Source organism: Salvelinus fontinalis, chromosome 21, assembly GCF_029448725.1.
Source record: "Salvelinus fontinalis isolate EN_2023a chromosome 21, ASM2944872v1, whole genome shotgun sequence".
NCBI lineage: Eukaryota > Metazoa > Chordata > Actinopteri > Salmoniformes > Salmonidae > Salvelinus > Salvelinus fontinalis.
The window spans coordinates 32,391,535-32,448,813 of record NC_074685.1 but is presented as its reverse complement, the minus strand read 5'-3'; the positions used below and the strand labels follow the sequence as shown (position 1 = coordinate 32,448,813).

The window sequence follows — 57,279 nt, the reverse complement described above, 5'->3', positions numbered from 1 at the left end:
TTTTACTCGCGTTTAAGAGCAGTTGGAGGCCATGGAAATGCTTGGGTTGTGCCGTAGCGGAGATCTTTGTGGGCTATACTCGGCCTTGTCTCAGGATGGTAAGTTGATGGTTGAAGATATCCCTCTAGTGGTGTGGGGGCTGTGCTTTGGCAAAGTGGGTGGGGTTATATCCTTCCTGTTTGGCCCTGTCCGGGGTATCATCGGATGGGCCACAGTGTCTCCTGACCCCTCCTGTCTCAGCCTCCAGTATTATGCTGAAGTAGTTTATGTGTCGGGGGGCTAGGGTCAGTTTGTTATATCTGGAGTACTTCTCCTGTCTTATCCTGTGACCTGTGTGAATTTAAGTATGCTCTCTCTAATTCTCTCTTTCTCTCTCTCTCTCTCTCTCGGAGGACCTGAGCCCTAGGACCATGCCTCAGGACTACCTGGCATGATGACTCCTTGCTGTCCCCAGTCCACCTGGCCGTGCTGCTGCTCCAGTTTCAACTGTTCTGCCTGCGGAAATGTAACCCTGGCCTGTTCACCGGACGTGCTACCTGTCCCAGACCTGCTGTTTTCAACTCTCTAGAGACAGCAGGAGCGGTAGAGATACTCTTAATGATCGGCTATGAAAAGCCAACTGACATTTACTCCTGAGGTGCTGACTTGCTGCACCCTCGACAACTACTGTGATTATTATTATTTGACCATGCTGGTCATTTATGAACATTTGAACATCTTGGCCATGTTCTGTTATAATCTCCACCCGGCACAGCCAGAAGAGGACTGGCCACCCCTCATAGCCTGGTTCCTCTCTAGGTTTCTTCCTAGGTTTTGGCCTTTCTATGGAGTATTTCCTAGCCATCGTGCTTCTACACCTGCATTGCTTGCTATTTGGGGTTTTAGGCTGGGTTTCTGTACAGCACTTTGAGATATCAGCTGATGTAAGAAGGGCTATATAAATACATTTGATTTGATTTGATAAGGGGACGACGAGCAGAAAAGAGGCAATCCGTAATTTCGATTGAGACAATGAGCGAGCTATGACGAATATATCTATCTGTTAAGCATTTTTTAAATGTGCAGTGACATAATTCAGAACATGGGCCATTCTTACAGTATTCTTCTTGTACACCAAGTCAAAACCGTAGGGTAAATAAAGGGTGCATATAAGCAGAAAATGAAAGCTCTTACAATATTCAATGATTACATTTCTCTAAAACACGTTATAGGCTACATGTGCACCACCAAGTCAGAACAGTAGGCAAAATTATGAGAAAAGGGACCAAATTATTAGGGTGAGGCACATGTGTTACTACACAACATACACTTAGTATTACTTTCTTAGCTACAGTATACATATCTCTCTGGGATATTACATAATTTATGCAGCAGCATACAATACATTTTTGGACTCACATTGTTGTGCTGTGTTCACTTGAACAGGAAGGTGGCGCTGCAACCCTTCATGAGCAAAATTTTGTCATCAAACTTTGTCATCGAAGTCTGGCATTCTCTGGATTAATGGTGCTTTCAACTCAAGACAAATGGGAACTCGGAAAAAATAAGGTCGACTCATGATGATGTTCGTGATCTTCAGGTTGGAGCTCTAGAAAGAGGCCCAAGTTCCCGACTTGCAATTCCGAGTTGGATGACCGTTCAAAACTTATTTTCCCAGACGGAGTTCATTTTTTCCCCAGAGTTCCCAGTTGTCATTGAACTCACTGAAGTCATATTTCATATTTCCGAGTTTCCAGTTGTTTTGAGCGCAGCAGGTGTCGTGGAAAATCATCTCAGAAATATAACGCTTTATCAGAACTTGTGAAATCAAAACATGCTTTTATTACAATTGTATAGCCAACTGGAATGTCCCGCGGAACACACCCCGCTTCCCAGCCCCGGCTCCAACATTTATACACAAATAGCATATGGGTCCACCCCATATGCAAATAAGCATACTTCCCCAAATTCTTCCTGCCATCATTATCTTTTTAGTTCAGGCTTCCTGCTTGTTCACGCCTACTAACGCCCATATCTGCTTTCAGTTCGATTATAATAGTGACCAGACCCATGCTTGTCTTAAAAATAATATATGTCCATCTATCCTATAGGCCTATGACTTAGCCCTGTAATTAACTCAATGCCTCAGCATGTTCTCTGGTATGTGTGTTTATTGGAATTGGCAGACTATGTGTCTCTTCTATCATTAGTATCCAGTTGCCTTAGGCATATTTCTCTGGTATGTGTGCTTATTGGAATTATCAGACTATGTGTCTCTTCTATCATTAGTGTCCAGTTGCCTTAGGCATATTTCTCTGGTATGTGTGCTTTTAGTGGAATCAGCAGACTATGTGTCTCTTCTCTTCATGTGGTCTGCCACTTCAATGTTCAGCTGTCCTATGCCTCCACATGCCATCCATGTGTCTCATGTTACTACTACACAGGTCATGCAGGATTGACAGCATGGCCAATGTTGAATGTTTATCCTTTTAAGCTTGGAAAAGAGACCCTTAAACGCAAACTTGGGACCACACACCCACTCCACTGAATACCAGGCTAGTGATTGCTTTGCAATGCTTGCAGTTAGCCACTGATTGCTTCCAAACCACTCATTGTTGAATTTGCTTTTTCCAACTTGTGTAATGTATGTCCAATGGCCGATGAGCACCGATACATTTTATTTATAATTTCTCTTCATATGACAAGGATTTGCCAGTAGATTGTTAACTTGATTCATGATGACTGCTAGCTAAGATTTTGAAAGTATGACGTTGACATGATCAGTCCAATCAAAGCTACTGTAGATATAACATGATCCACATAATTTTATCTCTGGTCAATGACCTTGAGCCTTCTTGGATGGGCACTTCTAATGTAACTCCATGGCAGCATCCAAGGGGCTTGAATTTTTAAGATATACCATTAGATTTTACAGTGAGAAGTAGTGTCCCCATGAGTGACAGAACAGAGCCAATCACAGCGGAACTAGAGAACATTACCAACCCCTACACTCCATATTTGCCGCTGGCTGCCCCACCACCACAGAAAGCACTGAAATAGGCTGAAACACCTGCATGTTGGAGCTGCCTTCTCAAGAAAGCAAAAAAAGAGACCATGTTTGTATGCGGCTATATTAACTCAATTATTATTTTATTTTTTTACATTGTTTGCAAACTGATATGTGACATGTATTAATGCCAAAATAACATGCAAAACAGGCTAAATAGGTGGGGCTCAAAACAGGTGGGTCTCTTCCCCACCTGCCCTGAATGACTTTCCTGTTGTAGAACTTGCCACTGCTGCTACTACTACTACTTGAAAAGATTAAACTATAGAAAATAACTTAATTGTAACCTGCTTCTTTATCATAGAACCAAGAGAAAGTGAAGGTTATAGATAAATAAGTCAAGAATTTAGGGTTACAATAACTACTTTACTATGTCCCACTACTCACTGATATTGGGCCAAGCATTTGGAAGCCTGTCAAATTATTCACATGCTGTTATAGAAGTGACCAATTAATCACCGAGTGTGAATTCTTTCATGATTTTTGCTGCTCACAGAAGCATCTTATTCATCTCTATGGGATCAAAAAACAACTTTAAAAAAAGAAGAAATCTTCCACATCCCAAAAATACATTTTATAATATCACTCCGATAAACAATGATACACCACTACACAATATTAACACACCAAGCTAAATAAAAGTATTCTTCACACAATAAATCCACTGCAGCAACATTTTACAAAGAGAGGAGATCAAGAGGCATCATCAATAAGTCATCCATCTCCTCCTGAAGGGCATCAGCTTTCTCATTCAGCAGCATCTGAAAACAGACGCCACAGGAGGACAATGATCAAACAGAGTACAACTTCTGCAAATGCTCGTCACATCTCAATCCAATTTTCTAACACCCTTTTTTGTATTCACTCTATATGGATTTAGGAAGGAAACAACAGCACAATTGTACGTATACTAGGCATTTGACAACAGGCATACTTTTGCCGAAGCAACAATCTGATTTGCTTGCTTCTTGAAGAGGTTCTCCACAGTCTTGGCGAGAACGTTTGGGTCAGCATTGGCCAGATGAGCCAGTGTCTTATATCCAGCATTGTACAGCAGCTTGGCTCTTCTCTGTCAAAAGCAGATAAAAAGTTTTTTTGCATGCTTGTAAACCCATCTGGAACAATGCCAGAAAACTTTGGCTAGGACAATAACTCTTATGACTGGATACCAAGATGTGGATATGTTTTTATGGACCTTTTGTTGGCAGGTTAGGACATAATCATGATGCTATAATGCCTAAAAAATGAATTGAGATTTTTTTTTTTAAATCTGACCTCCATGACTCCTGCTACCTCCATGAGAGGGATGAGCTCGGCCTGGACACAGTAGGTCAGCCTGCGGGTAAGCTCAGTCAGGAGAGCTTTGAAGGGCCAGAACTCTTCCAGCTCCTGATAACAAAGAGGGCACAGTGAGATCACTGGGGTCAAACAAGAAAGAGGGCACAGTGAGATCACTGGGGTCAAAAGAGAAAGCAAAAGAACATTTAACTTAGGAGCTATTCTCAGAAGTGGGCGGCAGGTAGTCTAGACGTTAAGAGCGTGGGGCCAGTAACCGAAAGATTGCTGGCTCGAATCCCCAAGCCAACTAGGTGAAAAATCTGTCAATGCACCCTTGAGCAAGGCACTTAACCGTTAGTCAGGTAGTCACCGAGTTGTTCAGCCACAAGCAGTATATCCTTACCGTCGGACTCATTAAAGAAAAATTATAGCAACTCATAAAAACAAACGCAAACAAAACTAACAAAATAGCACAGTTGGTTAGGAGCACGTAAAACGTCAGCCATCCTCTCTGGCTCCATTCTACAATGGCGACTGCTCGTTCTCCGACCGCATGGCACTACAGAGGGTAGAGCGTGCGGCCTAGTACATCACTAGGGCCAAGCTTCCTGCCATCCAGGACCTCTATACCAGGCGATATCAGAGGATGGCCCTAAAAATGTTCAAACACTCCAGCCACCCTAGTCATAGACTGTTCTCTCTGCTACCGCACGGCAAGCGGTACCGGAGTGCCAAGTCCAGGTCCAAGAGACTTCTAAATAGCTTCTACCCCCAAGCCATAAGACTACTGAACATCAAGCAACTCTCTGTTATTATCCATGCATAAGTCACTTTAATAACTCTACCTACATGTACATATTACCTCGATAACTGGTGCCCCCGCACATTGACTCTGTACCGGTACCCCTTGTATATAGCCTCGCTATTGTTATATTACTGCTGCTCTTTAATTGTTACTTTATTTCTCATTTTTTTATGTATTTTTCTTAAAACTGCATTGTTGGTTAAGGGCTTGTAACTAAGCATTTCACTGTAAGCTCTACAGCTGTTGTATTCGGTGCATGTGACAAATACAATTTTATTTTTAAGTCGGTCTGGATAAGAGTGTCTGCTAAATGACTAAAATGTAAAAATGGAGGACTGAAGTAACAAAGCTTTTGTATTTTCAGGGCACCTCTGTGAAACCCTGCTAAGAGTCTAGGATGTGGCTCTGTTTGGACGGGACCCAATAATATCATATATGACATCTATGCTGGTAGCTACCTCGGTGAAGTGCAGCACGCAGGAGCAGAATACTGAAGAAGAGCTGAGTAGTGTCTGGATGAAGCCCCGGCTGAGTTGGAACCGGTCAGCCACACTCCACAGGTCAGTCTCCTTCAGCAGGGACAGCAGTACCAGGGCCAGGTACAGCCGACTCACCACCACCTGGTCAACATTCTGGGGGAACAGAGCAGAGGGGAAGGACCATAGAAGTAGAATTATTCCTACTTCTATGGCAAGGACAGCATAGTACAACAGAATGGCACAGAACTGGCTCACTGCAGTGTTGCTACATTTATTACATGAATGATCAGCTGTAGAGAGCAGACGTGAATTCACGTCACAAGATATTTAGGGTTCATTATCTTCATGACTTAAATTAGTTAAGTCTGCCTTCCATCTAGGGGTTAAAAGGAGAAAATAAATCTTTAAAAAAAATCTGGATTAATCTAGAGATGAACATGATTTTTTTAAGCCAACGTACTCAAGTATAAACCCTCATAATACCTCAAGCCAATGATAGTCTCTCAACCTAAGGAACTGTGAAAATATGACACTATTGAGTTAACAGTATTTAAATCATGCCGTGCTTCCTCAATACTCTTACCTTCTTGACATTCTGTCCAGCAGCCTTTCTAGCAACAAAACTTTCAGACACACCAACTGCTGCACACATCTTTTGCTCCACAGCTGATAACATTGTGAACTGGAATTGATAAGAAAAACAAATTCTTACACAATAATTGTTGTACTAAATACCGCAGAAAACAAACTATTGCACAAAACAATTTTATATATACAACATGTACTTCATTATTAGATATTTTCATTAAACACATTAGAAATGGATAAAAACAAAATTGTTATTTGAGGTATTTTATCTACCAATCTACGTTTAATTAATGTAGACAACCAAGAAGCACACAAGGCCTGGGCTCTAACCTGTCTGAAATAGACCATCCAATCAGGCTTACACTGGGAGACCATGTCATAGGGTGTGACCAGGTAGATGAGGTGAAGGAAACTGTTCAGCATCAGGCTCTCCAGGCCTTTAGACAGGTCTCTATACAGGAGGTCACAGTAGGTCAGATCCACTGAGCCTGAGGAGGAGAGGTCAGATACACTAAACACTGTAGTATTGACTCATAGGAAAAAAACATGTCTCTGTAACAGGATTTAAATTGATTACTATGAACAATTTCCTTGTATGGTAATAGAAATGAAATTAACACCAGTTCTGGCGAGTTTGAGAGTAGTTCACCTTTGTAAGTAGCTCTTCCTAACTTGGTGACTTGCAGAGTCCCATCTTGTGGCTCTGTGGAAACGGTGACGAGGCCTTTCTCTTTAAGCAGCTCAACACACTCCTGTGTCACCTCCCACAGGCTCCTCTCCAAGCACACCTGTTTCTCCTGGACAGACAGCAACGTGCCACTCATGAAGTCCCTGATCTGCTCTAAGCTGTTCGTGATCTGAAGGGAGACAAAAGAAAACCGTCAAAAACAGTATCATCAATTCATTCATTAATATATTCTTAATTCCATTCCTTTACTTCGATTTGTGTGTATTAGGTATATGTTGTGAAATTGTTTTCAGAAGTACATTTAATCCAATAACGGATAGGATGAGACTCAGGACACCCTTTCCGTCACTGTGCATTAGATTGCTTATGCAGATCTCCACTGGTGCGGATACAAGCTTCTTGACCTGAAAATACAAAAGGGTGGACAGGATCAATGCACTAGATGAGTCTGCTATAAAATGTCAGAGCGTGGAAACATAAAGGACCGGATGTCACTACATGCATAGGTTTACTGTTATGGTTGTAGCTGTTATTTACCAAGACCTTGTCTTTGTCCTGTAGGATGAGGATGCTCTCTCCATGAGTGTCTATCCCGGCCCGTCCAGCCCTCCCCACCATCTGTTTGTACTGGCTCCTCTTCAGGAAGTCTGCCGCCACGTACGGAGAACGCAGAATCACTCTGGTCCAAACACACAATGATGGATCCAATCAAGTCTACAATAAATGTCGCTATCTAACACAGAGATGCAACTTCTGTTGACATGTCTCGTGAAAAGAGATGATCCTTGTCGCCTTAGAAGCAGTAAAGTAGTCGGACAGGTTATGCTTCCTTGCTTTGACTTGCCTCCGAGCAGGTAGGTTGATCCCTGCAGCCAGCGTAGAGGTGCAGGTGAGGAGACAGAGAACCCCTGCAGAGTAGGCCTCCTCCACCAGCTTCCTCTCTTCACTGGTCAACCCACTGTGGTGGTAAGCCAGGCCGTACGGCACCGTCTTCTTGAGAACCGGACACAGGGAGCCGTTCCCACTGCTCCTCAGCTCCTCCAGCAACACAGCCTTCTCTGCCTGCTTGTGCTGGATAAAGTCCCTGGAGAATTCAAGAAGAAGTGGCATGTTGTATCAATCACAATCACAACCACTGGACCGACTGACCATGATTTGGAGTACAGAGAAGAGAAATATAAAGATGTCTTTTTACTCTTTCAGGTACTTGCAGATCATCCCAGCTACGTTCTCACAGTTCTTCTTGGTGGGACAGAAGACAAGGCAAGACTGGCTTGGAATGACCTCAGTCACCAAGGCAACAATATGATCCTGATCGATCTTCTGCATGGCACTGGAGTACTGGAAAACAGAAGAATTAGACAGGTGCTAAGACTTCAAATAGAATGTGAGTCAGCCTTCAAAAGCTGACTGCCTGGCACTGGAGTCCAGTATATCTTTAAATATATATAACTGATGGCTCTTCAAATCAAACGGATGATTATACCTTAAAGTTCAGGAGCCGAGAGAACCTGAAGCACTCCTCCTCCTTGGGGTCCACCTCGTATATGCTGTCCTTCAGTTTCACATACTCCTTCAGCTCAACCTGAAACACCATGGCTATCAGTGGCCAACCATCACAGAGACAATGGAGTACACAACACGCAGTCCAGCTTCTATTGGTTTAAGCTTTCAAAGAATACGTTGGCGATTTTCACGTTGTATGTGGACTCTCACAAACAAGGAGGCATGCCACAGACAATCAAATAGCATTGCGTAGATCAAACCTATGGTTAGGGAATATCATACCGGTCTGAAGTCATTAGTGTAGTTATCTGCCTTCAGAAACTTCTGTAGATCTTGGACATTGCCCAGAGTAGCACTCATTCCAATGATCTGAGTTGACTCTGTAAAGAAGAAAATCAGTTTCCCACACATTTTCAAAACATCTTCCTTCACAATGAATATGATGAGAGTAAAATAGCAGTCACACTTACTACTGATATAGAGCACTTTGGCTAGAGTCATCTCAATGATAGCTCCTCTGCTACCATCACCCAACATGTGAAGCTAATAAGAAGAGAAATGGAGTGACATAAATAATTGGATACTACAGTACAATATAATTGATTGTGTCAAATACACAAGGCATAAACAGATACATTTATTGTGTCTCGTGAGTGGCTATTCTATGTTTTGTAAAGATAACATCTCAGATGTCAATTTAATAAGATATTTGCATACCTCGTCCACAACCACCAGCCCCACATTGTCCAATCTGTTGGCCTCTATGAGGGAGTTTACCAGGCCGTGTGCCTTCTCTATAGTGGCAATGTACAGGGACCTCTTGCCCCTTCCCTTCACTGGAGGGAACCTGCCCTTACTGCCAGCATACTCCTCCACCATGAAGTCTAGCTCCAGGCCAAAACTGGCCAACCCTCGAACCTGGGAATGCATTCAAAATACATAGCTCAGATTTGCCATTGACATAAAAAATGTTTTAATTATAATCAGTTTGTACAGTTGGATGAAAGAGGAAGTATATACATTTTGTAAACAAAACAATGACCACAATACCTTCTCCTGCACTAGAGATACGTAAGGCAGGATGAAAAGGGCATCCCTCTTTCTGCACAGAAGCTCTTTGAGGATAAGAATCTCAGCCACCAAAGTCTTCCCACCACTGGTGGGAAGAGAGTAGATGAGGTTTCTCCTCTGCTGAACTGAGTCCAGGTTTAGACAAGTTTTCTGCCATTCTGAAATATAAGAGAGCATTGTTATTGATGATACTCTAATATGAAGCAGGGCAAGAGCTCAAATTACTCACACTTAGCAAGACAACCAGACACTTTGAAAACATAGCCATGTTAAAGTTGATGCAGAACTAGTGAGGACATGCAATTAGACAGGGAAAAGGAATAGAAATCCATTCACCATATAAATCTTTGATTCCTTTGAGATTGCATATCAGCTCCTTCACTTTGGTGGGAAGACCAAAGAAAGGCCCCTGGTCTGTTGTCGCCATGCAGACAGATTCCATAGCCTGCATGGCAACACTGATCTCCTCTGTAACTACGGCCTCCTTCTGCACTGCAGTCCGGGAGACACTAGAAGGAGTTGCTGCATTAGCCATCATAGCTCTCTTCAGATGACCGGACACGCTCTTCCTTGCCTTGGGGGCGATATGCCTCTCATTTCTATCTTCAGTGCTGACAGACTTCTCAGGATGTCTCATAGGCATGGAGGTTTTGTCCTCATCTGTACAGCAGTTCCTGTCTGCTGTTTGGGGAGCTTGTAGAAAAGCGAGTTGTGAGCTTGGCATGTCTAGGAAAGCATCATCCGTGAAGCTCTCCAGGAATGATTCTGTCATTGAGTCATCACATGATTGTGTCGGACAGTTATCTGTTGAAGACTTCAGTGAAGTGAAGTCAGGGTTCCCAGCAAGCAGAACCACAGGGCATCTGCTGCTGGTTGTATGGTCAATGTCATGCGGTCTCATGTTCTGCCCCACTCTATTGATCTTTGCCAGGAAAGAGCTGTCGCTTACAATGCTGTCATAGTCCCCAAATAAGTCCTCAGTGTCACTGCAGTACTGCAAAAAAGCAACGTTAAGAAACAGTAAATGCACTTCTAACTCACTCAATATCATGTTGAAATTACAGTAAAATCATCTGACCACATGAACTGTAGAATGCACCATTGTGATATTAGTTAGCTACCCACCTCACTGAACTTTGCATCCATGGATTGGTCCATAGCTCTGGAAAGCTCTATCTGTCCCGTGTTGTCAGGACATTGTCGTCCAGAAACACTGGTCCTTTTCCTTGCGGGCGTGAGATTACTTATTCGTCTATCCCTGGACCGCTTCCTCGAGGACAGTCGTTTTACTTTGATTTCGGCACTCATTGTCAAACCTGACTCTGTCGGTGAGGTCACTGACGTTAGCCTAAGCAAACACTAGTAGCATTCAAGCTATGTTGGCATGCTAACGAGCTACTAGCTAAGTAACGTTAGTAAATACAATACAATCATGTTGGCTGGCAGGGTGAGCTTCTCAATTAAATTACTACTGAGTCAAATTGGCTGACTGAGTGAGTTGGCTAGCTATCTTGAAAAAAAATAGATAGCTGACGTTAACGTTGGCTAACTTAACGCTAAATGTTAAGTGAGCAAACTCAACCGTCTTTCGTTAGCTGAAAGTAGCTAAATTGACTAGACATGGTTAAAACTTGGCTTACTATTAAATCGTCTTTAACAACCGCGAATACAAAATATAAACTAGAGAATACATTTTGAAGAGTAACTAACCGGATACATACAATACAGACGACAATTATGAATTTGTAAACATGAGTCTAACGTATTAGCCAATCAGAGACGAGTAAAGATAGTAACTATAAATTGAGTCGGGTGGAGAACGGAACTTTTTTCCGACCTATTGATACAATCAGTCTAATTGTACCGTACTGTATTTGAATATTAGATTCATTATATTCTATCGAAGTTTTAGATTTGTTATGTGGAAATTGTACAAACTATCACTTCGAAAATACATTCATTTTGGGAGGAACGTTTGATCATGGGCCAACATATAAACGTGAACAGGAAATTACGTCAAATAGACAGAGCTCAATTTTGGCTCTGCAATTGAGATTGTTCAACGTTACTCGCTGGTCGATAGAGGGGTGTGAGCCTCTATGGGGTAATGTTTCGTGTTAATTATTCGCATGTGGAAAGCAATGCCGAGACAAACGGAGGAGGAATGGAGGGGAAAAGAGAGTGAGGGAAGAAGAGGGTGAGCTTGAGTCGGAGAAAAATTGTGGGGAAAAGGGAGCTTGTTTTGTCAAAGAAGAATGGTATAAAGTGTAAGCAGAGGGAGCTGAAGACGAGTAATTGAAGTGAATTAGGGTGAAGTATCTGGAGGTGGTAGGTGCGGTAAAGTTATCGGAGACCGAGGTATGCACCGAGGATCAGGATGAAGAAGAGTCTGACAGTAGGAGTGAAGTTTATGGAAAAAGTGGACTCTTGCCATTCGGTTGATTCATTTGCGGTTTCACGGTGGGTGAAAAGAGTTGGGTCATGTGGAATCGGTGAGGGTAACTTGAAGTGGTCTAGTGATAATCGTTTGTGTTTCTGTTGAGGAAGAATGCGCTCCAAGTAAAACGAATGGGGGTAAGTAAAGTGAAGTGTTTCGATCTCAAGAAAAAGGCACCAATGAAAGGAGCGATAACTGGGGTAGCAGTAGATATAAACGTTGACCAACTGAGGGCAAATATTCCCGTTGTATGTGATGCTCGTCGTTTAAAGCGACGCAGACAGGGTGGCGAGAGTGGAGAAACAGAAGAGTCATTGTCTGTTCTTTTGAGTTTTGAAGATCAGTCTTTGCCTGACAAAGTGAAGTTAGGATATATAAATTATCCTGTATGTGCCGAGTACGTTAAGATGTTACAGGTGTCAAGCTTTATTGGCATGTGGCAGCAGTGTGTAGGAGGGAGGGTCCAAGGTGTGAGAAATGTGCAGAAGGGCATGAGACAAAGGAATGTGTAGTATTAGGGGAAAGTAGTGGAATGTGTTAATTGTAGGGGTGCCCATTGCGCTGGGGATCAGACATGTCCCGTGCGAGAGAGGTAGGTTGAGGTTTCCAGGGTTAGAGTAGAGCAGAAGATGTCATCCGCTGAGGCAGTGAAGAAAGATGGGTTAAGGGGGAGGAGTGGTAAGAGTAGTAGAGATATACCAGTACAGAGGGATGGGCCAAAAAGTTAAATATGTTTCAGTAAGATTGGATTTTTAGCTTTTATAGCAGTGGTTATTAATTATACTGCAGGGATGGTTCGGAAGTAACAGAAAATGGAGGTTGTGGTGGCAGCTGCTGAGAGGTATTTGGGTGTGTAAGTTACATGATGTATTAAGTGGTTATGTCCCATTCTTTCAGGGTGATGGCATGAGGTAAGAATAAATACATTACATTTTTGGAGTAGGGGGGTGTTTATTTTATATAATTTTGAAACTAGTGAGTATAGTGTTAGATGGTAGGGTATTTATTTAGTACATTATTTTTCAAGAAAAGTATAAGGGAGTTGTACTCCAGTCTAGTAGATGGCGGTAATGCAACAAATTGGATGTCAACCGCTGTTAAATCTCATAGAAGAAGAATACGTCAAATAGCTTCCGGATCTTTCCTTCGCAGGTCAAAAATGTTTGCTGTCCGAAGCATTCGATCTTTACAATTTACATTTTCACAACTTGGAGGCACACGTAAGAATGCTGTTCTATGTTTTGAATTAATTGCATTCCTAGTGATACAAGCATGATTATACTGACGTGTATAATCACTAAGATAGCTATCCATTTAGCTAATAGGTTAACGTTAGCTAGCGTTAGTTAACCTCTAGCTATGCCATCCATCATTAACTAGCCAACCACATGTGTCGTCTATCTAGCTGGCCAGAGCAACCTCTATTTTTTTTATGTGAGTTAATGTTTGCTTTACTTTTTATCACAGAACAATGTCTCAGAAGTCTGTCAGGCTCGTCTAATGTAGTCAAGAAGAACGATGACATGGTAAGCAATTTTAAAGCCACCTATTAATGTTTAGGTAGCTAGCTAATAACTACCTTTCAAAGAGTGCACTAAGTAAAACGTTATCAATAGACTAAATTGATCCAGGATTACGTTTTTAAATGCAAATAGAACTTGATTTATATGTACGCTTAGTGCTCAGGGATAGCTCTCGAGAACGGTATACCCAGCTTTAGAGACTCACTCCATCCCGCATACAAAACAGCTGTATCAATGAACTACAAATACCGACGTTCTGTTGTAACGTTTAGGAACATTCGTAATCCTCGCGATGTGGTTTTGTAAACGATTAGAAGTGCATTATCACATCAGCGAGAAATAATCTTTCAATTACAAAATATACACTTACTCGAGGCAGTTTAGCCATGTTGCATCCTGCAGAATTTTAAATAACACTGGGCAAACCGAGGTATGAAGCTTCGCTCCCCAGCAATGACACTACAGTCGTGGCCAAAAGTTTTGAGAATGACACCAATATTAATTTCCACAAGGTTTGCTGCTTCAGTGTCTTTAGATATTGTTGTCAGATGTTACTATGGAATACTGAAGTATAATTACAAGTATTTCCTAAGTTTCAAAGGCTTTTATTGACAATTACATGAAGTTGACGCAGAGTCAATATTTGCAGTGTTGTCCCTTTTTAAAGACCTCTGAAATCCGGCATGCTGTCAATTAACTTCTGGGCCACATCCTGGCTGATGGCAGCCCATTCTTGCATAATCAATGCTTGGAGTTTGTCATAATTTGTGGGTTTTTGTTTGTCCACCCGCCTCTTGAAGATTGACCACAAGTTCTCAATTGGGATTAAGGTCTGGGGAGTTTCCTCGCCATGGACCCAAAATATTGATGTTTTGTTCCCTGTGCCACTTAGTTATCACTTTTGCCTTATGGCAAGGTACTCCATCATGCTGGAAAAGGCATTGTTCGTCACCAAACTGTTCCTGGATTGTTGGGAGAAGTTACTCTCGGAGGATGTGTTGGTGCCATTCTTTATTCATGGCTGTGTTCATAGGCAAAATTGTGAGTGAGCCCACTTCCTTGGCTGAGAAGCAACTCCACACATGAATGGGCTCAGGATGCTTTACTGTTGGCATGACACAGGACTGATGGTAGCGCTCGCTCACCTTGTCTTCTCCGGACAAGCTTTTTTCCGGATGCCCCAAACAATCGGAAAGGGTATTCATCAGTGAAAATGACTTTACACCAGTCCTCAGAAGTCCAATCCCTGTACCTTTTGCAGAACATCAGTCTGTCCCTGATGTGTTCCTTGAAGTGGCTTCTTTGCTGCCCTTCTTGACACCAGGCCATCCTCCAAAAGTCTTCACCTCACTGTGCGTGCAGATGCACTCACACCTGTCTGCTGCCATTCCTGCGCAAGCTCTGTACCGGTGGTGCCCCGATCCTGCAGCTGAATCAACTTTAGGACACGGTCCTGGCGCTTGCTGGACTTTCTTGGGCGCCCTGAAGCCTTCTTCACAACAATTGAACCGCTCTCCTTGAAGTTCTTGATGATTTGATAAATGGTTGATTTAGGTGCAATCTTACTGGCAGCAATATCCTTGCCTGTGAATCACATTTTGTGCAAAGCAATGATGACGGCATGTTTCCTTGCAGGTAACCTTGGTTGACAGAGGAAGAATAATGATTCCAAGCACCACCCTACTTTTGAGGCTTCCAGTCTGTTTGTCATGCTGATTGAGTTTGAATGAGTGATCTCCAGCCTTGTCCTCGTCAACACTCACATTTGTGTTAATGAGAGAATCGCTGACATGTCAGCTGGTCCTTTTGTGGCAGGGCTGAAATGCAGTGGAAATGTTTTTTGGGGTTTCAGTTCATTGTCATGGCAAAGAGGGACTTTTCAATTAATTACAATTCATCTGATCACTCTTCATAACATTCTGGGGTATATGCAAATTGCCATCATACAAACTAAGGCAGCAGACTTTGTGAAAATTAATATTTGTCAACTTTTGGCCACGACTGTATGGAAGCAACTTTGCTAAACTGCGATCAGCAAGTGTATATTTTGTATTTGAGCAATAAATTATCGCTTCTATGTAAGTAAGTTATAAATGTTTCCAAAACTGTGTCGTGTGAGACTTATTTGCATTTAGATGGCTTTGGCGCTCTGTCTGCACATTGTGCCTGAGCTAATCATAATGGACATTGAATGACCCACTCTACACACATGCATTGGAGTCATGATAAGGGCTAGCTCAAGGAGTAACATTCCACCACATGTCAAGAGAATTATTACTTTTTTTTAACTTGATTTGAAGCTATATGTCATTTGACTACAAGGTCTATGACAACTACATTTTGTTGTATGGATTTACCTAAATGTTTATCTCCTCAGCCTTTACAGATGGAGAATCCATATAAACAACCACAGAAGGGCTGCATTCTCTGTAACATCACAGTGGACTTCAAGAATGTTCAGGTCTGTCATTAGACTGCTGTGATGCGCAAGTATCCAATGTTTATTTATAATATGCCTAATTTTTCTCCAAACTTGATTCCAATAGCTGCTGTCCCAGTTTGTATCCCCACACACAGGAAGAGTTTACGGCAGGCACATAACAGGTGAGAACTTGGTTAGGAAAAGTGCTGAAAATGTACACATCAGAGCAGAGGCTGTCGTGTCAAGGTGTTTATTCTTTTCCAGGTCTATGTGGTAAGAAACAGAGGGAGATCGGCAAAGCCATAAAGAAAGCTCATTCGATGGGTATGCCCTCAAATCACACATTGTATTATTGACTGTACATAGAAAACAATGTCCACAACAAAAAGTTGCAGATATGGATTTATGGGACAGTGAAATTATTTTTGCAAAATTGAATGCAGACATTCAGAATGGGATTCTGATGTACTATGAGTTGGTTTGGAGTGTTTTCTTAACATACTTTAGAAACATTTTCATAATGCATTGTAGTCAATGGCAAGTGATGGCAATTTTCTCTGTAATGAAGTAAAGTTGTGGGATCAACTACAAGCACAGAAAGAGTGAATAACGCAACATGAGAATGTGTGAACAATATGATCAAGTCTTCAGCAGCTTTAAACCTCGAGGTTGCTCTGTAATAGTTTCTCTTTGGAAACTTCAATGCGCCATCTGTCACTACTGACCAGAGGATTTGTAATAAGTGTGCTACAGATTTGTCTGGCTCAAAATGACCATGTTTTGATCATCCAGTCTTTCCTATAATAAATACTGGTAATGTTTTCCTCCACAGGATTCATGTCTGTAACCCACAAGGACCCACATTTTATGAAAGATCCAAATATCTGTGACATCCGGCACTTGGAGTAACTGTGTCCGCCTGTATTGTGGATCTAGTCTAGCATAGATACTGTAATTGTGTATTAAAACATTTTTCAATGTGGAAGATTGCTTGTTAGTTTCGTCTTTGAGCTGTCATGCTTGGGTTGAGTCATGAGACCAATAATCGTAACTCACTACACATGTGAAAATAATTGAATGCAATGCTGTACAAGTTCAATTACAGCTTGAACTATTTTATATACAGTACCAGTCAAGTTTGGACACCTACTCATTCAAGGGTTTTTCTTTATTTGCACTATTTTCTACATTGTAGAATAATAGTGAAGACATCAACTAGAAATAACACATGGAATCATGTAGTAACATAAAAGTGTTAAAAATCAAACTATATTTTAGATTCTTCAAAGTAGCCACCCTTTGCCTTGACAGCTTTGCACACACTTGGCATTCTCTCAACCTCCTTCACGAGGAATGCTTTTCCAACAGTCTTGAAGCAGTTCCCACATATGCTGAGCACTTGTTGGCTGCTTTTCCTTCACTCTGCGGTCTAAATCATCCCAAACCATCTCAATTGGGTTGAGGTTGGGTGATTGTGGAGGCCAGGTCATCTGATGTTGCACTCCATTGCTCTCCTTGGTCAAATAGCCCTTACCCAGCCTAGAGGTGTGTTTTGCGTTATTGTCCTGTTGTAAAACATGATTGTCCCACTAAGCACAAACCAGATGGGATGGTGTATTGCTGTGGTAGCCATGCTGGTTAACACTGCCTTGAATTCTAAATAAATTGCCAGCAAAGCACCATCACACCTCCATGCTTGGGAACCAGATGCAGAGATCATCCGTTCACCTACTCAGCGTCTCACAAAAACACGGCGGTTGGAACCAAATATCTCAAATTTGGACTCATCAGACCAAAGGACAGATTTCCACTGGTCTAATGTCCATTGCTCGTTTTTCTTGGCCCAAGCAAGTCTCCTTATTGGTGTCCTTTTAGTACTGGTTTCTTTGCAGCAATCAACCATGATTCACAGTCTCCTCTGAACAGTTGATGTTGAGATTTATCTTACTTGAACTCTGAAGCATTTATTTGGGCTGCAATCTGCAGTGCAGTTAACTAATGAACTTATCCTCTGCAGCAGAGGGAACTCTGGGTCTTCCTGTGGCAGTCCACATGATAGCCAGTTTCATCATAGCGCTTGGATTTTGTGACTACACTTGAAGAAACTTTCAAAGTTCTTAATTTTCCGCATTGACTGACCTTCATGTCTTAAAGTAATGATGAACTGTTGTTTCTCTTTGCTTATTTGAGCTGTTCTAGCCCTATTTGGTAAAAGAACAAGTCCATATTATGGCTATTTTTTGTATACCACCCCTACCTCCTCACAACACAACTGATTGGCTCATGCATCAAGGAAAGAAATTCCACAAATTAACTTAAAGGCACACCTGTTAATTTAAATGCATTCCAGGTGACTACCTCATGCAGCTGGTTAAGAGAATGCCAAGAGTGCATAGCTCTCAAGGCAAAGGTTGGCTATTTTGAAGAATCTCAAAATCTATTTTGATTTAACACTTTGGTTACTACATGATTCCATGTGTGTTATTTCATAGTTTTGATGTCTTCACTATTATTCTACAATGTAGAAAATTGTACAAATAAAACCCTGGAATGAGTATGTGTCAACTTTTGACTGGTACTGTATATTTCCCTTAATTACAAGGACAGTTCTTACATTTAAAATGTTACGCCCAAAGTAAGCAAATTGAAGGCATCCCTAAATATACGTAGATTTTCCTATACTCTTAAAGTAACTCTCACTTACTTTTTATGCAAAGTAATAATTTGAGTGGTACATTTTTGTCCTCTGTTAGACATGTCTAAATTATTTATGTTTTGATTGGCTGGTATCAAATCATCCTCAGTCTCTGACCCACTGACTGACAATGAAGACCCCGCAGTCTCCTCCAGCATGTTTTTCCTCCTCTTGGGCGTGTCAGATGATTCACAGAGGGGATGTTTTCTCCAAGACGTCCCTCCGCCTCTACCAAGCCTCCCCTTCCTGGCTTTGGGGACTATGATTCAGGATCAAAGGCAGTGTTGTGGTGATGTCTATGCCATGGTCAGTGTTGCAGCAGAACTCAGGCACGGGGAAACCCTGGAAGGTTAGAGCCTGTGCTTGGAGTAGAGCTGCCCCAGGGAACAGTGTCTTCATGGCCTCACAGAGCAGTACATTCTCCTTAGACTGGGCTGGAGTGGAGTCTCCATCTGCTGAATTGGGGAACACAAAAGTAAGCAAAACATGCTTAACACACTCAAAAAGTAAGATAAAATAACAGAAATCAAGAATTGATAAATAGAACAGCAGAAGTTTGTCATACTTTTTTTCTGCTCTTGTTTCCTCTCACTGACAGTCCTTAGAGACGAAACCTCTGCAAGCAGCTCCTCGACCAATCGCTCACTCTCCTCCACTTTCTTACATGCCATCTGAAGAGAAATCAACTGAAATCCCAGGTGACACCATCATGTTTACAAATGGTTGTACATAGTCATTTGTATGTTTTTACCTTTCTGTTTTCATTATCCATTACATTATCCGTTCAACTTACCTTTAGTTCGACTTGCAAGGAGTTGTTCATTTCATTATCTCATCCACCTGCAGGGATCCATCTAAGAATAAGAATCTATATCTACACAGAGCAAAATAGAAAAGTGTAAGACTAGTCATACAGGTACCAGACAAACATACTCGGATTACATTTTTCAAAGTCAATAGTACCCAAGGCCCAGGGGTCAGCAAAGCTAGTACCTGTGTTTCCAAACAGCATGGTTGTAGTTGACTGATGAACAAGATGCTGACAGTCTCCAGTAGTCCTGCTGTTCCAACAAACCCAGGTTGCTGACCCGGATAGGAACGCTGCGGTATTGACAACTCTGACAGTGCAACACAGAGTTCAGACCTTAAAAACATACACTCACTCACTAAAGATCCCATGGCAAAACACTAACAGTTTCATTAAATACAGTGTGAAGGATATCACAATGTGAATGTACAGACCTGCAATGTGATCTGTAGACTGCATACTCCAGTTTGTGAGTGGAGCCTAATGATGTGACCTCACTGGGTGTCAGTAGCAGAAAGATCAGCTCCTGATTGGAGACTGCTCTTTTCAGGTTCTCATGGACTACTTGCTCTCTGAAGGTCATTTGTTGATCTGTGTTTCTCTGCTGTTTATACCAACCAATCACATTCTCCTGGATAGGAAAGTCAAATAAAGTTGAAGTTGATAGTTGCCCTGGTAGCAGCAGACAGAGAGCTCCTGTTCATTTGTACATATTTAATGTTTTCAGAATCAACATATTTTTTTTATGACAATTACTTTCTATTGTATATCTGGTGGTTTTGAGCCACGGATTTGCACATTGTCTGACAGGTAAACTTTTTTTGGGGGGCTTGACTAGCTAGCTAGCTAATGTGTTTTTAGAAAAATGTATTTGAACTCGTACAGTGCCTTCGGAAAGTATTCAGACCCCTGGACTTTTCCACATTTTGTTACGTTACAGCCTTATCCTAAAAAATAAAAAAACAGGCTTAGAAATGTTTGCAAATTTATTACAAATAAAAAACAGAAATACAAATTTGCAAAAATGTCAACTTGTTTTTGTGTTGTCATTATGCGGTAGGTATTGTGTCTAGATTGAGGGGGGGGGGGAAACAATTCTATCAATTTTAGAATAAAGCTGTAGCATTGCAAAATGTGAAAAAGTCAAGGGGTTGAATAGTTTCCGAATGCACCGTACCAGCTTTTTTTTATTTCACCTGGCTGCCAGTTCCTGATCTTTTGAGATCATGTGAGGAGTTGCTTGAAGTGTAACAGGAATGGGAGATGGAGGAATACAGTGCTGGGGCAGAGGCTCACAGTCAGGACGACTGGCTACTATTCTGAACTTTGTGTAGTGAGCATTCTGCCGCCCAGAGCTGCTGAGGCATCACCCAAGTGGACGCTACACTACACAGAGTGGAAGAAGAGAAGTCCAGTGTCTATATGGCGCAGGTTTGTTGGTTCCCCGACTCGCCCTCTACAAGATCATCAGCAGACTCCACCACCAGCATCATCTACCATCTTCTGGCCAGTTCCGTACGCTCAAGAATGCAGTAGTACCTCAGTGGCCCAAGCCATGAATTAACTGACCCTCTATATCTGCAGAGGATGCAGCTTTCAAAGACTTGGCCGCTATTGGTTGACCTGACCTGTCATGATACATAGTTTGTTTTTTGTTTTTTTTTGCTTATGAAGCGCTTTGAGATTTCTATTATTGAAAGCGCTATAGAAGTTGAATACATTATTATTAAATAGGAAGAGGCTGAATAAAAGTGTGCTTTGTTGGCTATCAAACAAGATAGGAAAGAAATGCAAACATCTTGCATAATGGCAAATGTGCCTTTTCTCCCTGGACTCAGTTGAAATATCCCTATTTGTGACAGCAATATTACCAAGGTATCTTATTCCACTTAACTCCTAATTTCACAAAAGGTGCCTTCATCCTGGTTCACCTCCCCTATACTATTATAGAAGCTTTGAGGCGGGGAGAAAAACACTATTATTGGAAGTGACATGCTGCTAGCAGAAATGGTTCAAATACTGTTGCAATACACACACAGCTGAATCACAATTTTAAGAAACCTTTCATCTTTGCAGTTTACCTATTGAGCTTGCGACATGATATATGTTTCTGAATGTCCGGGACAGAAACCACGGTGAGATAACAGTCAGTTCACACTGTAGCCAAGATGACATTCTAATGATTCAAGTGCACAGCTGATGACTGACTTATTGTATGCTCAAACTGTATGTTGTCGATTTGAGAATCGGTGATGTTGCTTCTCGCTTCAGCTTTGATCTCCCCAAGAATAAGACCTTCCTGTAAAATGTAATGAGGCACATACATGTCTGAGGTTAGTTAAATATAATACACAACCTGGCAATAATCAGCATCTGAATTAGTAGGTTATATGGTCAGACCTATCTGTTGTGGCGTTAGAAAAAGTTAGCCAAAGTTAGTTGCCCGTATTTTCTGTAGACGAACCTGATTAATAGGTGCACAGCTAATGTTGTATATTTTTCCAATCATGAATTAGCATATGTATCTAGCTAACTACTTACTACATCAGAATCACTGATAAAGTGCTGAAACATTAATGAACCAAGAATAAAACGGAGATGCGAACAGAGGAGTTTGAGTCCGCCATGCCTCCCGTTGTCAAGGAAGGCAACATGGATAGTGTTCGATTGCGTAAAAACAGCGCATATCCTCTGCAATGGCACGCGGATGCACTCTTGCTGCGCAGCTGAATGTGCACGAGAGGTCAACTTCTTTCAAGAAACTCGCCAGTGGGGGAGGGTATTTATTTGTACAACAGAACTTTGCGTACAGTCCTGTGTCTGACTATACTAGCTACCGTTTCAGGAAGGTCCAGAATGGAAAACTCTCTAAGACAACGAAGAGGTCTTCCAAGGTTTGCTATTACTCTTGATACATTTTGAAACGTTTCATGTTCTGCAGTCAAACTCGGATATGGTAGGCTCAGAAACGTAGTAAACTACTTCAAGTGCTTCTTTCTCGGCTTGGCTGTAACTAGGCGATGTTGATATCCTGTTTCAAAACCATGTTTACATAGGGCCAAGTTATACTTTTCTGAAAATGGGCCGACAAAACGTATGCAGTCAATGTAGTCTCCTTTCTACAACCAGAATGCAATGCTTACTTGAAGTGAGTAGCTATTTGTTGTGTCTGTTCTGCAGGTAACTTGACCCCAATGTGCCATACCAGTGGATGACAGATCTGTGTGATGGAGGGCCTGTGGAGTATAGCGGTTGTGTTGCTGCCGGTGTGGTTCTCCGTGATGATTGGGTTCATCATGATACCTGCCATGTTTGGCCTCTCACTGGGAGTCACTTCTGTCTACATTAAGATCCTGGTCAAAATATTGGAGGTAACTGTACGAAAACTCGACGAAAAAGTATGAAAAAATGTATGCGCTCACTACTGTAAATGGTTCTGGTTAAGAGCGTCTGCTGAATGACTAAAATGTAAACTGCTGGAAATTCCGGAAGAGCTCAAATTCTGGAATTCCAGAATAGCTCACAATTTATTATTTTATTATAAAACATTTTCATCAAACATAACCTTGAATAGCATGTAATAGCGAATTATGTGATTTTGTTCACGTAAGAATATTATTTGTTGGAAAACAGAAGATTTATGAAAACCAAAATAGTTTTTGTCAATCTATTAATCTGATCAAATTCAGTCTACTGTAGTCTATATTCACTATTATTGTGTAGGATTGTATTCATGTTGCTCCCTGACCCTTTAGAGCAGACAGACATAGTTAATGTGCAAAGTGGGGCGCAAGGGCAGTTAGGCAATTAAAAGGCAATATGTAGAAAGTATTGTGTGAGAGGTCAACTGAAAATAACTCTGTTGTCTGGGCAGTGGGCCACCCTGCGGATCGAGAGAGGACACAGGGAACAACCCACTCTGTCAGTGCCTGCTCCTCTACCCTTTGGTGAGTGACTTTACACTCATTACCCATCAATGAGTTCATGCTGAGGTTTGTACTGGTCTGGAGAAGTGTATGTGAGCGGAGCTGGAGCGGAACGTGCCCAATTTGACTGGAGCGCGGAACGAGATTCCCAAAGGCTGGAGCGTCGGACTTCTCGGCCGCTCCAATTTCACTCCAGTAGCGCTCACTTCGCGAGCTCGGGGCGTGCTCTGCCCAGCATGCATTTGTAGTCTACTTGTGTGTTCCTATAGCCCCTTGCTTTAGCTACTGTCATGGAGTTCGCTAAAGTAACTGATAAAACACACAGGTGCAAAATCAAGGTGACTTACAAAGATGAGGACCAAGAGCAAGAGAGGTGAGTGCGGTGATGTAGTGTCCACAACTAAAGAATCATTGTGGAATCTGAGAAGACACATATCCCGAAAGCATGATGGGGTACTTACTATGTGCCATTGTAGCAAAGTTTTTATAAACAAATAATCTGATCTCTTCAAAGTTTAGTTCATTTTTGTTTCATTATCTATACTATAGACCATAATTGATTTTGGCCCAATAGGCCTGGCATATTCCCACCTTCAAGGAGCTTTCCGTTTTGATTGTGTTATTTTGCCAAAAAACCTTTAGACCTACCTATAGGGGGGGGGAGAAAAAAAAATGCTTCTCTGCCCAGCATGGCAAGAGTGGCCCGAAGGGTGTTTAGCATCCCCAGTGGCTCTGCAAGCGGGGAAAGGATATTCTCTGCTGCTGGCCTGCTCTCCAAGCACCATCGCATGAGCCCGAAGCCACAGACTCTGGCCAAACTCGAATTCAAAGGCACTCAATGAGCCTTATAAATCGTTTTTCGTTTAATTTCTATTTAATTCTAAGTAAGTTACAGCCTATATGCACAATTTATAGACTGATAATATAATGATTTAATACAATGAAATGTTGTTTAAATGCCAGCCTAGCAGCCTAGGGTCGCAATCGCAAATGCCTCACAATGTATTTCTTTGTAGACTATAGCCTTGAAATAATATAGCCTAAATAATTGATTTTCGTTGCTTCTTAGGCTCCCTGTCCGGCTCCTGACCTATTTAGTGTTTATATGCTGTTTAGTACAACATATAACCTATTTGAAATGATGAGCACTTCTTACATTCAGCTTTTCATGTTTATCAAAATACTTTTGGTTTTGGTTTCAATACTTCAAAACCAAAAGGTAGGTCCAGGTAGTCCCAAAAAGTAGATGGGGTTGGTTAAATTGTGATTTTAATGAATGGAGCTAATTCAGAGCAGCAGTTTTTTTTCCTGTGAGAGCAGAGCGGTTTTTAGCGAAGTAGTTGGAAAGGATGTGCAGCGCCAGAATGGTGAGACCCTGTCTGTTTAACTTATTGTGGATGACTATAAAACTGTCATCTTTATGTTCTTCATGAACTTTTGTGCGAAGGAGTTATTTTCTATATTTTCTTCGCTATGCTGAATGTCACCATTTGAATCAATACCTTTTAGTCTGTATTTGCCCCTAACTGAAATGTGAATAACCCTGTAGTAATTATTAATTACACAGGTATAATGTTATTATACAGTTGAAGTCGGAAGGTTACGTTTACGTACGCCTCTAGGAAGAGGGAACGCAACACCCTGCTACAACTCAACTCCCCGTGGAGTGAAAGAGGTATGGTATTGTAGGTGCGAGTAAGGATGACAAAAGGCAGAGAATTACCATTTACAGGGAATTACCGCTTACAGGGAATTTATTCCGTCACACGGTCATTTTGGGGGAAAGGGGCTGGATGGAACCAAAGCAAAGAAAGTAAATATCAAAGCCCCTTCCTACCTTACCTGCCTACCCACTACTTACCTAACTAGCACCACCTGGTGCACTAACCAAAATACAGGGGGTGGTCCGCCCATGTCTTACCTAGTGTGCATAGACAGTATTTACTATGGGTATATGTATATACTACGGGTATATGCTACGGGTATATGTATAGTGGGGAGAACAAGTATTTGATACACTGCCCGATTTTGCAGGTTTTCCTACTTACAAAGCATGTAGAGGTCTGTCATTTTTATCATAGGTACACTTCAACCGTGAGAGACGGAATCTAAAACAAAAATCCAGAAAATCACATTGTATGATTTTTAAGTAATTCATTTGCATTTTATTGCATGACATAAGTATTTGATACATCAGAAAAGCAGAACTTAATATTTGGTACAGAAACCTTTGTTTGCAATTACAGAGACCATACGTTTCCTGTAGTTCTTGACCAGGTTTGCACACACTGCAGCAGGGATTTTGGCCCACTCCTCCATACAGACCTTCTCCAGATCCTTCAGGTTTCGGGGCTGTCGCTGGGCAATTTTCTTTAGGAGGAAAAGGGGGGAGGCTTGCATGCCGAAGAACACAATCCCAACCGTGAAGCATGGGGGTGGCAGCATCATGTTGTGGGTGTACTTTGCTGCAGGAGGGACTGGTACACTTCACAAAATAGATGGCATCATGAGGAAGGAAAATTAGGTGGACATATTGAAGCAACATCTCAAGACATCAGTCTGGAAGTGGAAGGCTACCTGAAACGTTTGACCGAAGTTAAACAATTTAAAGGCAATGCCAAATACTAATTGAGTGTATGTAAACTTCTGACCCACTGGGAATGTGATGAAAGAAATAAAAGCTGAAATAAATCATTCTCTCTATTATTATTCTGACATTTCACATTCTTAAAATAAAGTGGTGATCCTAACTGACCTAAGACAGGGAATTCTTACTAGGATTAAATGTCAGGAATTGTGAAAAACTGAGTTTAAATGTATTTGGCTAAGATGTATGTAAACTTCCAACTTCAACTGTTCATCCAGTAAGTTGAATTGAGTTCTGATGGTTTGTAGCAGAGCAATCACTTTTTGACATCACCCCTGATTTGAACAAAACCTTCCATACATACTTGCCCATTGTATAGGTGCTCAGAAAGTGTCCTGTTGGAGCTGAATGCCAAAACGTTCAAGAGATATGCCGAATGGTGCTCAAAGTTGAACCACAACTAGAGCAAATTTATGCTTGATCAAAAAATGTGGTTGGAGGCTCTGTATGGAGAGTGTGACGCAATTGTGAAGGCGGGAGGTCCTGTATAAACTCAAACTCACTTCCTTGACAACTTCCATCTCATCAGCTCTACTCAACAGCCCTGCGCTGCCCCGCGAAGTGCAAGAGGTATGAATTCCCTCACAGTAAATGCTACACAGCCAATGCAGACGACGGATTTACCATGATTGGCCTTTAACATCTCTGATGATGGGTCTACAGTGCATTCAGAGAGTATTCAGACCCCATGACTTTTTCCAAAGTTTGTTACGTTACAGCCTTATTCTAAAATGCATTGAATTACTTTTTCCCCCACATCAATCTACACACAATACCCCATAATTACAAAGCGAAAACATTTTTTTTTTACATAAGTGTTCAGACCCTTATCTATGAGATTCGAAATTGAGCTCAGGTGCATCCTGTTTCCATTGATCATCCTTGATGTTTCTACAACTTGATTGGAGTCCGCTTTTTGACCAAGAAAGAGAGGGATGGAGTGCTGCGTTGGATGACCTGGCCGCCACAATCACCCAACCTCAACCCAATTGAGATGGTTTTGGATGAGTTGGACCGCAGAGTGAAGGAAAAGCAGCCAACAAGTGCTCAGCATATGTGGGAACTCCTTCAAGACTTATGGAAAAGCATTCCAGGTGAAGCTGGTTGAGAGAACGCCAAGAGTGTGCAAAGCTGTCAACTCATTGGCTCAAACGCATTAAGGGAAGAAATTCCACAAATTAACTTAAAGGCACACGTTTTAATTTAAATGCTTTCTAGGTGACTACCTCAACCATGCAGCTGGTTGAGAGGATGCCAAGAATGTGCAAAGCTGTCATCAAGGCAAAGGGTGGCTACTTTGAAGAATCTAAAATATATTTTGATTTGTTTAACACTTTTTTGCTTACGGCATGATTCCATATGTGTTATTTCATAGTTTTGATGTCTTCACTATTATTCTACATGTAGATAATAGTAATAAAAAAATAAGCAAAACCCTTGAATGAGTAGGTGTGTCTAAACTTTTGACTGGTACTGTATATGGACATGAATATAAAACATTTTTACTGTGAATACATTTTTTTTTTTAAGTATAAATGACCAAAGTTACAATAGATTGACATAGATTTTCAGTTAATTACACAAATTACCCAAGATTCTGGCAGCTTTCGTAAATTTGCAACCCTAATTCTGCTCTCATAACAAAGTGTTCTGTAGTATGAGGGATTGAATTCAGCTCGGTCTGGAAGGAGTGTACCCTGCATATGTGACTGCGTGTCAGTGTAGGGGCTTGTGATTGGTCAACTCAGCTCCTGTGGCTGATTTGTGGGTGCAGATTGGAGCAACCCTGTCCCACTCTGATGATGCAATTGAGGATTGCTTAACTTCAGGCAGAAAACTCACTCTCTCTGTGTAGCCTAACCTTCGACCCATATGCTGTGAAATACTGTGTGCCACCTTCATCTGCTCTTTCTGGAAATAAACGTTTGAAAGACGTCACTTCACCATCCTCTGCTAACTTTATGATACCATTTGCCCTATATTGTGTTAAATACTTATACTTATTGGACATGTATATCACATGCTATTTTATAACCGCATTGAAGATTCCAATAGATCGGTTTTGTGTCAGGCTTTGTACTGGGGACTTTTTGTGGTGTCTATAAATTGTTTATCTAGAATTCCAATGTTGTTGAATTAACAGTCAATCTGATGTGACAGGCAACTTCAAAAGTACAGAGGCTTTTATTTTTTATGAAACACAGGAAGGGCAAGTCACCATGATGTTGTGCAATAAGATTTAGCAAATCATTTAGCAAAGATTACAAAATCCACCATGTTTGCTCCTTTCGTCTATAACTCATTGTCTGTGAACATAATAATTAAGCTTGTATTACTGTATAATCATGGCACAAGGGAAGTGTTTTACTGAAACTGGGCAAAAGACAGTGCTGCTGTGTATGAAGAAAAGGAATGGGAGCTCTCTGCTCTGTGCTCTCAGTGGTACCTGGTACTGACAGGCCTAGTACTGATCGGCTATGCCACAACAGTCCTCCATTTCATTCCTCATCAGCTTTACCCTCTCTGGGATATCATAGATAGATAGGTACTACAATCAGTAGGTACACTTATACTATCCTTGCCCTTCCTTACACCTCTCTATTTTATGTCCTAAATCGCTAGGTATTGACTAAACCCACAGGTATAACGTACTGTAAACCACTCAGTTAATAATCTCTGTTGTCTCCTGTTCTTTGGCCAGGACTCATCCAGAGGGAGGGGGGCTCCATGGAACAGGAGATGGGGGAGCTGCGTCGGTATCGTACCCAGTCCATATCGAGGGGAGAGTTTGCACTGAGCGACTCATTCTACTTCTACATAAAGGGCCTGGAGAGCATCGTGGACGACCAGGTGACTCAGCGCTTCTCCTCTGAGGAGCTTGTCTCTTGGAACCTCCTGACCCGCACCAACCACAACTTCCACTACATCAGCCTGCGACTCACCATCATCTGGGGACTGGGCGTGATCATACGTTACTGTGTCCTTTTCCCTCTCAGGTGGGTCTGACCTGCCCTTCTTGACCTCTTCTCCAGTCCTGCCAGTGTCCTACCATTTCAGTTCAGTTTATGTCAACCGATCATGTACTCAATATGATGTGATCCATAGTAGAATGGTATACGTTTACATTTCTACAGGCTCTTTTTCAACATGTGATTCCTTCTTCCGTTCAGGATAACCCTGGCAATCATTGGGTTGACCTGGCTGGTGATTGGGACAACTTTGGTGGGATTTCTATCTAACAAGAGGTAATTACGATGTAGTACGCTACTGAGTTTTTAGAGTACGTTGTAGAACTTTCATAAATTGTGGTGATAGGAAGATTGAATGTTCCTATCTCTCAACGAGCCAGCTAGCTCGAGAGTTGGTACATTGCTTGAGAAAATAGAATATCCCTGGCTGTTACCTTACATTGCTCTTGTGTTCTAGATTGAAGAACTGGCTAAGTGAATTAGTCCATCTGATGTGCTACAGGATCTGTGCCAGAGGCCTCTCTGCCACCATCCAATACCACAACAAGTTAGTATCCAGACAAACTACTTAGAAATACATTTAGGTAGTAATGTTAGTATCAACATTTTCAATGTCATTGAAATAAATGCTTATTTTTTACAGAGAGAATAAACCACAAAAAGGAGGAATATGCGTAGCAAACCACACCTCGCCTATTGACATTGTCATTTTGGCCAATGATGGATGCTACGCTATGGTGGGTAACATAAACATTGGTCAACATATCACTGATATTTGATATCTCATCCATCACTTTTGGTTCTTAGCAGGCTAGAGTTGTCATGCTCTCTGTGTCTGGTATTATTCCCAGGTGGGTCAAAGTCACGGTGGGCTGATGGGGGTCATCCAGAGGTCAATGGTGAAGTCCTGCCCCCACGTCTGGTTCGAGAGGTCGGAGATGAGAGACCGAAATGCTGTTACCAGTAGGTGAGACAGCAAGTAAATGGGAAAAGACAGCAGGAGATGTCTTTTTCATCTAAACATTTACTCAGTTTCTTCTGAAAAGTAAATGAATCGCATGCCGATGTTGATGGTGCATATATTGATTGTATGACGATATACAGTACATTGCCATTACAGCCACTCAATCATCCTATCTGCTATATATTGTTTTCATCATGATTAGTGTTGTCCTGGTTATTGATCTGCCCCCATCCATCCTCTCCCAGATTGAGGGCTCATGTTGCAGCTAAAACCAATCTACCCATCTTGATCTTCCCTGAGGGTAAGTCTCTATACTTTGACTGGCTGGTCTTTCCTCTGCTGCAGTCTGGAGAGAAGTTGTGATTGGGGTCAATTCCATTTCAATTCAGTCAATGCATGAGGTAAACTCAAATTCCAATTTTCCTCATTACTTTTCGATAAGGGATTGCAGTTTACTTCCTGAATTGACTGAGTTGAATTGGAATAGAGCCTAACACCACTGGACATTGTGGTTGTGGTGGTCTCATGACCTTTCTGGTCCCTCTTACAGGAACCTGCATCAACAACACATCAGTCATGATGTTCAAGAAGGGAAGCTTTGAGATTGGAGGGACTATATACCCAGTCGCAATCAAGGTACTGGCTGCAATCTGAATGTCTGAAAGCCCCTTGTGTTCTCTAACCCCTGCTCCTCCATCAAGCAGCATGTCACTGAACACTTATTATATGAGTACATCATCAAGTTGGCATCATATTGGCCATGCTACGTGTTGACTTTGTCAGCCTTTTGATTTATAATTGTTCAAATCTCCTTTCTGTCCTTCCCTGTTAGTATGACCCTCGTTTTGGAGATGCCTTCTGGAACAGTGCCAAGTACAACATGGTGAACTACCTGCTGAGAATGATGACCAGCTGGGCTATCGTGGTCAACGTGTGGTACCTGCCCCCCATGACCAGACGGGTAGGTTGTCACACTGTGTATGCTGTATTACTGCCAGCTACTCCCTCCCATGACCAACAGATTGGACTTGATGTAGTGTTTTCTTCACAAACCCTTACAGAGTGCACACACCTCCTACCCCCATGGCCATAGACATACATAAGACCCCTCAAAGACCTCTCTATATGTTTATTAATCATATGCCTCTTTATTGCCGCTTTGGACAGGAAGGGGAAGATGCTGCCCAGTTTGCCAACAGAGTGAAGTCTGCTATCGCACATCAGGGAGGGCTATTGGACATGGCGTGGTAAGGAAACTTTCAGTAAACGTCCTTGAATCTCACTAAAGATCCTTCTAAAACATGCCATTTTATCGTAATAGAGTTCTGGAATCAGAAGAAAATGTGCTGTGAACCAAACTATTCCACAATAATGGGTTGTAGGCTATTGTCAGCCGTGTTAGGTGACCTGCAGTGTCCTCTGTGTCTCTCTACAGGGATGGGAGTTTGAAGAGAGCCAAGGTGAAAGAGGCATTTAAAGAGCAGCAACAGAAGATGTACAGCAGTATGGTTATGGGGAAGAAAGGTAGAAACTCCCAAGAGCCTCACACAGAGAGCACCAGGAGACAATGAATTAACACTGTGGACAAAGTATTTTACACACTACAATGCATATGGACTGGATTTATTGCAAATCAAAGGCATTTGTTTTATATTCATCATAGTTTGTGTGGTGAATAGAGTATAGATTGATATCTGAATCTGATACACAACATGTATCAACTTTTAATGCATGAAATGCCTTATTTTAAAGACTGCGCAATTACCTATTGTTTAGAGCCATAAACATTTCAAACTTCACTGCAAGTAGTACTATGGTATAAAAGGATCTCTAATGTTACAGTAATACTACGTTTTCTGATTGCCATCTAACTAAACTCACCATAATCGAAGAATGTGTTTACATTGACCCAGAGTTTGTACTAGTATTATTATTACTTTGTACAGTTTGTGCCTCTTATGTTACATTATGCTCCCTACAATACAACCCCTAACCCCATATAAACAATATATACATTCATGTTTTGGAGGTGCTTTGATCAAAGTCTGATTTATTTATTTTAAGACTGGGTTTATTGTTGCTTTACTTAAAATCTTAAATGTTATGAAATCTACATTTTGGCCCAGTCCTGAAAACCACTTCCCCTGGCCTAACCCTTAAGCATTTTTGTATATCTGAAAAGATTAGATGTATAGGTATAATGGAACGCCTATAGAGGCTAATTAGAGGTTGTGTCTGTCTGGAGCTAGTTGTACAATTCAGCTTGTAATGTCGTATATAAAACACTAGGAGTCAGGTTTTTCAAACAAATAACAATCACATCACCAACTCTTACTCTGTCCGTGATCGGAAGGATCCACTCACACAAAAAGATCTCACTACCTTGACTAAATATCAACAGCTCATTTACAATCCAAAGTTTTAATTTAAAAAAAAGAAATGCTGCTGCTATTATGTTGAATAGTATGGGGTGTGGGAATCATGTTAGATCAAGGCTGATTAAAACTGTATTTGGTGTACCATAGTGCTTTGTTTTTAGATTTACACTCCAAAAACTCATACAAAACACAAATAGCCAGAAACAAATATTTCATTTCATAAATGTTCTATACAAATGTAAAATGTTCATATTAATGACAATGATTACTAAATAAGCTGAGGTCTTGGTGTGTAAAAATACGACATTCCGGTTCTGTTACTTTGTGAAAGGAAGATGGGAATGATTGTTAACTGTGTGGTAATATTACAGGCTTATTTGACTAAGATCCTGTATACATCTAACAACTATCATCTAACCAAGGTCATCCTTTTGGGACAAGGACGTACTCTTGATCCCAAATAAAATGGCTGCAGAGATAAGCGTGGGTAAGACATGTTTACTGTGACGGTGCTTTAATAAAGAAAGCAGAGACTGTGAAATAGCATTGAGTTATTCTTCCGCACACGGTGAGCTGGAGCCAGCTTAAATTTCACAGCCTCTCCTCGGTCGCAGACCCACACCGAGACCATCTCCCAGCCCGGCTCAAGCACCCGGCTATAATAACAATCCCGCAACTTAAATTGCTTGAACAGAAATGTTTGTTCTCTTCTAACAGGATTGTGAATTATTAATCGGATCTAAAGCCGATTTTATAACCCGATTGTTGAGGTGGGACTCTTGGCGAGCGATGCTCCACCACACCATTTACTGTGATGTATGTGTCTGCACATCTTTATATCCAATTTAATGTGATTCAGATAGATTTCAAAGGGACATCATAAAAGGCATGGGAGTGACCCCTGCAGGGCCTGTATGACTGGAGACTCCATACAACTGCCCGGTATGTCTCAATATGTTGATTCGATTTGCTCCATTTCACTTTTACTCCAAAGTGATCTATACAAATGTAATGCAGGTACACTCAGTAAATATGAATAAAATGCCAAATTGAATCATTTTTCCCGGAGAATGTAGTTCATGGAGGACATCGTTTTAAATCACAGTTTGCATGGAACTGAGCATCTTGACCAGTCAGGAGGGTAGATGACTCTGGCTCTGTCTAAGACCTGCCATTAGTTAGGGCTTAATGTCTTTCAAAGCATTGTTCTGCCATCCCTTCTGTGCTTCGAGTGGAACTCCTAGGCTAATGTATGTGATGTTGAGGTTCAATGTACACAGACAGAAATCAATATAGAGACATTGAGAAGAATGTCAGGAAAGACTATTCATTCTACAGCCCCATGATGCACCTCAATAGAAATAGTATTTTTTTTGGTCTGTGCCTCCCTAATGTTATTGCATCAATTTCATCACAAGCTCCCCCTTTGTGCGTTTTGGGCTTAGTCAAAAGACAACGGTCAGGTACATGGATGGACAGAGTGTCCTGATGAGCTGAAGGTGAGGTGTGTGAATAGATAACCTGTGCTCTCTGTCCTTCCACCAGCAATCCTCCGTAGCTTCAATCCCGCTTCGTCCGATTGTGTGCTTCTAACTGAGAGAGATCAGTCAGAGAGAGGCTCAGGATGAGCTATCTACCACTGCATACATCTCATCCAATGACACTGAATCTCTTCTGAGTTCTGTAATTATTCAGTAACAAGCCAATTTATTGTGCGCTTAGTTAATCACTTGACTTCATAAGAAAGGAAAATAAAATTACCATTGATCCAGTACCTGCTTTATTTCATCACATAATGAATCAGACTGATAGTTATCAAATATTATATGTTTTGTTGCAAAAAATCATAATTTGTATTATTTTTGTTCACAGCTCCAGCGAATGCCTGACTATAAAACAGAGCTGCAATTGGAACGGGATGAAGGATGTCTGTCTGTTTGGCAGATAAATAATACAATGAGACAAGTGTGCGATGCTTGAATTCTGTGAGCAGTGTGTCTGCTGTTCCCAGGCATGGCCCCAGACTGGACTGTCGCTCCAGTCACAGGGTGAGCGTGATGCTATGACATGTCACACTGAGCCAGGACCAAATCAGGATTAACGCAGGTCAAAGCAAGCCTCCCATAGACAGACACGCAGCATTATCACATGCTGGTTCTCAACAAACAGCATAAAACAAAGTATGAAAAGAAAACATCTCCAACAAAGTTTGTGCAAAGTTTCAAGAATTTCCATTTTCTGTTTTTAGTGTGTGAGTGTGCATGAGAATGTGTGTGTGTTCATTCCCCTATAAAGTGAATTGGTGGCCAGGAGGGGGAAATATAAGACCGGCTCTTTCAAGATCCTGCTTGATTTGCATACACTAATGAAACAGGCTATAATTGGTCCACATTGATTTTTTTTGATTGAGCTACAATGGAGTCTGAAGTTCTTCAAGTGGAGAGCTGATTGATTTATGGTTAAATTCGAGATAATTTCGTTTGAGAAATAATTATGCTCTTATCTAGTTATCATCAAATGCTGAAAGGAATCTTTTCGACTAGATTGTATGGTTGGCTTGAGGGACTTTTATTTTGTTGTACGATAATTTGTACAGTAGTATATCCATATTTTGTAAGGAAAATATGTAATCTTATAGCAATATCATGACCATGAATAGAAAGTTTTAAAAGCTTTCACAGTGAAGGCAAGTTTTGGTGAGCCCACTCATTTTCATCACAGCCTACAACACAGATTAGAGAGTCCACAGACCTTTTTCTCTCTGTTTTGACAAAATAGAAAATGCATTGTGTTGGGAGGGAAACTAAAAAACGGTGAGCTACATGAAAAATGTCCTTTGGTGAGGTACATGAAGGTGTGTAATTGCAGACTACACTTTGCCCTCGGCCCTGTGCCTCAAAAGGTGTTTCTTCTTTTATTGACAGAGTAGCAGAATTTCACCTTGAACGTGGAGCGTGGTGGAGGCTGGCAGTGGCTCTCTGCGTCTCCCCTCCCTCTGATTGCTTTTGTTTCCAGGTCACCTCCTATCTATTGCAGCAACTTTTTCAATTTCTTAGGACTTGTTATAAGAGGATAAAAGGCATGGCCAGTGGGTGCTGAAGGCAGACCGATACCGTTCTCCGGGAAATGTACATAAACCTAGACAGAAATGATACCCCTCACTTTCATGCTCACTGAGTAAAGGAGACGATCTAATCTAAGAATGGGATTCAATGAAACTCACTGTGGCGCAAGTTCATCAAAGAAAAAATCATATAAATGTATTGCTCCGTTAATATAAAATTATCTTAGCCTTGATGATTAATTGCGTTACATTTATGAAAGTGTGTTTTTGTACAAATCAAAGGGGCGGGGGATGATGGATGATGAGGGAGGATATGATGAATGAAGAAAGCAATGGAACTAAATTGAAAGTGTACTCATCCGTTCTCTCTTTCACAACTAATGATAAATTGAGCATGTCACAGTGAACAATACATGTTCAGGTTTAAACATCATCTCCTCCACAGAGCTGTAATGTGGACCGACGACCAGGCAGGTAGCTCAGTCTGACGGAACTCTTCACACTTCTCAGATGGCTTTTCCATTGCAGGCATGGCGTAGAGCGAGAGGGCTTTGATTTGCAGGGAATAATTGAGTGCCTTTGATGAATGACTGTGTTATGGAATACATGGACGTACAGAGCCTTTGTGTACCTACAAGCGTCATGGCCTGTGGTAGACCAGTATTCAGAAGTAGATTTAGACCTGATTCTGGATCTGATCCTAAACTACATTTAATTCATTTTGACAAGCAGCATATACTGTATTCATATACACTTGATTTATGCCATTCCCAATTCCTCTGGACATTTTGTATTTGTGTGTGTAACCTTTCACAGACGTCTCCAACTTTCCCTTTGTCTTCCCCAAAAAGTCAAAACTAGTCAAAAGACTTGAGGGCGGACATATTGTTTGCTTTGCTGTGTTAAAAAACAAACTAATTGACACGCAGCCAAAGTTACCGATGATCAAATTCCTATTAAGATTGCATTTGGCTTGGCTCCAGGCGACAGCCTATATTGTAAATAATATTGCTCTCTGTGAGATTGCGACAGTTGGGAAATGAAGAAGACACAATGAGGATGGAATTAATAGGGAGAAAATAACGATGGTGCCTTGGGATCTCAATACATGCAGTAATGCAACTTAGTTATTCCTTTACAAATAAACACAATGTAATAATAGCTAGCGGGATTGCACATAACTGCATAGCTACAGTAGGAAAAACAGCAAATGAACAACAACAAAAATCGGATAAAGGGCTAGTCCCCCCAAACTAATATTTTAATCCTTTCCATCCCAGCAATTGTGTGAATGACATTTTCCCCTGATTTAAACAATGATTATAGTTACAGAAAATGAATATTCAATTGAGCGTATAATAAAACTGTAGACTTACAGAATGTGACCCTTACATGGCTCTTATGTTCATAAAGGTCTCTCAGGGGTTTGGGAGAATTCAGCTCTCTTTTTCCTCCAGCACCATAATCCACAACTCCACTGCTGCAATGTTATTCTTTAAAGCGGTGCTGCAAATATCTGCTCAGCGGAGCAGCACGCTTTACAACTTCTAAGCAAAATGAATACTTTGTAATTTCTCTGCCTGGGATGGCCAGGGGCCCCAGGACAATGTTGATGGATGACGTTTTAATGCTGCTGAATGTTATTTTTACTGAACAGGGAAAACTATAAATTTTTACTTCAATGGCAATGATCGCGCCCTATGCATAAAAGTGTGGCGGATGTGCGTTGCCCATGAATAATCACCTCTAGCAGCAGATGTTACTTTGCAGAAACCAATTCCTCAGATAAGATTTGCAGAAGATTAATTGTCTACAGCTGTTTCATGGCCCGGTGCAATCTTAATACATTTATGAGAAGTTTAAAAGCTCACTACGGAGACTCCCATGTGAGACTGCAGAGAGAAAAGGCTGCTTTATTCCTGCATCTGGATTCCTATCCTCTGTCGTATTCATCATTAGTCTTTATGCAAGCCGATCCAAGGTGCTGTGGATCATTATTGTGCAAGGTGCAACAGTGTCCTCCTTCCCTGTCTTTGTTCTTTCTTTATCCTCTCTTTCTCACTCATCATCCCAGCATATTTTCTTCTCTTTTTTTCTTCTTTTCTGAGTGAGCGAATTATTCAAATTTGTGCAAATGAGTTGTTTCCATTTTTCTCCTCTCCGAGTGGAAATTGAAAGTGACCTGGCGTGACCCTCATCAGTTACTGGTACTAAATTGCAGGGAATGTGCCGTCCGCATCACTCTAATGGCACAGGGCCGCTCCAGAGATTGGTTAACGACTGAGATATGACCCTGCCTGTGCATTGCACCTGCAGTAGTTAGGAACAATCAGAGTGTTATGACCCATACTCCAGGCTTTATAAAGCACCGTTTGAATATTCCACAGAGAACCACGGCAATCATGTTCACCATGCCAATGCTGTGTCAGGGGTCTCACTCAACAGGACAGCCATTTAAAAGGAGCGTTTTAAAGAATCCTTTCATGTTTAAAAGTTCCAGACACAGGCAGGAGGAACACAGATTTTCTGTGGATTTAATTTGCTCAGCGTTTAACCCTGTGCAGCTATCCCCTCTAAGTCATTGTGTGCTTTTCATTCCACATTAGCTCATCTAATAGCATGACAGTGTTTTCTCTCTTAGATGATACAGCTGCCGATAGATTGTCTGCATCTATTATTTATATGTGAATCCCTGCAGCGCATGGATGGGTCACAGGAAACACTGTGACCTGTGAGTTACATTACTCTCCTATATTGTGTCACTATCCACATGTTTATTTATGCCACGGATATCATTTTCAATCTCTTGATTATCTAAAAACTATATAATCTCATCTATAATGGACCATAACTCACTTATAATGTGATTTTATACTGTCCAAATGTTTTCACCCTATGTCTGTAGATAATGTATCCCGGTCATGGTTCAGTTAAATATAGGGCCTAATCTGTCACAGTCATGGTTCAGTTAAATGTAGGGCCTAATCTGTCACAGTCATGGTTCAGTTAAATGTAGGTTCTAATCTATCACAGTCATGGTTCAGTTAAATGTAGGGACTAATCTGTCACAGTCATGGTTCAGTTAAATGTAGGTACTAATCTGTCACAGTCATGGTTCAGTTAAATATAGGGCCTAATCTGTCACAGTCATGGTTCAGTTAAATGTAGGGACTAATCTGTCACAGTCATGGTTCAGTTAAATGTAGGGACTAATCTGTCACAGTCATGGTTCAGTTAAATATAGGGCCTAATCTGTCACAGTCATGGTTCAGTTAAATATATGGCCTAATCTATCACAGTCATGGTTCAGTTAAATGTAGGGACTAATCTGTCACAGTCATGGTTCAGTTAAATATAGGGCCTAATCTATCACAGTCATGGTTCAGTTAAATATAGGGCCTAATCTATCACAGTCATGGTTCAGTTAAATGTAGGGCCTAATCTATCACAGTCATGGTTCAGTTAAATGTAGGGCCTAATCTATCACAGTCATGGTTCAGTTAAATGTAGGGCCTAATCTATCACAGTCATGGTTCAGTTAGATATAGGGCCTAATCTATCACAGTCATGGTTCAGTTAAATGTAGGGCCTAATCTATCACAGTCATGGTTCAGTTAAATATAGGGCCTAATCTATCACAGTCATGGTTCAGTTAAATATAGGGCCTAATCTATCACAGTCATGGTTCAGTTAAATATAGGGCCTAATCTGTCACAGTCATGGTTCAGTTAAATATAGGGCCTAATCTATCACAGTCATGGTTCAGTTAAATATAGGGCCTAATCTATCACAGTCATGGTTCAGTTAAATGTAGGGACTAATCTGTCACAGTCATGGTTCAGTTAAATATATGCCCTAATCTATCACAGTCATGGTTCAGTTAAATGTAGGGCCTAATCTATCACAGTCATGGTTCAGTTAAATGTAGGGCCTAATCTATCACAGTCATGGTTCAGTTAAATGTAGGGCCTAATCTATCACAGTCATGGTTCAGTTAAATGTAGGGCCTAATCTGTCACAGTCATGGTTCAGTTAAATATAGGGCCTAATCTGTCACAGTCATGGTTCAGTTAAATATAGAGCCTAATCTATCACAGCCATGGTTCAGTTAAATGTAGGGCCTAATCTATCACAGTCATGGTTCAGTTAAATGTAGGGCCTAATCTATCACAGTCATGGTTCAGTTAAATATAGGGCCTAATCTGTCACAGTCATGGTTCAGTTAAATGTAGGGCCTAATCTATCACAGTCATGGTTCAGTTAAATGTAGGGCCTAATCTATCACAGTCATGGTTCAGTTAAATGTAGGCCCTAATCTGTCACAGACATGGTTCAGTTAAATGTAGGGCCTAATCTATCACAGTCATGGTTCAGTTAAATGTAGGTTCTAATCTATCACAGTCATGATTCAGTTAAATATAGGGCCTAATCTATCACAGTCATGGGTCAGTTAAATGTAGGGCCTAATCTGTCACAGTCATGGTTCAGGTAAATGTTGATTACCATTTTTAAATAAGTATCATTTTTACAACAGTTTGAAGTGTTATTGAGGCCTATGTCTAAAGCCCTTCTATCTGGCATGTGTCTTCACTGACATTTTCAACATGTCCCTGATTGAGTCTGCAATATCAACATGTTTCAAGCAGACCACAGTCCCTGTGCCCAAGAAACACGAAGGCAACCTGCCTAAATGACTACAGAACCGTAGCACTCACAACACCATTATCCCAGAAACCCTAGACCCACTCCAATTTGTATACTGCCCAAATAGATAAACAGATGATGCAATCTCTACTGCACTCCACACTGCCCTTTCCCACCTGGACAAAAGGAACACCTATGTGAGAATGCTATTCATTGACTACAGCTCAGTGTTCCACACCATACTACCCTCCTAGCTCATCACTAAGCTAAGGATCCTGGGACTAAACACCTCCCTCTGCAACTGGATCCTGGACTTCCTGACGGGCCGCCCCCAGGTAGGGAGGGTAGGTAGCAACACATCTGCCACGCTGATCCTCAACACTGGAGCCCCCCAGGGGTGCGTGCTCAGTCCCCTCTTGTACTCCCTGTTCACCCACGACTGCATGGCCAGGCACTACTCCAACACCATCATTAAGTTTGCAGATGACACAATGACGAGACAGCCGATAGGGAGGAGGTCAGAGACCTGGTCGGGTGGTGCCAGAATAACAACCTATCCCTCAACGTAACCAAGACTAAGGAGATGATTGTGGACTACAGAAAAAGGAGGACAGAGCACGCCCCATTCTCATCGACGGGGCTGTAGTGGAGCCTTGGTGTCCACATCACCAACAAACTAGAATGGTCCAAACACACCAAGACAGTCGTGAAAAGGCACGAAAAGCCTATTCCCCCTCAGGAAACTAAAAAGATTTGGGATGTGTTCTCAGATCCTCAATTGGTTCTACAGCTGCAACATCGAGAACATCCTGACCGGTTGCATCCCCGCCTGGTACGGCAATTGCTCGGCCTCCGACCGCAAGGCCCAGTACATCACTGGGGCTAAGCTTCCTGCCATCCAGGACCTCTACACCAGGCGGTGTCAGAGGAAGGCCCTAAAAATTGTCAAATACCCCAGCCACCCCAGTCATAGACTGTTCTCTGCGGTACCGGAGTGCCAAGTCTAGGACAAATAGGCTTCTCAACAGTTTTTACCCCCAAGCCATAAGACTCCTGAACAGGTAACCAAATGCTACCTGGACTATTTGCATGGTGTGTCCCCCCCCCCCCCCCAACCCCTCTTTTACGCTGCTGCTACTCTCTGTTTATCATATATGCATAGTCACTTTAACTATACATTCATGTACATACTACCTCAATTGGCCCAACCAACCAGTGCCCCTGCACATTGGCTAACAGGGCTATCTGCATTGTGTCCCGCCACCCACCACCCGCCAACGCCTCTTTTACGCTACTGCTACTCTCTGTTTATCATCTATACATAGTCACTTCAACCATATCTACATGTACATACTACCTCAATCAGCCCGACTAACCAGTGCCTGTATATAGCCTCGCTACTGTTATAGCCTCGCTACTGTATATAGCCTCGTACAGCTATTTTTCACTGTCTATGTACTGTTGTTTTTATTTCTTTACTTACCTATTGTTCACCTAATACCTTTTTTTGCACTGTTTTTGCACTTTTTTGCCTGTAAGTAAACATTTCACTGTTGTATTCGGCGCACGTGACAAATACACTTTGATTTGATTTGATTTATCTAACCAAATAGCCAGATTCAAACCTATCAACCAAATGCAGATATTGCAGATGAGGCCACTGTAATGACCCGGATGTTGTTGGTCCATGTGAGAGTCGTCTGTGTGTGTTGGAGACTATGGTCGTGACCCCCTGTTCAGACGTTGCATGCATCAACCAATGTGCCACCACGTCATCGACTGTGTCATCGACTGACAGATTGCTTTAATTAACATGTGATGTGGTTAGCTGACACGTAAAATACCTATCCTGGCGTTGTCAAATCTGGCAGACGTTAGCAACGCCTGGGCAGAAGAACGCACCCAATGTGTAGCCTCTAGCGTCTGTCTGTCTGATGATCTTTGTCAATGCCCTCACCTTCCTCTACAGCACATTTAAGTGCAATAAAAGCCAGCTTAGTATTAATTGACAGGGAGGCCATAAATAACGCTGGCTAACCTTGGGTATTGCCTCATTTCCACAGCACCTCCTACATGGAACATGACTTAATATGCTGCAATAAATGAAACCTTCAGTTCATAAATTTGCATGATTTATATGGGGGATATTAAATTAATTTAGCGTAATAAATATGCAACAACATGAAAGCGGTGTAGCTGCATAATGTTCATTCATTCTAATGTGATGATGGGACTTAATTAGTAATTGGTTCCTCTTTCTTTCTCCGCTTTCTGCTCATTATCGAAAATAATTAACTTAATGAACTTAGTATTGTGTCTCCTCTACCTTTTATTATGCCTGTTAAGTCGGATGTCTTGCAAGTAAATAGAACCTGGTTTATGTGCTGAGGATGGATGAAGGTGCTTTACAGGCACTGATGTCTATGGTGGAGGGTATCATCACCATAATGTGGACACAAAATCTTTAACCTTTTAATTGCCATTAAGCGAAGCAAGGAGGTGTGACCTTATCTGTATTGTCTAGTCAGACATTATTCCATGTCAATGAGCAATGCTTTGTATGGTTTGACCAGGGACCTGGGGGACAAAACCCCTTTGGTCCTCTACCTACAGTATATGAGAAGCAGTGTGTGAAGCCAGAGTAGATCTGGACATGAATGCGTATCCTCTTTCTCTCTCTGTGGCAGTTCACATCACCATTCCCCTGTGCCTCCCTTCCTCCCTGCACACCTGCCCGGCTGTGTGTATAAACAGATACCTGTCACGTATGAGGAATAGGATGCCTCCTTAACAAATGCCTCATTCCTTGCGGATTATTTACTTTTAATGGGCGGAGGGGATGAGAAAAGCACTTAATATGTGCTCACACGAGGCGTGATGTATGGGGTCACCGTAACGCTGGTGGCATCGCCCCACTTTGCTCTTTTGAAATAAATCTATCAGAGGAGAGGGGTTGGCTTGGCTGGAAGGTAGGCTGTATGCTACAGGGGTCTGGTAAAGCTGTGTTCTTACAGGACAGAGAGGATAGTCAACACCTCAGAGGAATAATACATTGTTTTGTTTTTTCTTTAATGGGGCCATTTATTTGCCATTTACTGATAATATGAACATTAAATGGTTGATTATTATCAACAAGACATCACAGAGGTATTAGTACTATGTTATTAATGACTACTGGTCCCTTCCTAACCCTTTATAACGACTTGCCCCACTGCTCCATTCATTCATCTCTGAACTCTTAATGATCAAAAGGATTAATTCCCACAGTTTTCTATTATTAATATCCTGAACAGAGATAAAAGTCCTATTAACACAAGGCCAGCATAAAGACAGAGTCATTACTTTATACTTGTCACCATTTGTCTTATTTAAATACCAAATGATAAGACTTTATTTCAATTCAAATAAAGACATTCATTTTCTTTCTTCTTGGTGCTAACTAATCAAAGCAATGTTTTGCAAAGCACTAATCAAAACTTGTATCATAAATCTTCTAAGAGATATTGCCTATATATCATTTATACCATCTATGGTTTCAATTCATTTCATTTCTCTTTAGCCCTGTCCGTGTGGGCAGAGAACACGTCCTTTAAAAGGTCGTCACAGCTGATTTCATCGAATATGAATCAACAATTTAATCTGTCAACATTTCAACATTTCATCTCTCACTTGATTTAGTCATATTTTCAAATGCTTAAATTAAACATTTTGAAGCTTCTGATACATAAAGGTCAAATGTTACAATGTCTTTGAGGTCCCGCAGCAGCAAGAAGCTATGTCAGATCTGAAAAATAATGCAACTTATTTAATCTTCCTGTTTTATTACAGATTCAATTGTGAAAAAACACTTGCGTTTCCTAAACTGTGTTTTTTTTAAAAAGATAACCAGTAAAATCCCATTTCATTAAGACGATGCCGTCTGAGAGGGAAAAGGCAGCCAGTAAACCAGCACACTTGCTCTCAGACTTTGATCAGAGCCTTGGGAAAGACGTAAATCATGTTTTGCTGTATTCTTCAGCTTTACTGTCTAACACACACACAGACTCTTCGTATTGTCTGAGCTTTGGGGTTGCCCTCTAAATTCTTGTCTCTACACAATCACTTTTGACAATGTACTATAATTTGCTGCACTGTCTGCACTCAACTTGCTTTATCATACGTTGCGGGGTTGAGGTCAATACATTTCATTAGAAACATCTGATCAAATAATTAACAACTGTTGATTGTTGATTTTGGAATATGAATGTTTCTTTTTTCAGTCTGAAATGGCTGTCTGGTTTGACTGGTTTTCTGACTGGCGAGTTGGTTGGCTGGTTGGCTGGTTGGTTGGCGGGTATTATGCTCTGAGGCTGAATGGCTTGTGGCCAGCTGGTAGGCTTGTTATCTGGCTGACTGGTTACCTGACTAACTGGTTGGCTCTGGCTGACTGGCTGGCTGGCTGGTTGTCTGGCTGGCTGGTTGTCTGGCTGACTGACTGGTTGTCTGGCTGGCTGGCTGGTTGTCTGGCTGGCTGGCTGGCTGGTTGTCTGGCTGGATGACTGGCTGGTTGTCTGGCTGGATGACTGGCTGGTTGTCTGGCTGGATGACTGGCTGGTTGTCTGGCTGACCGACTGACTGGCTGGCTGACTGGCTGGTTATCTGGCTGACTGACTGACTGGCTGGCTGACTGGCTGGTTGTCTGGCAGTTGTTGTGTGTAGAGTATGAGATGAACAGTGTTTCATCAGCAGAGGGAGTGACCGGGGGAGTAGTAGGGGGGACTGGGGGGCTGCTACACTTGTTGACGGGGAGGGTGAGGATGAATTGCTAGATTATGCACCAGGCCCGGCACTCGGAAATCGAGAAAAGAGGCTTCAGCCAACACAAACACACCACTTTCCCATCATCCTTTTAATAACCTGTAATATTGTGGCAGGAGATTTCTGTCACGCCCAATCTGATTGATGGGCTCGCCTATGAGACATTATAAGTGCTGGGTATATCTACCAAACAACAAAACATACAAATGATTAAAAAAGGAGGGATTACCCTCTGAACCCCGGGAGGAGAGCGGATAGCGTTTAGTTAAGATGATCTTATTTCCAAGAGCAATTTATAGTGTATTGACTGGAGACAGTGTCTTTTCAGATGTGAGGAAATTGTCTTACATTGCAGATGAGATGCTTTGCTTGACACCGGATTCTGGGGCCACGGCAAGAGCAAATATCACATTAGATGTCCGGGAGAGGGAGAGATGATATCACAGAAGATTCTGGTCTGGACAGACACAGTTACATATCCGCCCATCTCCAAAGCACAACGCCACTCACCCTCCCTTGCACGCACGCACACACACACACACACACACACACACACACACACACACACACACACACACACACACACACACACACACACACACACACACACACACACACACACACACACACACACACACACACACACACACACACACACACACACACACGACATACCACTTGAAGACAGACAATCCCACTGATTAGGAGGAGAAACAATGCCTTTTGTGACACCTATCGTATCGTTAAGGGCCGCTGAGACTTTACGCTCAAGTGGCGTTTCTCATTACCTCTCAGCCAGGGCTGTTTTGACAGGGGGATCCTTCACTGCCACTCAAGTCTATCAATGTCAGGAAAGGGCTTAGCGGCAGACCCATACATTTGGATTAAATAGTCAGAGTCATTACACCGAATGTTATTGACCTTTTAAGATACAACTTTAATAGCTTTTCTCCCCCGTCTCTGTCTGTCTGCATGTGAAACATGAGAGGCTGCGGTGCTTATGAAGTCCCCCTTAGGGTTTTGTTGGAATTGGAATCAAATGCTATAGATCCCCTCTTCCTTGTGGATAATTCCAAGGGCTTTGTTGCTGAAAAAAAGAGAAATTAAACTGGAGCACAATGGGAAGGAGGAGCAGGCGATCAGGATTACACGACCGGCTACTAATTTTCCAGTATCTAGCCAAGCTAGACAAAGCTTAAGACCACGTCAATGGGTTTTAGATATTGTGCAGTTGAGCTGCATGAAATGGCAAGGTAGTCAACCCCCTTGTTCAGGAAAAATATCATTTTAATTCTGTGCAATATTATACCATGAAACTCACTATGAATTCATTGGGTTCAAATTAACTTTATTGCACTGTGGTGCGTCTGTGTGCGTCCGTGTCTGCACGTGTGTCTGCGTGGGTGTCTGCGTGGGTGTCTGCACGTGTGTCTGCGTGGGTGTCTGCGTGGGTGCGTTCAATCATTTCAGGTGTGTTTATCTTATACTTCAGGGTACTTCAGGATTTTGGGAGTGATGCCCTTTATCTACTTCCACAGAGTTGGATGAACTTGTGGATACCATCCGTATATCTTTGTGTCCAGTTTGAAGGAAGTTAGAGATCGCATTGGTTGACCAAACTAACTAGCATTATTGCAATGACTGGAAGTCTATGGGTATCTGCTAGCATCCATTAGTGCACATTCTGGAAGTCATTGAGCTAGTGCTAGTTAGGAGCTTCCTTCCAACTGCATGCACAGACATATAAATGGTATCCACGGGTTCATCTGATTTTGAGGATTTAGATAAAGGGCCTCATTTCCAAAATTCTGAAGAATCCCTTTAAGAGGAGGGTGACTAATTGTGTAATGGTGATAGTCGCCGTGAACCACAACACAGAATACACTATTGATTTATCATGGCTAACATGAGCTATGTGCTATTTCATATGGCGTCTCACTATATTGCAGTAAGAGATAAGAAAGAACCTATTTTGTCCTGAAATGACTTACTGTTACAGGCTGTTGTTTGATATAGTATTTCATGACTGTTAGACTGTTTTAAACTATATATTCCCAATGATACATATCCCTTATTCACTATCATTTTACCATCACCTCCCCTGTACTTCACCGTTTTACCATCTGTCCATCTGTCCATACCAGAGCAATATATTCTCAGTCCCTTTTCCACCATTTTGCCTGTCCTGTCAAAGCCTGTCCTGTTATTCACTGTCATCAGCCATCAGCTTTTTCCAATCTCAGGCCCAGAGAAGTCACAGCTCTTTGTACAAGCGCCTACAGTAATTGAATTTGCTGCAGAAATAGCGGGCTGGAAAATTTCATTTTCTTCCCCATCGGGTGTGTATGTGTCGGGAGCCACGAGGAGGCGGGGCACGTCCCCTCCTTCCTAACTTATCTATCCTCTCTTCCATCTCCCACTCTCTCCTTTCTCACATATAACCATCCCACTCCATTTCTACTCTCTCCCAACCTACTCTGTCCTCCCACTCTCTTTTCTTCTTTCTACCTCTGTGTCCTCTTGCCTGTCCTCCCCATCCCATCCCTCTGAACCCCTCTTCCCCCAGCACACAAACCTCTCTGTCCACCTTGTTGCCTCTCCTTCTAAACCTTGTACTTCGATAATCTTTGTCAGCGTGGGTGGCCGGGGTCTGGGGGGTGACTGCGTGTGTGTGTAGGCGGGGGGGTCTGAGACATGGGGGGGGCATGTCACAGTGACAATTTTCCCCTAAATACCTTCCACAAATAATGGTTTTCAGAATGAGCATTAACAGGGTTGATTACACGAAATGGTTCTTTTAATTTACAGCGGGATTCTATTGATCACAGGAGCGCAGATTAAAGCGTTCAATGAAGCCAGTGATGAGGTATTAACCAGCTAGAGCCCCCCGGGGGCCCGGGGGAGCAGGAGGCTGGCCAGAGCTCTGCCTGCTGTGTACAGTTATTCCCCTGTAATGAAGTGCCTCTATGCGGCGGCATGGAGCAGAGGCAGGAAAAATAGATTGAAGATGATGAGCTCTTCAAAGTCATTTCTCGCTCTCTCATTCCGCCTCATGCCCGGCCTGCTCCTCCTGTCCCGAGCTCCCGTCTCCCCAAAATGCCTGGGATTTACTTATCTAGCTGGACCGATGCAATTTTTATGACCTTATTGCTTTTTTACCATGGTAATAGTTTTGAATCAATTTATCAATCTGCAGGAACCATCAGGCATGTTGCCCTCAAAGATCAAGTCCAGGTCATCCCATCAATGCACTCAGGTGCACTGAAATGGAAAGGGAAAGGGGGAAAATGTGCCTCTCTCCGCAGACCCCATCTCTGCCGCCGCCCATATGAGAATGTGCTTCAAATGGCTTAGCAAACATGCTCTTACCAGTTTAACCCCTCATCCCAAACCCCCACAATCATGCTGTCTTTAAAATCAGTTGGTGAGGGAGCACTGGGATTTCTTAATATCTATAGCAGCCTGCGACTGGAGAGAGGTCAGACAGAATAAGGGAACCTCCCACTCCCTATACTCTATGACAGAGAGCATCTCTTTCAATTCTGTTTTTGTATAAAGGAGGTTTACCGTGATACTACTCTAATCATACGAGAGAATATTGATTTAAATTAATTCCCATAAATCCAGAGGAATGGTCAGCCTAGTACGTCCTTATTCATTCTTCAGATAGATTACTCGTTTAACTCATTTTCAAAACAATAAGGGATAGAAACGGACAGTTTATCTCTGGGGTTTTAACGTCTTTAACTAAGCATTACTGCTTTGGTGTCCTTTGTTTGGCTTCAGCAAATGTCAATTAATGTTCCATCTCCTCAGTCAGATCAGGTCTGAGCACTTTCATTCAATTAGGCTGAATTATCTGAAGGACTGGCGACTGTACACCAAATAATGTTAACTCAATAATGTGATAATGTCAAACTAGCTTTGTTTTGCATTACACTAGATGAATGGTCCCTCCCACTGTTTCCAAGATACACGGATATATGCTAACTGTAACTATAATATCATATCTAGTATTATACCTGACATCATTTGAACCTGAGAAAAATAAATTGGTAAAATTACAATATTTTTTGGGGCATTTTTTTCCAAATTATTTTGGTTACAACACATCTTATGTCAACTGCTTCTATACAATATGTCCTGCATATACACAAACAGTGTGAGCATGTGTGTGTAGCTGTACATAAGTAGGATTTTAATTTGATCACTCTAAGAATTTTCCTGTTCTGCAGGAAATGCAGAAATTCACTGAAAACCTGCACAAACACACGGTGATATTAACAGTGGTGCACTTTTCATGTAGCATATTTTTTGGCCAGCTAATAGCCTAATCACCAATCAAGCAACATTGCATCGGCGGAAAAGTGTTAATGGACTAAATGTTCAAATCCTGTTGCTGCAGGATTATTTTGAGTTCCTACATATGTAAATATATCATGCATGTGTCTGTGCATACACCTGCTTCTATCTCTATAAGTGTGTTCATGCATTGTTGTGTCTGTAATGTCTCCATCTGCATACGTGTGTGTCCATGTTTCTCTCTCAGAACCTGTGGGGGACCCTGAGCCACACGAGCTGAACAGAGAGAGACGTCTCGGTCGAGGCGCTCTATATTTAGCCTGTCCTGTGAAAGCCATCTGCCCTCCCCTGTCTCCCTGGCCTTTTGCCTCCCTCACAAAGGACCCATACATCTCAGGCCGCCCTGGCAAATCACACCCTAATGAGCCTCTTTAAGGCTCTTTGAATTTCTAATGAATAACACTGCGCAGGAAAATAAACACATTGCTATTGATCATGCCATAAAGATTTAGACTAATTTAATAAGTGGACCGGGGCTTGGCCGGGGCTTTGGCTGTGCTGTAGTCTGGGAACCCTGGCCCTCTCTCCTCAGCCATGCCACAGGGTGCCTCTGGCTCTGTTGTTACTGTACTGATCGGAACCTCAGGCTGGATGGTTAGAAACCCCAAACCCCACTGTTCAGGAAGACTATCTTTGTGGGAATTGTGATCTATAGCTACAGTATAATATAATGTAGACAAAATAAACCTGCAGGATGAAATGTTCACTGTGGCATCATGTGCTCTGCATTATCTACACTCTTATTTTACAGGTGTATGATCTTAATTTGATCACCCTGTCGCAGGAGAACTGCATTTGTCGTGTATTTGAGGTTTAAAAAGGCTTCGGAATTTTGTAATTTCCACTTTCAAATTTCAGACTTGATTTTTCCTTGCGAAAAATCTATCAACCCCTACAAAAATGTCCATTAAGTATAATCCACATAATAATTCACATTTCCTGTTGCTGCAGGATCATATTCCTGCTGCAGCAAACTGGCTCAAATTAAGATCCTACATCTGTATATGACCGTATACAGTTGAATACAGTTAGATTTTGGCTGGGGTGAAACTGTTATGATATCTTTCAGATCTTTCACCACCAATGCAGATCTGTATATTAATAACTCTCAGACCACTGACAAGTAGCCTTCACTATCAATGACCTTGTGATACTTAAGTTCTCTCTCTTTATTCCACTGTCTCTTTCCCCTCCGGAAGGTGGAGGGACTTTTTTGGTTGCTATTGGCTGATGGTCAGTTTGGTATCAAAGGTTGTGAGATACAGTTTGATCCTCATTAGCTGGGCCACTGAATTCATCTGGTCCTGAGCTGCTTCCTGTAAAACCAAAGGAGCCCAACCGCCATGCGCTCCCTATTAATTCTCTCCTAATGTATTGAAATGTTATGCAACACGTTGAAGTAATAGATGAGTGCAATCAAGGTGGAGACAGATGATTGATTATTTGATGACACTTGCTGGTAGTTTTTAACTCATCCTTTTTAAGGCGGCGCTACTGGGCCCCTGAGGTATTGGGCAGAGGACAGTAAAGGGTCTGTAGGGCAGTGCATGATGAATATTTAAAACGTATCTTACATGCAACTGTCAAGGGCATCTGACTAAATGATAAGTTAGCACTGCTCATAGTAGACCCTGTGGAGGCGAACAATGTAGCTGCCAGCCATGTAGCTAAGAATCTGGAAACATTATTGTAAAGTCGTTTATGTTGAAAAATGATGTACGCCAGATTTCCATCGGCAAATATCTATTGATAGGGATCAGTAATCATTATATATTTTTCTTGTTACACCATAGTTACATTTAGATAATTTAATACCATCTCTATTGACTGCTAGACATTCTGCATACCTCAGCATGTTATCCACAGTCCATGATGCAACATGTGAAACAGGGGAACCAGTCTTGTTCACTGAGGGGGTTGTATAAATGAATGTCATACAGTAAATGTGATTCCTAGTGGATCTGCCCTTTGAGGTTCAGTGACTTTGTACATGGGCTACAGTAGACTACAGTATTTCTGGTGAGGAGGCTTGTGAAGAGTGGGCCGGCATCCAAAGCCCTCTACCTGCCCTGACCTACACCATTCCCAGAAAGAGGCCCTGTTCTCTGGCCAATATTAGACTAATCCCCCTATCTCTCTTCTTGGAGGTCAGCCTTAAAAAGAGCATTAAGCAAATAGCTAATGGAATTAAGGGTATAATAATATAGGGATATAGTGAGACAATTCTATTAACAAGATATAAATCATGTTGAGTGTAAGGTAAGTGTTTTTTAATTGATTGATGGAAACGGCGATCCATAGGTTTTCTGAAGACTAACAGCCATTTACCGTCTCCTGCACAGTAAAAGAGGCAAAAAAGGAGAGATAAGGAAATTACGGAGGGCTGGGATAAATTATTCAGAAAAGATAATCATTTTGTGCTGACATTACTAATGTGAAGAAGCATTTAATCTCCTCCTGTGGGATGGGATGGGGGACTGGGGTGAAGGTTTTTTATAAAGATTAAAACTGCACCCTGAACACTGCTGCATGATTATCCACCAAGCTAGTACCTCTCTGCTCTAACCAACAGAGGTCAGAGGTTGCAGAGGAAGAGTGGATTCCCAAAATACACACGAACACACACCCTTCCATGTAGAAATGAATTGTTTGAATTAGTATCATTAGTACAGGCATTGTCTCAGTGGGCACACCACGTCATTTCAACGTGGATAATTGGTTAATATTTGGTTGAGACGTAGATCAATGAGATCACAACCTATGATCACACACTCAAAAAGAGCAAAAGTTAGTTGAATTTCCAATGTGTTATCACTATGCTTTTAACCATCTAAAAGCAGAACCAAATTCCAATAGAAAAATGTTTTGGTATAGTTGTCACCCAAATGTCTATCAATGCGCTTTCAATCATTTAAAAGCAAAACAAATTCCAAATGGAAATTCAATTTTAGATATTTTGTTGATGTAACTGATTAATATTTTATCATTGTGCTTCATCTAATAGCAGAACCAAATGATCTGGATTGCATTAAAAGTACATGGTGAAAGTGATCAATGCTGTTTGAGATTCTGCACAGATTATTAGAGCGATTGTGACGATCTCCACAGACCTGCGATGACCTATACATGCTATCTTGAACATGCACACTTTATGTGATTACATAAGAAGACATTTATATTTACAGTAACCTCAAAATGTGGCCATGGATGTCTATTACTTTATTGCAAAAGTAATATTGAATTATGTTTGGTTGACAGCGGAACCAAATATCAACATTTAAATGAGATGTATCTACTGCTTGAATAGTTCCATCTGAGCCACTGGCTTAATCCCATTCTTTAACTTTAATTTATGGTTGAGTTGGAAACGTGAATCCAACATATAACTTGTTGACAAGTTAATTGAGTATTTATTGAATTTCAAAAGGGATATTGAATTGTGTTTGGTTGTCAACACAACCAAATATAATTTTAAGGAGATTTACAGTTGAAGTCGAAAGTTTACAAACACCTTAGCCAAGAACATTTAAACTCAGTTTTTCACAATTCCTGACATTTAATCCTAGTAAAAATTCCCTGTTTTAGGTCAGTTAGGATCACCACCTTAATTTAAGAATGTGAAATGTCAGTATAATAGTAGAGAGAATGATTTAGTTCGGCTTTTATTTTTTTCATCCCATTCCAAGTGGGTCAGAAGTTTACATACACTCAATTAGTATTTGGTAGCATTGCCTTTAAATTGTTGGGTCTTGGGTCAACGTTTCAGGTAGCCTTCCACAAGCTTCCCACAATAAATTGGGTGAATTTTGGGCCCATTCCTCCGGACAAAGCTGGTGTAACTGAGTCAGGTTTGTTAGGCCTCCTTGCTCGCACATGCTTTTTCAGTTCTGCCCACACATTTTCTATAGGATTGAGATCAGGGCTTTGTGATGGCCACTCCAATACCTTTACTTTGTTGTCCTTAAGCCATTTTGCCACAAATTTGGAAGTATGCTTGGGGTCATTGTCCATTTGGAAGACCCATTTGCAACCAAGCTTTAACTTCCTGGGTGATGTCTTGAGATGCTGCTTCAATATACCCACATAATTTTCCATCCTCATGATGCCATCTATTTTGTGAAGTGCACCAGTCCTTCCTGCAGCAAAGTACCCCCACAACATGATGCTGCCACCCCCGTGCTTCACGGTTGGGATGGTGTTCTTCGGCTTGCAAGCCTCTCCCTTTTTCCTCCAAGCATAACGATGGTCATTATGGCCAAACAGTTCTATTTTTGTTTCATGTGCTGTTGCAAACCGTAGTCTGGCTTTTTTATGGCGTTTTTGGAACAGTGGCTTCTTCCTTGCTGAGCGGCCTTTCAGGTTATGTCGATATAGGACTCGTTTTACTGTGGATATAGATACTTTTGTACCTGTTTCCTCCAGCATCTTCAACAGGTCCTTTGCTGTTGTTGTGGAACAGTGTGATAATAAGTAGGTGGTTGTGTGTGACTTAACCTTTGCTTCTCTCAAGCCCAGTGAGGAGTTGTAGAGATTAGCCAAGGGACTTAATTTGGAGAGAAAATCGGGCTTAAAAAAATATGCTTGTGGCCATACCACCCTGAACATGCCTGGTTAGTACTGGGACGGGAGACCGCCTGGGAATACCAGGTGCTGTAAGAGCAACAAAAAATATAAATTAAATAAGATATTGATATTTGGTTGTGTTGACAACCAAAAACAATTCAATATCATTACATTTGAAATCAACCAAGCTTGAAACCCTAGGCCTATTGTAGTGTCTATGATTTGTTGTATCCTGGGTTGAACTGAAACAATAGCTTTTAATGACTTTGTAAATGATATTCAGGCCTAAATATCATCATGGATGATATATGAGTGATAAAGTTCGCATTTCATTTGCTCTGTTAAACCTACCCTTTGGAATGACTTCGATAGCAACAGTGAATCTAGTTAGTTTTGAAGTGGAGCTCTATCTCAACAATCATTCTCACGATAGCACATTGGTAATAGTCAGTAACAAATATCCTAGCTAATTAGGACGGGCTTGGTTAGAACCCTGGATGGGAGACTGAGAGGTCACTGTAGATGGATCTGTTTTCCAGTAGGAGCTACTGCCCAGCCTGTAGTTTTTTTTCTGATAGTGGAGATCTGACATTGTTTTAAAAGAAAAAATCCAACATATTTTATACAAGGTTTGTCTATATTAAAATTTGGTTACCATGATGATATAATCCTGTGGTTGAAATTTGACCCTCAAAACAACAGTTGATTTTTTGTTCTCAAATCTAATGTATTTTCCACGTAGATTCCACGTCACAATATGTTGACAAATGACGTTGAAATAACATTGATTCAACCAGTTTGTGCCCAGTGCGGTGTTAGTTGTCTGTATTTTATTGACATTGCTGTAGTGATGGATACATTGGTACATTACTTACCCAGTAACTCCAATAAATCCACAAGGAGAGAAATGTTAAAGGAGCAATAATGATAACTTGCAAGTCGACAGAAAGCACAGGTCTGTCTGAACATCGACACCAGCCATCTTGAATCTTGAGTCGGTAGAAAGCACAGGTCTGTCTGAACATCGACACCAGCCATCTTGAATCTTGAGTCGACAGAAAGCACAGATCTGTCTGAACATCGACACCAGCCATCTTGAATCTGGAATCGACAGAAAGCACAGATCTGTCTGAACATCGACACCAGCCATCTTGAATCTTGAGTCGACAGAAAGCACAGGTCTGTCTGAATATCGACACCAGCCATCTTTAATCTGGAGTCGACAGAAAGCACAGATCTGTCTGAACATCGACACCAGCCATCTTGAATCTGGAGTCGACAGAAAGCACAGATCTGTCTGAACATCGACACCAGCCCTCTTGAATCTTGAGTCGACAGAAAGCACAGGTCTGTCTGAACATCGACACCAGCCATCTTGAATCTTGAGTCGACAGAAAGCACAGGTCTGTCTGAACATCGACACCAGCCATCTTGAATCTGGAGTCGACAGAAAGCACAGATCTGTCTGAACATCAACACCAGCCTTCTTGAATCTTGAGTCGACAGAAAGCACAGGTCTGTCTGAACATCGACACCAGCCATCTTGAATCTTGAGTCGACAGAAAGCACAGGTCTGTCTGAACATCGACACCAGCCACCTTGAATCTTGAGTCAACAGATGTTCAATATGTCCAATCACCAACACCTAGAGACTTTCATTAGAATAACACAAATCACACATACAGACACCTCATAAACCAATATGTGACATCAGCTCAGACCTATTGTTTCAGAGATAATGCACATTATTTACACGTCTCCATCTTCCTATCCTCTCCCTCCCTATATTACACCTTGCTTCTTTCAGAGGAGAAACAGAGTGGTTGCTAAGAGCAACAAGAGAGAGCAGCCCCCTGATAACCATCGGGCGTGACAAATGATGAGTGTTACAAAATAAGATGACAAACGGGACAGTTGTGGTGTAGGTTAACAAGGCTGTGATCAGTAGCAGACAGCAGGGCCCTGTCTCTCTGTGCCCGCCTGCCTGGTGTTATCTCCCCTTCATGTTTATTACAGTCAGCCTCTCGTTCCCTCAGCCCCGGCGCTGACATTGATCGACAGCTCCTATTAAGAGCCTTTCCCTTGCAGCTGGCAGGAGCAGATACATGAAATAAAACAGCTATTGCTTTTCATTGGTCCGGCCCATAAAATATGGCCACTAAATAGTTGTTGCCATCAGATGCGGTTTCAGACAAGGTTTTAATTTGAGAGACTGCTCTATAACACTGGTGCAATTGACACCAGCCTTTTGTTTGGGGACGATAATGATTGTGTACATCTCTGAGTATTGATGGTCTGTCTCCTCGGGAGCTTTGTTTGGCTTTTATATATGTCTTTTTTCTTGTCAAGAATACGGTCCCTGCCTGAACAGGGGATGTTATCACCCCTCCTTCTCCTCCTCCTCCTCCTCCTTTCTTCTCCTCCACTCTCCTTCTCTCCTCCTCTCTCGGTTCTCTGTGCTTGTCCCCTTATCAGGAAGTCTTTGTGTAGCAGCACTAAGCTCTCGCCTGGCTGCAAGATAAGACATTCCTTACGAGCAGTGGGTATGGTGACACAACAATAGCCGGGGTTGTCAGGCTCAAATTACAGCTCTAGTCTCTTCCTGTGCCAGGACGATATCTAACCTCCCCTCCTTTGAATTTCAACCGTGAAATGGGCCCTAAACGCTCATCTAATAATGATGTATTACTAACAGGATTGGGCTGTCCGATGACACCCCCCTGCTGTCACACACATACACACCCCGAGTCCCCCCTAAAACTCTATGCAGGCCACTATCACCGTGGTGACTGCTGGGGGGCGAGACAGGAACAGGACAGCTGTTTGCGGACGGGCAGTGGTGTGGGTGGTGTCATGTCCCCTGCTTTGTGTGCCTCATATTAAAAGCTTTATGGAAGCAATTAAATGTGTGCTTAATGGTGAGGAGTTGGCAGAATGGATGTGCAATTGAATTAGTAGTTCTGATGGGCCACATTACGAGATCAAGTGAATGCAATTGCCTCTGGTGTTTTCTCTCTCCTCCGGTCAGGTTTGGCTGCATCATGTGACTTAATTAGCCCCTGTCACATACACTTTCCAACTGATCTCATTTTCACAGCAGCTGGAAGTGTGGCTAAAGTAAAGCGGCTGGCCCGGTCTCCACTGTTCTGTGTGGAAAGGGGAGAGCCATTGATATTCTTCTTTGGGCCTTTTTACAGCGTGATGCATCGAAGTTGACTCATCCCAATAATAATAGCTTTGCTAAGAGGTCTCAGAGATATTCCTTGTCTCTCTGCAGGTTAACTGAATGACATTATGGGATGATGCTAAGTTATAGCATTGGAGATGCACTGTAACTGGAAAGGGTTATATGACAGCTGGTTGGATTCCAGAAAGTGTCAGGCTTGCAGGGAAATACTATGGGAAATGGTTCTGAAAATGTGTTATAAAGAGTGTGTATATTGAGTTGGCTCAATATGGTGGGTGAAAATCTTTCCTGATGGCATCTATTTCCTCCTTTCCACAGAAGCCCACTGATCATTAGATCTCAATATGACTCATTGACAGAGTGGGAAATATGTAAGGGGATGAATGTTCTAAGTACATTTTGTGAGTAACAGTTTGTAATGTTCTCTCTAAA

General features: G+C 41.8%; 3 protein-coding genes and 1 pseudogene across 5 annotated transcripts; 2 read left to right on the top strand and 2 right to left on the bottom strand.

Moving 5' to 3' along the window:
* Nucleotides 1-3,112: 3,112 nt before the first annotated feature.
* Nucleotides 3,113-11,393, bottom strand: helq (helicase, POLQ like). Of its 2 annotated transcripts, XM_055874809.1 has the most exons (18): nucleotides 10,587-11,390; nucleotides 9,798-10,455; nucleotides 9,441-9,619; nucleotides 9,108-9,308; nucleotides 8,861-8,933; nucleotides 8,673-8,770; nucleotides 8,371-8,469; nucleotides 8,080-8,225; nucleotides 7,729-7,968; nucleotides 7,422-7,563; nucleotides 7,184-7,288; nucleotides 6,846-7,053; nucleotides 6,527-6,684; nucleotides 6,192-6,290; nucleotides 5,588-5,761; nucleotides 4,322-4,435; nucleotides 3,981-4,115; nucleotides 3,113-3,807 (listed from the first exon to the last, which is right to left on the bottom strand). In XM_055874809.1, the coding sequence occupies exons 1-18, from the start codon at nucleotides 10,767-10,769 to the stop codon at nucleotides 3,724-3,726; spliced, it is 3,096 nt and encodes a 1,031-aa protein (XP_055730784.1). In that variant the 5' UTR covers nucleotides 10,770-11,390; the 3' UTR covers nucleotides 3,113-3,723. The 2 variants fall into 2 exon arrangements, with proteins under 2 accessions (XP_055730784.1, XP_055730785.1); XM_055874810.1 differs by lacking the exons at nucleotides 3,113-3,807; nucleotides 3,981-4,115; nucleotides 4,322-4,435 and having other exon boundaries at nucleotides 5,674-5,761; nucleotides 6,559-6,684; nucleotides 10,587-11,393.
* Nucleotides 11,394-11,664: 271 nt separating this feature from the next.
* On the top strand, nucleotides 11,665-16,828 carry mrps18c (mitochondrial ribosomal protein S18C). Of its 2 annotated transcripts, XM_055874835.1 has the most exons (7): nucleotides 11,665-11,921; nucleotides 13,051-13,118; nucleotides 13,366-13,424; nucleotides 15,799-15,882; nucleotides 15,968-16,025; nucleotides 16,108-16,167; nucleotides 16,676-16,828. In XM_055874835.1, the coding sequence occupies exons 1-7, from the start codon at nucleotides 11,839-11,841 to the stop codon at nucleotides 16,750-16,752; spliced, it is 489 nt and encodes a 162-aa protein (XP_055730810.1). In that variant the 5' UTR covers nucleotides 11,665-11,838; the 3' UTR covers nucleotides 16,753-16,828. The 2 variants fall into 2 exon arrangements, with proteins under 2 accessions (XP_055730810.1, XP_055730809.1); XM_055874834.1 differs by lacking the exon at nucleotides 11,665-11,921 and having other exon boundaries at nucleotides 12,082-13,118.
* A 1,840-nt stretch (nucleotides 16,829-18,668) lies between these two features.
* LOC129818685 (BRCA1-A complex subunit Abraxas 1-like) lies at nucleotides 18,669-19,860 on the bottom strand (annotated as a pseudogene).
* A 2,228-nt stretch (nucleotides 19,861-22,088) lies between these two features.
* On the top strand, nucleotides 22,089-31,871 carry gpat3 (glycerol-3-phosphate acyltransferase 3). The gene is made up of 13 exons (XM_055874819.1): nucleotides 22,089-22,240; nucleotides 22,527-22,717; nucleotides 23,221-23,293; nucleotides 28,621-28,915; nucleotides 29,090-29,164; nucleotides 29,346-29,435; nucleotides 29,532-29,625; nucleotides 29,740-29,855; nucleotides 30,098-30,153; nucleotides 30,403-30,488; nucleotides 30,685-30,813; nucleotides 31,020-31,099; nucleotides 31,288-31,871. Exons 2-13 carry the CDS (start codon nucleotides 22,574-22,576, stop codon nucleotides 31,421-31,423), a joined length of 1,374 nt encoding a protein of 457 aa, XP_055730794.1. The 5' UTR covers nucleotides 22,089-22,240; nucleotides 22,527-22,573; the 3' UTR covers nucleotides 31,424-31,871.
* Nucleotides 31,872-57,279: the final 25,408 nt, after the last annotated feature.

Coding starts and splice junctions, on each gene's coding strand:
- helq (XM_055874809.1), bottom strand. CDS start 10,769: ATGAGTGCCGAAATCAAAGTAAAACGACTGTCCTCGAGGAAGCGGTCC. Junction 9,620..9,797: donor AGGAATCAAAGATTTATATG/GTGAATGGATTT, acceptor CTTATATTTCAG/AATGGCAGAAAACTTGTCTA. Junction 7,054..7,183: donor TATCCGTTATTGGATTAAAT/GTACTTCTGAAA, acceptor GTCTCCCTTCAG/ATCACGAACAGCTTAGAGCA.
- mrps18c (XM_055874834.1), top strand. CDS start 12,890: ATGGTAGGGTATTTATTTAGTACATTATTTTTCAAGAAAAGTATAAGG. Junction 15,883..15,967: donor TGGACTTCAAGAATGTTCAG/GTCTGTCATTAG, acceptor TGATTCCAATAG/CTGCTGTCCCAGTTTGTATC. Junction 16,026..16,107: donor TTACGGCAGGCACATAACAG/GTGAGAACTTGG, acceptor ATTCTTTTCCAG/GTCTATGTGGTAAGAAACAG.
- gpat3 (XM_055874819.1), top strand. CDS start 22,574: ATGGAGGGCCTGTGGAGTATAGCGGTTGTGTTGCTGCCGGTGTGGTTC. Junction 29,165..29,345: donor GGATTTCTATCTAACAAGAG/GTAATTACGATG, acceptor CTTGTGTTCTAG/ATTGAAGAACTGGCTAAGTG. Junction 30,154..30,402: donor CATCTTGATCTTCCCTGAGG/GTAAGTCTCTAT, acceptor TCCCTCTTACAG/GAACCTGCATCAACAACACA.